This window comes from Gymnodraco acuticeps, unplaced genomic scaffold, assembly GCF_902827175.1.
Source record: "Gymnodraco acuticeps unplaced genomic scaffold, fGymAcu1.1, whole genome shotgun sequence".
NCBI classification, from domain to species: Eukaryota; Metazoa; Chordata; class Actinopteri; order Perciformes; family Bathydraconidae; genus Gymnodraco; species Gymnodraco acuticeps.
Window position 1 is genome coordinate 735,120 of NW_022989747.1, and position 72,089 is coordinate 807,208.

The following is a 72,089-nucleotide window of genomic DNA, read 5'->3' on the forward strand; positions in this document are numbered from 1 at the left end:
AAGAAAAGTGAAGATAGCTTTGTACCATGTATTTCCATACTGCAGCACACAGGCTGTTGCTTTGCATACAGTTAGAGAGCAGCTTCAGCGAGGGACAACGGATTACAGTCCACAGTCTCAGGAGGCATTTTAGGATATGCTAACAATACATATCCTATATTATCACACACTTTTAAGTTAAGTTAAAAAGCACATTTTAATCAATCCGTCTGAAGACATTTACACTGACATGGTACATAATTATGAAGTAGTATTAGGGTATGAGATTATTATTCACCATATAGCTTTATGTATTTCAATCATGTTCATAAACATTTTAATATAGAATATTTTGTATTTGTAATGAACATTTTTATTACTAACGTTATGGTTAAGACACAGAGTAAATACTTACATTTCCTAGTTGTTGTTGTTGCTCTTATGGGTCATTATGTTTTAAGCCCAATCTGTCATCCTAGTGATCATTTGCAAAATGCTGTTTCTATAGATTCTACATTTGTCTGGCTTTCTGGGGCCATTAGTAGCTTGGGAGGCTGTTTAGAGAAATGTAACTCGAATAAGTTATTGTACTTGGCCCAAAACAACTTGAAACAAACGATCTGAGAATAAAATGAGAATTGCCCAAGGAATACAAAGTGTGTCCCTATGAGCATGGTCAAGTGGAGACAACATCCATAAATATAGTTAAAGGGATAGTGGAAATCCGCGAATTTTGGGTTTAACTTATGTATTTGTATTAAAAAGAAGCATATTAAACAATTTTTTTTAATTTCATCCGCCTAGTTTCATTTTATTTTCAATTTTACTGCGCCCTCTCAATGAAACGAAATACTTCGGGAATCGTCGGGAATCTTCGGGTGATGACGAGAGCTCAGGAAGACGGGCACAAACAATGGCGGACATTCAATAGCATTTGCATGTGAATAGCCGACCTTTATTATGGTGAATAGATGTGTTTTGTATGGCTGTAGTGCGACAGAAAAATTCTACGTGACACAACGACATTGGATTAACCTTGAGATGCGTTTTTATTCCGTTGAACACAACTTTTGATCACAAATCAAAAAAGGTAAGACGTAATTATTGTAATATTTCTCTTTTCTGGCTGATAGCTCCAGGAATTCGAGGTCTTACAGTGATGACATTACATGTGTGGAATCTGTGGAGTCTCAGCTTTAAATCGTATATCTTGTTTGTGCAGTTAAGATAGTAATAAGGGCATTTCTACCGTGTGTTGTGTGTAAAAAAGCGTTAGCATTAGTTAGCATTGTTTCGCTCAATGCTAATTCAAAGGCTTGGTATTACTCTTGTGTTTTTTCTAGCTAACAATTGTTCTTATTGTCAGTTAGCGGAGTTTCTTACCTTTTAAAAGGGTATGAAACATTAATAGTTTCATAAATGTTAAGAAGCCCTGAGACATGTGAGAGAAAAAAAATGGTGGGAGGGGTCCACTGGGGGGACCTTCGGCCTTAACTGGTTAACAATGATTAATATTTGTAAAGGCTACAGGTGATCTTAAGATGCGTGAGCTATGCTTAGGGACCTACCAGTCAAGATTATTTGTGCGTAGGGGTGCATCATCTGGCGCCTGGTCCTGGTCATCCTCGCCATTGCCCATGCCGTGAACCATCACCTCGGGCTCGGGCTCGAACAAATAAGGACGTAATGGTCCATCTTCTGGCTCAATATTGTCACCATCGTCGCTTACTGAACCGGATTCAGATTCAGTTCCTAAAACGACATTTTCGTAGGAAAGCCGAGAGGATGTTTCTGACTCGCTATCATCACTGGATACCTCGTACAATCCTTTTTCTTTGTCTGGTATATTTGCCCTTCCACGTTCATTCTGCATAGACGCCATGGTATGTTATCGTATCGTCTTCCTGAGTTTTCGTCACTTCCGGTTAGGCTGAGAAACATTTCGTTTCTAAAAAACTTCGGGGAAGCTGCAATAAAGTGCTTCTAACATGCGTAAGGCAATTATTATATTTTTTTAATCAGGTGTGATTGTTTTGGTACGTAATTATGCTTGTATATAAGTTAAAACGAAACTATTTGAGGTTCCATTTCCACTATCCCTTTAAGATGACCCTACAGCCCATGCAGACTTGAGTCCAATTAAGTACTTTTCCCAGTACATTGAACACACAGTCTTTGAAGATTTGGCAGCATTCACCAACAACCAAACTAGTTTTTTAGTGATCAAATATAGAGTAATGTTCAGATCAATTACTTATTTATTGCTTAAATAAAGGTGAATGCATTATTGTATCAATATCACTCTTTAAGCATAATGTGTTACATAGTTTATCTGTTAATTATGGCAGTCTTTTCACAATACTGTAACAATTCAAATATAATTGAAATTTAAAAAGTCTAAATTGCAAGATGTTTTTTTAACCCTAAATAGGTAGGAAAAAAAATACAAAGAAATTGGAATACACTTTTTTTCCTCAGTTCCCAGGAGGATATAGGGGTTGCATCGTTTGGACCCTCACTGTAGCTTTCCAGTAGCTAGTTGACTGGGTTGTCCACCCAGGTTGTGATCCTTGAAGGTCCTAGATATCATTTCTGGTGGAAAACCTTTTACAACATTCCATATCTGATTTCTCCAAAAATTGGGTTTTGCCCCATGGGTACTATACTCATTTTCTAATACTTCTTTCACTATCCTAATCCTCCTTCCATCCCATATAAACTCACTCACTATCCTATCTATTTATTTTACTACTCTATCCGGGACATCTAAAACTGTCATCAAATAAACTACTTTACTCATTATTAACCAATCCACTACTACTATCTTCCCCCTAAATTTAAGTTTCTTAATTTTCAAAAATCTCAAACTTTTAGCTACACTATTAATAATTTCCTCATACTGTCTGTCCCTACCTTCTATATGTTTTATCCTTAAATGTATCCCTAACACCCTGAAATAATCTTTATTTTCTTTTAACCCTATATCTATTCTCCCTACCCTATCCTCACCTATATACAATATTTCAGACGTATCTGTATTCACCCTAGCTCAGGAGCTACCTTTAAGACAAACTAAACTAACCCTCCCCCTGCTACCTCTAAATCCTTTGAAGTTCCCGTTTTGCAGAGAAGACACAATAAAGGATCAGGCTCATGCTGAAGAGTCAGGCTCAAGATGAAGACACGATGAAGACTTAGGCTCATGATAAAGACTCAGGCTCATGATGAAGACACGAGGAAGACTCAGGCTCATGGTGAATATAGGATGAAGACTCAGGCTTATGATGAAGACATGATGAGACTCAGGCTCATGATGAATACAGGATAAAGACTCAGGCTCATGATGAAGACAAGATGAAGTCTCAGGCTCATGATGAAGACACAATGAAGACTGAGGCTCATGATGAAGACTCAGGCTCATGGTGAAGACTCACGCTCATGGTGAAGACATGATGAAGACGCAGGCTCATGATGAAGACTCAAGCTCATGATGAAGACTGTTTTGTAAGAGCCTGAGAAGTGCAATTCAACATCTGGCTCCAGTCCAGCAGGTGGAGACAGGGAGCCTAGGTTCTGTGATTCCACTGAGAATGTGGCTCAAAGGAAGAGTGTGAGTCTCCTATTTAATGAGCTTAATGCAACGCACCTGTGAATGCACACTCGCAGCAGAGGACAAACAATTCGCTGTGAGAGAGGAGAAGAGACTCAAAGATTCGACCAAGACGCTGCTGGTGATATTTTTGTAAATGTATTAATCTGTTTGAACCATGTTTGATTAGAGGAATTATTGTTTCTTGTCTTATGAGGTAAGATATAGGATGCTGGAATATAATTGACTTTGTTGAGATGCATTTACTTTTGATTAAATGTTAAGTTTAATTGTAACTTGATTATGGAGCAGAAATGAAAGTGCTTGTTAAAGGATAGCATGTTTTCATTGAAATGTTTATTTACCTAAAGTGAATGAAAGTATGTTTTGTGTTAAAGGTTTTCAACCTAAATGATGCATCAGGAGGCTGAATGAAGCAAAAAGGAATCTGCAATCACTCAAATAAAGAGAAAAGATTCAAATTTGAGTTGTCCCATGTGACCCAATATACAAGCTGTTAATACACTTTTCAATCAATCCTTCTGGAGTGAATCAAGCCATTTTCAAGTTTAGGCAGGAGTCAATAAAACCAACCAAATCACAACTTGACAGTTGAAAACCATTGCCAAGCAATAAGGACTAAAGGACCAAGAGCCTGGAAAAGTCGGAATAAACCAAACTGTCTGCAGTAACCACACACCTCAACAAAATGGTGGAGGAAGCCTATGGGAAAAGTGTCAAGCAGCTCAAGCAGGAGAAGACAATGGCTAAAGGTGCATTCACAAAAGTAGCTAACTTTCTTAGCAGAGGAGCAGGAAGCATGACTGAAACTGAGCTTCGGGAGGAATTCAAAAAGCTCACTTTGATGGGAAGAAACGTCAGTGAAGCAAATTATGACTTTCGGAGTGGCCTACTCGCAGACATAGAAGCCAGCTCTGCTGAAGAGGTGGAAGAAGCGCTTAGCGAGCAACAAGAGGCTGACATGGAAAAATCTTTCGATGAAAGTGAAATCAGAATGAATGAAGTGAGAATAATTGTTCAAACAAACCTGTGGTCTCGTTTTGGGCAAAAGGAGCTGGAAACCTCAATCCAGGAAGCAGAAACGGCTTGTGATAATGCTGCTGAAACATCTGTATCTGCACTCAATCGGGATGGTTATGAGATGCAGTTGGGTTTCATGGAGAAGCTGATCAAGGAAGCTAGTAAAAGCCTAGCATCTTGGGAACTGTGGATTCCAGAGACTGAAAAAGCTAATCTAGAAGGCCGAGTCAAGGACTTAAAGTCTATGAATAACAAGCTTGAAGCAAGGAGAGCAGAGTTTGTGTTTGCACAAAGAAATTCAGAAGAAGAAAAGAGGGCATATCTGCTGACTTTAACGGCTGCTTCATCAACCCCACATGCAGCAAACACCACGCCCTTGGTGAGAATTAAACCAATTAGTCTGCCCAAATTTCATGGCTGTAAAAGAGATTTCCACAGATGGAGGAGAGACTGGGAGAGCCTGCAAAGACAGGGAGAACCAACAGGCTCGAGTGAAGTCAAAAGGACTCTGCTTTTGGACAGCATGGATGAGAAAATCTCAAGAAACCTCAGACTTTCAACATACAATACAGCAGAGAACATCTTTAGAGTGCTTGAAAATAGATATGGGAATAAGTCTACAATTGCAATAGAAATAATTGAAGAGCTTGAGAAAAATCCTGTTTTTAAGAGCAGATCAACCAAGAAGAGTCATCGACTTAATCCAAACTGTGGAGAAAGCACTGGCAGACCTGAGAGAGCTTGGAAGGACAGATGCCATCAAGAACCCACTGGTCACTAGGTCCATAGAGAGCAAGCTGCCGGATCCTGTAAAGAAGGATTGGCTCGTCTTCATGGTAAATCCCAGCAATAGAGTCACCCCTGAGAACCATTTTGACAGTCTCCTTGAGTTTCTGAAGACACAAGAAGAGATCTTGGAAAAACTGGAGCAGCTTGGAGTAACTGAAAAGTCAGAGAAACCGGAAAGGAAGTTTGAAAGAAAATATTCCTCAACACGTTCCACCAGGAGAGACGGACGTTGTATTGTCTGTGGAGAAGAAAGGCATGAAGAGAAACTATTCTTTTGCAAGCAGTTCAAGAGCCTAAATCTGGTCGAAAAGTTAGATGCTGTGAAGAGGTTGGGAGCTTGTAAGAGGTGTTTGAGATGTCATGAAGAAGGACATGAGTGTGTAAGCACCTACCTTTGCAGGAAAAGAGAATGCAAGAAGGGGAGCTCTTCGGACCACCACTTGTTCCTCTGTCCTAAAGGAGAGTACAGAGAACGTGAACTGGACAAAGGTGGGAAAGACTTGAAGAAAATACCCAAACTCACAGAAGAGCAAGTGAAATGTATTGCTGAACTCTCTCCCGAAATGGCAGAAAAATGCAAGAACGCCTTTTCCAATATGACTGCAATAACAAACTGCAATGAAAAGGACCGGTCTGTGTGGATGGAAGGAAATAGACATGACGAGATACCAGTTATCATGATGCTGCTGGAAGTTACTGCAAATTCAGGTCAGAAAGTTGGAACCCTGATAGACAAACTAATCTCTTCTCATCCTGCACTTGTCCGCCGTAACCTTCGCTCCCTCTCTCCCTCTACCTTTGCCTCGTCGGTGCTCTCAGCCCTCCCTTCCTCTGACTCGTTCCAACTCCTGCCACCAAACTCTGCTGCAGAAACTCTCCTCTATACTCTCTCATCCTCTCTGGACTCTCTCTGTCCTCTCACATCTCGGCAGGCTCGTCAGTCCCCTCCTGCTCCCTGGCTAAATGATGCACTGCGTGCTAATAGAACCGTCCTTAGGGCAGCAGAGCGGAAATGGTGGAAATCCAAACACCGTGACGACCTCCTATCCTATCAGGCTCTCCTCTCCTCTTTCTCTGCTTCGATCTCTCAGGCAAAAAGCACTTTCTTTCAAGATAAGATCCAATCTTCCTATTCCAATCCTAAAAAACTATTTTCCATCTTCTCCACCCTCTTGGACCCTCCAAAAGCCCCTCCCCCCTCCTCACTTCTGTCAAGCGACTTTGTTACCCACTTTGAAAAAAAGGTTGATGATATTCGCTCTTCTTTTTCTGACTCACCTTTACTCACCGCTGGGTCACCAGACCTTCCTTCCACCCACACACTGACCTCCTTTTCCCCTCTCTCTCCAAGTGAGGTTCTTACCCTCATTACCTCTGCCCGCCCTACCACCTGTCCTCTGGACCCTATCCCTTCAAACCTCCTTCAGACTATCGCTCCTGATATTCTACCGTTTCTCACCCATTTCATCAACACTTCTCTAACTTCTGGTCACTTTCCAAACAGTCTCAAGGAGGCAAGAGTAAACCCTCTCCTAAAGAAACCCACTCTCAACCCGTCTGATGTTATAAACTACAGGCCTGTCTCTCTCCTCCCGTTCCTGTCTAAATCACTTGAACGCGCTGTCTTTAAACAACTCTCCTGTTATCTCAATCAGAACAACCTTCTGGATCCGCACCAGTCTGGTTTCAAGGCAGGTCACTCCACAGAAACTGCTCTCATTGCTGTCTCTGAGGAACTGCACACTGCCAAAACTGCATCCCTCTCCTCTGTCATCATCCTGTTGGACCTGTCTGCTGCATTCGACACGGTGAATCATCAGATCCTCCTTCGCACTCTCCAAAAACATGGAGTTTCAGGCTCTGCTCTTTCCCTCCTCACCTCATACCTGAAAGACCGTACCTACAGGGTGACTTGGAGAGGGTCTGAGTCCGACCCTTGTCAATTAACTACAGGGGTCCCTCAGGGCTCTGTTCTTGGTCCCCTCCTCTTCTCCCTGTACACAAACTCGCTCGGATCAGTCATTAGCCCGCATGGTGTTTCTTACCACTGCTACGCTGATGACACCCAATTAATTCTGTCCTTTCCCCGCTCAGAGACCCAGGTCGTTGCACGCATCTCTGCTTGTCTAGCTGACATCTCTCAGTGGATGTCTGCTCACCACCTCAAGCTCAACCTTGACAAGACTGAGCTGCTCTACCTCCCGGGAAAAGATTGTCCCACTCTTGACCTAACAATCAACATCGGCACCTCAGTTGTTTCCCCGACTCAGACTGCAAGGAATCTGGGTGTGACCCTAGATAACAACCTGTCCTTCACTGCAAACATCGCTGCTACAACCCGTTGCTGCAGATACATGCTTTACAACATCAGGAAGATACGTCCCCAGCTGACACAGAAAGCGACTAAGGTTCTGGTCCAGGCTCTCGTCATCTCACGCCTAGGCTACTGCAACTCCCTCCTGGCTGGTCTACCTGCATGTGCCATCCAACCTCTGCAGCTCATCCAGAATGCAGCGGCTCGTCTGGTCTTCAACCTTCCTAAATTTTCCCACACCACTCCGCTCCTCCGCTCCCTTCACTGGCTTCCGGTAACTGCTAGAATCCACTTCAAGACACTGGTACTTGCTTACCATGCTGCGAATGGATCTGGCCCTTCCTACATCCAGGACATGGTTAAACCGTACACCCCAGCGCGTGCACTCTGCTCTGCATCAGCCAAACGACTCGCTGCGCCCTCGCTGCGAGGGGGACCCAAGTTCCCATCGGCAAAAACACGTGGGTTTGCTGTCCTGGCTCCAAGATGGTGGAATGAGCTCCCCATTGACATCAGGACGGCAGACAGCTTGCACATCTTCCGGCGCAAACTGAAAACTCATCTCTTTCGACTCCACTTCGAGCGTTAGAACTATTAACGAAGCACTTTTATACTAATAAAGGACTGGCTTACCTAAAGCCAGTTGAGTAGCACTTGAAATGTTTGGCTCTATGAAACCTGATGTACTTATATGATTCTGTTTTCTTCAAGGTTGTGTCTTCCTGGTCGAATGTACTTATTGTAAGTCGCTTTGGACAAAAGCGTCAGCTAAATGCAATGTAATGTAATGTCATTTAGCATCAGACACCAACTACATAACCCACAGAGCCGCCAACCGGTTAAACCTGGAAAGGGAAAAAAATCACATTGGTTGTCCATGGAGTTGGAGGAATGACACTGAGGGTGAACAGCAGAAGATATTTCCTCAGAGTTAGAGTCAAGACACCCAGAGGTACAGAAAAAGCGCACCAACTTGTTTGTTATGGCCTCAATTAAATAGCCAACGTGCAAAGAGTCATCGAACCTGAACAGCTGAAGAAATTCTTTCCAGAAGTCAAACTTGAGGATTTAGAAAGACCAGAAAACATTGAGCTACTTTTCAGCCACCGAGAAGGTAGACTGGTCCCACAGAGGGTGAAGATTATTGGAGACCTCGTTTTGTGGGACAGCCCACTGGGTAAAACTGTGGCTGGAGCTCACCCTGATCTCTTTGTTGATGACAACACATAAATCTGAAACACACTTCGCTTGCTCCATGCGTATGGCCGCAGTGAAATACGAGGAAATCATCGGAGCTGAAGAGATTCAGGCTGAAACAAAAAGCACAGCTGTTGACAGAGAGTTTCTGGATTGGTGGAAGTGGGACAATATTGGAGCAGCCTGTGAACCAAAATGTGGAGGATGTCGATGTGGTCATTGTCAGCCTGGAGGAAAGAAAATGACATTAATTGAGGAAAAAGAGCTGGAAATCATAAAACACGGCCTTACCTATGTTACAGCTGATGCCCACAGTAGTGTTCCACACTGGGATACAAAGTACCCTTGGATCGAGGACCCAATCTCTCTTCCCAACAACAGGACTGCAGTAGAAGCAACTTTTCTGAGGACAGAAAAACAACTCAAGAGGGAGCCAGATTGGCAAGCTGCCTACAAGGCACAGGTACATGAAATGGTGGAAAGAGGAGCAGCAAAGAAACTCACTAAAGAGATAAAGGACAGCTGGACAGGACCAGTATGGTATGTGAGCCACTTGGTGGCACCAAATCCTCACTCTGTGACAACACTGGTACGCCTTGTGTGGAACAGCAGCCAACAGTTCAAAGGGTTCACTATGAACGATCTTCTACTGAAGGGGCCTGATGTATTGAATCCAATCCGAGGAGTTATACTCCGATTCAGAAGAGGAGTGCATGCAGCTTTGGGAGACATCAGGAAGATGTATAATTATGTGTGGCTGGAAGACCTGGAAATGCATCTTCACAGATTCTTATGGAGAGACACTCAGGACGAAGAAATAAGTGAATACGCAATAACAAGAGTCAACATTGGTGATCGACCTGCAGGATGCATAGCACAGCTGGCAATGCGAGAAACATCAAGGCTACCAATGTTTACACACCTCGAAGAGGAAAGAAGAGTCCTGGAGGAAGATTGATACGTGGATGACATCCTGACATCCCACAATGACCAAAAAAGGTTAGAGTGCACTAATGGGGTTGAGGAAATCCTGAAAGCTGGAGGATTCTTTCTTAAACCTTGGGTCCACTTAGGGCAAAGTGGGATGCAGGTGCAGGAGAACCCCAACCAAGTGACATCTGCAGGAGAAGACAGAGGATTGATACTTCCAACTCAAATGAAGGAAGAGGACAATAAGGCCCTGGGGGTTGGCTACCTCATGGAGGAGGACAAACTATATGTGCTTACCTCCATTAACTTCTCAAGGAAAAAGAGGAGAATGAGAGTAGGCCAAGACCTCCTTGAAGAAGAGGTAAGAGGAAAGACTCCTGACCCTTTAACCAGAAGAGAGCTATTAAGTCAAGTAGCAGGCCTCTATGATCCCATCTGTCTTGTCACACCGTTGAAACAGAAGGGAGCCATACTCGTCAGAAAAGCGTTCCAAGAGGCAGGAAGCGGAACATCGACCCGAGAAACTTGGGATAATCCACTGTCAGCAGGCCTAAGGGAGGAAGCGATACAAGTATTTGAAGAGTATGTGCAACTGAGTCAAATCACCTTCGACAGAAGCTTGACGCCACCCAGCTGGATCGGTAAACCTTTGGGAATAACATTCTCCGATGGAAGTGACAAAAGCTTTGGAGCTGTGGTGTATCTCAGGTGGGAGACGGATGAAGGTATCCAAATCAGACTGAATCCAAGGCAAAACTCACACCACTGAACCAAAAAGGTGACCCTGTAAAGGCAGAGATCTGTGGTGCCGTTTTTGCAGCTCGTCTAAGAAGGCATATTGAAAAGCACGGTCAAATGGAAATAGGACAATGGTTCCACCTCCTGGACAGTCAAACTGTGTTGGGAGCAATCCAGCGTGACAGTTATGGATATCAGACATTCTTTGCCAACAGAGTAGGTGAAATCCAAAAGTCTGGATCTGTTGAGGATTGGTGGTGGATTCCAGGTGACCTAAACATTTCTGACATCATAACAAGAGGAGCGACCCCTGCTGATGTCAAGGAGGAATCTGAGTGGCAGAAAGGACCTTCCGTTCTGAAAATGCCAGTGGAGGAGTGGCCAAAGAAGTCAGCCAAGGAGGTTGCGGCAAATGCAAAAGAGGACATCAATAAAATCCAAAGGAAAACATTCACAGCAGCACTCACCAGAGCTCAGGCAAAGATGAAGCATCCTGATGGTAAAGAACCTCTAACCCTTATAAAACCCTCTGAGGGTGAGAAAGAGACTCAAACCCTAAGAATACCAGCTGGCTCAGTTATAGGGCAACTGATTGATGTGAGGAAATTCAGCAGCTTGGATAAAGTGATCCGAGTTGTTGCCTGGGTGCTGAGAGCTGCTAATGAGTGGAAGAGGAGGACGATGAACCCAACTTCCCACGGGTCAAAGTGGGAGGTAATTCCTTCAAAAGAAGAGAGAGAGTTGAGAACTAAGAAAACTGTGCTCTCTGTTGGAGAATGTGAAGATGCACTCAGACATATTTTCCTTTCAGCCCAGGAAGGAGTAACATTTAAAGACATTACTCTCAGCAGGTTGGTTGTGTATAAGGAGGAAGAGTCGGGACTCTTAGTATGTGGAGGAAGGATCCAATACTTCAATGAGGACAAAGTTGTAGTACCAATCCAGGGAGCCTAGGGTCTGTGATTCCACTGAGAATGTGGCTCAAAGGAAGAGTGTGAGTCTCCTATTTAATGAGCTTAATGCAACGCACCTGTGAATGCACACTCGCAGCAGAGGACAAACAATTCGCTGTGAGAGAGGAGAAGAGACTCAAAGATTCGACCAAGACGCTGCTGGTGATATTTTTGTAAATGTATTAATCTGTTTGAACCATGTTTGATTAGAGGAATGATTGTTTCTAGTCTTATGAGGTAAGAAGCTAAAATATAGGATGCTGGAATATAATTGACTTTGTTGAGATGCATTTACTTTTGACTAAATGTTAAGTTTAATTGTAACTTGATTATGGAGTAGAAATGAAAGTGCTTGTTAAAGGATAGCATGTTTTCATTGAAATGTTTATTTACCTAAAGTGAATGAAAGTATGTTTTGTGTTAAAGGTTTTCAACCTAAATGATGCATCAGGAGCCTGAATGAAGCAAAAAGGAATCTGCAATAAACTCAAATAAAGAGGAAAGATTCAAATTTGAGTTGTCCTTCTGGAGTGAATCAAGCCATTTTCAAGTTTAGGCAGGAGTCAATCAAACAAACCAAATCACAACTTGACAAAGACTCAGGCTCATGGTGAAGACATGAGGAAGACTCAGGCTCATGGTGAAGACATGAGGAAGACTCAGGCTCATGATGAAGACATGAGGAAGACTCAGGCTCATGGTGAAGACATGAGGAAGACTCAGGCTCATGGTGAAGACATGAGGAAGACTCAGGCTCATGGTGAAGACATGAGGAAGACTCAGGCTCATGGTGAAGACATGAGGAAGACTCAGGCTCATGGTGAAGACATGAGGAAGACTCAGGCTCATGATGAAGACATGAGGAAGACTCAGGCTAATGGTGAAGACATGAGGAAGACTCAGGCTCATGGTGAAGACATGAGGAAGACTCAGGCTCATGGTGAAGACATGAGGAAGACTCAGGCTCATGGTGAAGACATGAGGAAGACTCAGGTTCATGGTGAAGACATGAGGAAGACTCAGGCTCATGGTGAAGACACTATGAAGACTCAGGCTTATGATGAAGATTCACGCTCATGGTGAAGACATGATGAAGACTCAGGCTCATGGTGAAGATTCATGCTCATGGTGAAGACATGATGAAGACTCAGGCTCATGGTGAAGATTCATGCTCATGGTGAAGACATGATGAAGACTCAGAATCATGATGAAGGCTCATGGTGAAGACACTATGAAGACTCAGGCTTATGATGAAGACACGATGAAGACTCAGACTCATGGTGAAGACATGATGGAGACACGATGAAGACTCAGGCTCATAATGAAGACTCAGGCTCATGATGAAGCTCTTTCAGCCCAAACAGTCCCCAGTTTGATGGAAATGTTGTCGTCAGGTATGTCCTGGTGGAGTTATGTTTCCGTAGAGCACATTGAACTACCCTCCAGGTTTTCCTGCTAAGTCTTTGCTAACACCGTTAGCGTGTTCCTTTTATTAGCCAGTGATCTCATGTTGCAGAAGATGAGAGACACCCTTTCCAGATTTGAGTGCTCAAAAATAATAACAACTGAGGAAAAAAATACAATTTCCCTTGTGTTATTAATAAAAACATGTTTTCTTTCTTAAAAATGTATATTTTGTAATAACATTTGTAAGGAGTTGTGGTAAGCTCGTCAAAGTATGTGAAAGGTGCATTCAGTAGAATAAAATCATATAAATGATTAGTAAATATTGTTTTGAATGTGGTGGAAGGTAATACTTATAATAAAAAAAGATTTAATGAAATAATCTCAAATTGTAATTGAATTGGTTCATGTAACATTGTAAACAAAGTTGTTGGAAAAATAAGGCTTGTCTGGATTAGAAAAGTACTTTTATAGTTTTTTAAACATTAATTAGTTTTAAGCAAATATGTGTTATCATTTAATATGTTTTGACACATATTAACATTTCATGGCTGGGCCTTTATAATTAATTTAGTTGCAGTGACAGCTTTTCACACCTTATATGTATAGTTTATACCATATGATCCTCCTGATCTTCTTGGAGTGTCCTCTATTGTTATTTGCATGATGGGGTTTAGTCTCGAGCTGAATTTGTATTTGCCATGCAGAGTCCAGTGAAATTAGATGACGCTGTTCATTTAGTCATAATTAGAACATGTTGTGCAGTTTACTATTTCTTAAGTAACATGTTGCTAAACAAGCCTGAGATATGACAGTTTTTTTTATGTTTTATTATTCTTTTATAGCAGGGGCTGCTGCTTACCCCCAGAGTACCATCATGAATGTTCAATCATGTTATGAACACAGTCAACGGTCGGCAAGTTAGTGAATATGTGTTTGAATGGCCTTTGTGTGCATTGAGAAACTCTGTAATCCCACCAAACAATTGCAACTGGAGCTTAAAAAAAGGGAGAGAAAGGGCTTATTTAACTAGCAGTTAAAGCTGTGGCTCCTCTGTACTTGTTCCTGTTACTCAGACCGTGCCCTTTGTCTGGGACCAGGGCTTGGTCCAGGTCAGGAATTTGCATTGCAAGGGCCACTTGAATGCGAAGCGCCCCAGATTCTCACTGCCTGACATGCAAAACCAGTGGGGGACAAGTTAAAGTGGCGCATGCTCACAGTCAACACAGGTGTATTCCAGTCAAAACAAAAAGCCTGCTACCTCCCTCCCCCACTCAACAGTGCTCCTAACCTTCACCACTCGTCTGATACGATGTTATGGAAATGAGTACTGTGATTTTGCTGGGATTATGTACCTGCAGGATTTCAATTGATAAAGTTTGAATGTAAGGACTGGAGATAAGTGGAGGTTGGTCCATACATCTACAAGCAGTGCTGATGAAAGAATCAGAGGCTGAATCTCGATTAAAGAAACAGATCATCAGAAGTAAAAGAGAAATAGGACTAAGATAAGGGTGAAGAAAGAGAATTCCAAGGATGCCGAGGTCTTTCCTTGTTAAAAAGAAACGCGGGGCATTTGGAGCCTGGCAATGGAAAGAGCCAGAACAGCTTGAGTGGAAACAAGAGAATACAGTAGGTAAGAATTCAAAGTACCGTAAAATATAGTTTGTGCTCTAAGCAGTGACATGTACTGTATATATATATATATATATATATATATATATATTCATTTTTCTGAAGTTATTCCTTTGACCTTGTTGATGTACTTGTATTGCTAAAAAATGTTTGTATCCCTTTTTAAAGTGAGTACAATTGTTATGGAGCCGATATTGTGCAGTCCTGACACCCAACAGCATGCAGCTGTGCATCAGTCAGTAGCCCCCACGGGATATGGGACAGCAGCTGAAATGAGAGAGTCAGTACCTTTAGCAGGATCAGGAGCACCAGGGGCTGACAGCAGGCATGATTTGTCCACACTTATGCTACAAGGCTCCTTCTACCATCCCAGTACGCTGACACTGGTCAGCAGAGCAAAGGTAAGGTCAGAATTGTATTCTCAAGTAAAGTCTCACTCACATTACACAACAAGCTTTACTGGTCTTTTATATAAGAAGGGTGACCCTAATTTTGGCACTTTTAACTGTGTACTGCCATGGATAACTTAGTTAATGACTGCTGTGTGCTGTGTGACTGCTGTAAGCTGACAGCCTGGAACGACACAATCAGGACTGACGAAAGGAAATTGACTGGAGTGGCAAACTTGTAGAGGAAATCCATGGTGGCAGCAGTTTATTTAGTATGATATGTTATGGTACCATTTACAGATTCTAGTAAGATAAACTACCGAACATAAATCACAACAAGCAATCCATAAGAAGATGAACTTCTAATTTATCCCCAAGGGGAAATTCAGGTGTTCAGTCAGCTGTAATACACACATGCACAGCACAGGACCAACAGGACACATTAGGTCTGAATACATATACAAACACATGCATTTTGCTGATATATGGAGAGTTGTCGGAGCTGCCGGTTTGTTCGGCGCCAGGGAGGGTTTTGTGCGCAGAAGGTGAACTTGTGTTAAAAAAGACCTCTGTATTATTTAATTCTGATTGGGAGTGTGAAGTCCAGCTAGTTTACATTATATGACGTCCATGCTACCTAGGAGGTTGGAAAAGGTAGAACTGATTGACAGGATAGTGGTAAGATTGAGCAGAAAATCAAGAGGGGCCATCCTTATCCGTATCTGTTACTCCTTTTCCACCAAAACTGTTCCAGAACCGGTTTTTGGTGTTTCCACTGCAGCGGTCTGGCTTTCGGTTTCTGAAAAGTGGCTCACATTTGGAACCAGCAATCTGCTGGGCTGAAACCGAGAACCGCTTACATAAGAGGGTCACGACAGAGTCAAATACGAAATTACCTGAGCAATAACAGTTCTTACTACTTACAAATCATTATAGAATCAGTAGAGTTGAGACCACGCACATATATTTATGTCAGGCAACCAGGCATTAGCCAGGCATATGTATGACAAAATATAAATGTTTCTGCCATACTTTTAATGGACACCCAATTCAATTCAACCTGGCTTCATAAGAGCAACTCGAGATCAGCTCCGCCGCAGTCTGCCATTGTTGTCATTTAGGATGTTGTTGCTGAGAAATGTAGCAACGTGCGGTGACGTGATGATGTGGCTCATACAGGGTTTTGATTGGTGAAAACTTGGGACCCACAAGAACGGGACTTATTTCAGTGGAAAAGGGGTATATGTTTCTCTTCGTATTTTGAAATGCATGTTGTCCTTGTTGTTTCTGAATAGACTCAGGAGAACTTTTTTGAGAGGAACTATTTAACCTGTCCTGTTCCCTGATCCTTTGGTATGGGAAGTGGAAGAGAGCTCCCCCTACAGGCAACAGCTCTGAAACTGACATGCCAGGAAGCTCATGTTAAGCTCTCTTTCATACATTTTTTACCAAGCTGGATCCAAACTTTTTTTTTGACACCCCTGATTTCCAGCCTGCAGACTGCTACCGCCTTGACATTCCCACGCTCCTGCACCAGCAAGAAATGGCTGAATAGAAATGCTCCAGATGTATTTTGATTTCTGAAGATTCACCAAAACACTAGTTATTGAAACGATGCACACCTGATTACCTTGTCGACTGGTCTGATTTCTTACATTCATGTGCAAATTCAAATATAGAGTGATAGTGGTTACCTATCAAGCTAGTTGGGCCAGCCACTAAAGGTTAGACCAAGCAGGTACGATGTAGGCATGAGGCTGGGTCGTGGTGTGGATTATCTCCTCTTTACTTGGTTGTATTCAGGATAGTATTCAAGGTCACTATAAAGCTCCAATGGATCATTGGAAAGGTGTAAATTGTGTGAAATAAAGAAACTCTTTAGTGGACTTTATAGTTTGAGTTAGATAAGCCATGTTAAATACTTGACAACTGAATCCATCTTAGTCAAGCTTATGCTGATACATTACACATACAGTTTAAAGCTGTATTTAGCCGTCAAGTATCTGCTCTATGCTTTGGTGATTGTGGGATTTGAAGGGCAGCTTAAAGGTCAGTATAAGAGAATAGAGTTGGAGTGCTCAGAAGAATCATGATGGGTAGCAGAGAGGCTCAGAATGAGCTTCCACCTTCAGCCCACTTGGATCCTAAGGTCACCTAGATGTGCTCCCCTCTTGTTATTTAAACATTTGAGTGCAGTAACTGAAAAAAATGGCAGAAAAACATTGGACATACTGTGAATTGATAACTGTTTATATTATAAATAGTTTTTTCTCTGTCCACCAGCCCCGTCCCCGTGCTTCCCCTGGCTCAGGAGATTTTATGTGTTCAGTGTGCCACAAGATATTCCCCCTGCAGCGCATGTTGACCCGTCACCTGAAGTGCCACAGCCTGGTGAAGAGACATCCATGTAGATTCTGTGGAAAAGGATTCAATGATACTTTCGACCTCAAGAGGCATATGCGAACACACACAGGTCGGTCAGTCTCTCACACACACACATACACACACACACACACACACACACACCTTTTTGTGTAACTTTTTCACATTATTTATCAGAAAAACAAATAAACGTTTAAAAACTATAAATTAAGACTAAATATTTAGGCTTTAAGTATAATGAAATTACCTTTATTTCTCTGTTTAATTGTTATGCTGCTTAAAATAATGACGTGGTTATGGTATGAGGAAGTCTGGTTATTACCATATATTAACTATGATTATTATTATTAGTACAATTATAAGTATTCATCAAATCATAAAAAGTGGTTTATAATAGCTGGCAATACATTGTAGTAGTTGCATCAGCTTAAAAAAGAACAGGAAGATCAGAAGGACTATTCATCAACATCCAAAGTAATTCAAAATTATTATATTTTACTATTAGTATTTTTAAGCATGACTTAATCTTCATTAAGTCAAATCTAGCAGCACCACCTTTGGATTAAAGGCAAACAAAATCCCAATAATTGTGTAATCAAATAATAATTACAGAAATGATTGTATAGATGAGGTTGTACAGTATTTAAAGGTCCCATGTCATGCTTTTCTGGTTATTACCCATCCCCTTGTGTGTTATATAGCTTTTTCTGCATGTAAACGGTCTGCAGAGTCACAAACCCTCAAAGTACACGCTGTCGCGAGTAAAACTCTAACACAGAAAATACCTGTTTATGCTGCCCCAGAACGTTGGACATTTCTCTTTTTCCATTGTTTTCTTCTTGGTATAGTGACGTATTTGGGTATAGTGACCTAACGTAACATCCCAATCTCCCTGCTTAACTCCTCTCTCCTCCATGACTTGACTCGGAACACAGCATTTTGAAAGACGTCCCAATCGCTTAAGGGTCTATCTCAAGTCTCTTATTTGTAATTGCTCCTCGGTCGTTGCTCTCACCGGAAGTTAATTTTTGTGTGCCAACTTAAGGCGCTATAGGGTTATAGGCTATAGTCCCATGGCGCTTATTTGTGCCGGAGGACCGAGGATCGAGGAGCAAGGAGCGATAACAGAGGAACCACCGGACCATCCTTCAGTGAAATCCTCAGCCACTTGCCCCGCCCCCTTACTGTGTATTGATAACTGATTGGATAATGCAGCACATCCACTGATCTGAGGCTTAACAGCAGAGCAGTTTAACAGCAGAGTGAAGCTAACACATTAAACTCAGGGGAATCACTCCTCAGTTCTATACAGTGCTTTGTTTCAATTAACGTATCATCTAGTTAAAAATATGTGATATATCTGAACAACAAAGTGGACAAAAACCATTTAATTCATTTATTGGAAAAAAATGTCATGATCGCCAATTCATTTTTATTATGAACACAAAAAAATTACAAAGAAACAGATGTAATGTCTGTCAGCAAGAACAGCTTTTTTTCATTTAAAATGTGTATTTACTTTCATTTCCATTCAGTCAAAGCTGAGACAAGAATGATGTGATTTCCCTCAGTTACTTAATGTTATTTGTATGCCTACAACCATACTGTTACTATATGTAACCCACAATATTTCTGTTACGCTTTCTCTTCTCTCACTTTTTTTCTATTGTGCACTCAAAGAAATATTAAACTATTGTTTTTTTATACATTTTAAGAATGGCTTATTTTTTGGAAAATTAGTTCTTATTTTATTTACAGGCGGTGGAGGAGGGGGGGGCAGAGTTGGCTGCTGTCAGACGATCAGCTGTGCCGCGTCATCACAAACGGACGTCGCTTAACATGACGCTCCGAGGAAAGGACGTCTTAAAAATCAATTCCTTGCTTCCTCTCCCTTCTCGTGTTTTCCTTGCGTCTTAGCCCCTCCCACCAGGTATGCATGGAGACGGTAAATACCGAAAGTGAGGGATGCAGGGATGGAAGTTAAGAGAGGTGAGACGCAGCTCACAACAAGGGAGAGGAAGCAAGGAAATGTGTTTTAAGAACAATGGGACGTACTTTCCTCGGATCGTCGCGCGACGTCCGTTTGTGATGACGCCGGCACAGCTGATCGTCTGACACCATGCCTGCTCTGTCCCCGTTTTATTCTCACACTCATACACTTTTAAACTGAGTGGTGTGTCAGAAAACAACACCCTCTCTTTTCCTCCGTGCCAAAATCTCTAAAAACGGAGCTGATCCAGATTTGCTTCCGATATGACACAATATCGGAAATGTGGACCCACGGCACTATCAGAAAGTTACTATAAGAAACAATTCCCGATGTGTTTTGGACGTAATATGGTCTTTGTTTACATTAGCTAGCATCGCTAACGCTCAGAGCTAAGCTGTACTGGAGAGAGTATGTGTAAAAAGGCAGGAAATAAAAAAAAGGAACTCACCTTGTAGTAAACCCTCAAGAGAAAAAGCATTTGAGCTCCATACTGTTTCAGAAATAATCCATGATGTGGTTTGGAACATGATATGATATGGCATTTAATCACAGCAGCATTTAGCTTAATCTCTGGTAGAACTCTGAGCAGGCATTAGCTCCCCCTCCTCTTTTTTTAACTAAGGACCCCGAACCTGCAGTTCTCTAACAGGCCTAAAATAGAGGGATATGAGGGATGCCTAAAATACATGATACGTTTGGTATTTTGAGCAAAACACATCATATACATGTTTTTTTATATATCTGAGACCCATAATATGCCTACAAATAGCATAATAGGCAGGGGTGTACATCACTTTTTTTGTGAATTACACAGATTAGTACCAGGAGACAGCGTTTGGTACTCACCCCACACAAAGCGTGGTGTTAATAAGTGCAGTCTTCCTCACTGTCCTTCTCAGTGTCTCCTTCACTGTCCTCTAGTTCCTCTTCTTGCATGGTGGATTATGAAGATGCTGCAGATGCACCTCCCTGTCCCTGTTTAACCCTCCCATTTGCTTTCTCCAAAACTTGTTGCCAAAACTGTGAAGTCCTTGCATTTGCTGAGGCCAAGTTGAAGGATCAAATAATAAGAAATTATCACATGACTTAAAGTCATATCTGATTTCAGATGTGGGAAGTAACTAAGTACAGTTATTCAAGTACTGTACTTAGGTACTATTTTGAGATTCTTGTACTTCACTTGAGTATTTATATGTTATGCTACTTTGTACTTCTACTCCACTACAGTTCAGAGGTAAATGGTGTACTTTTACTCTACTACATTTATGTAATACCTTTAGTTACTTTATAGATCTGGATGAATGATGTGAAATATAACCAAGTGTTGAATCAGACTTTAGTTCCACCTGGAGTAAATCCACCAGCTACCCTGCAGTATACAAAGTCATTCAAACTAGCTGCACCTTTACCAGCTTTGAGAACACTTTCATGATCAATCATTATAAAACATATCATATATATTATTCTGAAATGGACCAATCTGCACAATGACTACTTTTACTTTTGGTACTTTAACTATATTTTGATGAGAATACTTTTCTACTTTTACTTGAGTAACATTATGAATTCCTACACAAGAGCTGAGTACTTCTCCCACCTCTGTCTGATTTCAAACTCTTCCATTAACACCCTGAGTAGGTTTGCACCTGTGTATGTGGCAGCTGGACCACAGCACATGAACTTTGCGATCAGCTGATTTTGCGCAGTTCTCCAGTGTGTGCGCGGGGCACAGTATGTGCACAGGGGAGTCTCCCTCCGCAGCCAGTTGACGTAGTTTTAGTACAATTATGTTGTTCATACATACCAACGTTAACAACAACCCCGTCTGTGCACACGGTGAACAACTCTGTTATCCGGTGATCTAAGCCTCTGCCTCCTCTAAAAGCTTCACAGGTCCGTCGGTTATGGCCTGCGCGGCTTGGCTCAGTTCAATCAGTCCAATAAAGTCCGGAGATTTTTAGCAGGGAGCAAAACGCCATAGTTTTGTTTTTTTGGACATGTCTAGTAGTTTACTGCATTGAGTGTTGACACGAAACACGTATAGACGAAATATGTGTTTTGTTTTGAGGACCTATCAGGTACGCAAAGGCGCGCAGTGACAAAAGTGACGTTACGCATTTCATATTTTTGCCACGCATGCGTACCTGCGTACCAGTTATGTGCACCCCTGATAATATGAGACCTTTAAGATAGCGCACAAAAAACAACTTCCGGTAAGAGCGGGGATCGAGGAAATGACAAATAAAAGACTTGAGATCGACCCCGAGTAGTGTTGCACGGTGTACCGCTACTTGAAAGGTACCGCGATACCCTGCCGTTAAAAACGTTACGATTCCTCAGTTTCATTAGTATCGGTACTTTAAGAATGACGGGGGAAAGTACTCCGGTGAGAAAGCGCTGTTTTAATAAGAGCCGTGTGTGTTCAGCGCTCTGCTTCCACTCCCTGCCTGCAGTCCCTCCCCTCTCAAGCATGCTCTAAGTCCCTCCCCTCTCTCGTGCACGCGCTAGCTGCCAGAGCATGTGAGAAAACGAGAAGCATGGCTGCAAGTGGGAGTGCAACTGCCGCTGCGCCTCGGCTTGTTGACAAAAAAGATGCCAGAAGCGAAATTTGGAAGTATTTGAGCTATATCTCTGACAGTGAGGGCAAGCCTACGGACACCACGAGGCCTGTCTGTAAGACATGTTTTAATTTTATTTAATACGAATTCTTGTCATTTATTTTATTTATTGTTCTCATTGTTTAAAAGTTTGTGTTATGGTTATGGTTCTGGTGTGAAATAAAGCACAATAATTACATTTAAGACTGTTTCTCTTTTTTTAAGAAAAGTATCGAAAAATAATCGGAATCGCAACCAACATGTTGGTATCGTGACAACACTAACCCTGAGTCAGCGACAGACAGGGAGTGAAGACGTAGACCAAGTTAGCAGCACACAGGGAGAGCATAATAACTTCACCCGGCACTCTTTAAGAAAAGAGAAGTGGACAGTGAAAACAGAGCTTTAACCCAGAATGGACATACTCATCCATGTTCATCCTGCCCACTGGGAGCACAGAACCAGTGTGTCTCATATGCTCAGAGACCGTAGCACTCATTAAAATGGCCAATATACCCACTCAAGTCTGAACTGAGGTCACAGGAAATATGCAGATTTTAGTTCCTGGCAGGACAAGCTAGACGCCAGTTCTCTCACTGAACAAAATAAAGTGGGGGGTGGGATATATGAGGGACAGAAAAAAAAACTGTCAAACTGTTCAATTGTTAAGATGTGTTGAGACTTTTAAGTAAAGATGTGAAGCAGTTTGTTACGTCCCCACTAAGGTCTAGGGGACAAAGAGATGCAAAATGATCCTTCACTTCATTCGCTGCACACCATTTATCGAAGAGAATGCCCTATTCTCACGCAAACTCAAGAAAAGTCTGCGCTTTACCTACTACCTTGCACTGAAGTAGGGTTGGCCACATGTCTTTAGGCCAGACGAGTGCAGTAGCAATTCTTTCAAAATAACCTCCGACTCTCTAAAAGTTGGCACCAAAGCAATATTTTTGCTGACATCCAAACTTTTTGTATGAGGGACAGACAGTGAGCAATGTCAAATGTTTTTGACAATGTGTGCTCTGAAGAGATTCTCAGGTCTTCGACTTCAAGCTGCTTCAACTTGATCTCTTTCTCGGCTTCTAAACCTGCAAATCTGCAGTTTGTGTTCATAGTCTGCTCTACACGCCATTTCCTTCTCCTGGACCTCCAGCTGAAGACGGGCAAGACAAACCTTCAGTCTGGCATCACTACTTGAACCTAAACTACCTGGACAAAAAGGCTCAAACCTAGGAAGCGTTGCATGATAAACCTCGTCAACTCGAGGTGTAGCTAATATAGCCTGATCCTTCTGTTCTAAACAGTGCTTGAATTGGAATGAAAAAGGTGCCAGTACTCTAAAATCAGCAACTTTTTCAAGTCAATTTTATATGTACAGCCCACAAACAAGAATTTGGCTACTATAATGCTGGTGGGTTTGTCTCTTTACTACTGTATATTTTAGAAAGGTTCACTGTACTTAACATTTTTTATGATAGGCAGCGGATATGGCTAAAGCTCAGTAAGGTCAATATTAACTGAAAATATAGCAATCAAAGTCTAGATCTTCTGCTGAAGACACATGAAGCAGAGACCTTTCAGGTGAGAGCCCCTCTGGTGGTGTTCAACATTAATGACAAGGAAACAAAGCTCTGGTTAGAAGCATTTTTTATAAAAAGCTTTAACAAAATTAAGTATTTCTGTACATTTTGAATGCAATCTAACTTTCCAACTCAGAAAACGAAAAACGAAAAAGTGCCAAAAGTCTTCTCACATGGCTGAGCTGCTTTGCAATATACTTCACCACTGAAGAATACAAATATGTATAAAGTAAACTATGATGCAATCTAACTTTCCAACTCAGAAAAATGATAAAGAGCATGAACAAAGAACATGTAAAAACAAATGCAAAATTTGCACAATCTAAAATGAGAAACTGTAACTGCAAGTAACAAAGTCTGAGCCATGGTAAAGAGTTACATTGAACACCAAGCTGATCAGATAACTCCCTGGTTGGTCTGAAGTCCTTCTATCTCCAGGATCTGTACAATCGGCACATTATGCCAAAAGTCTTCTCACTGGGTGAGCTGCTTTGCAATATACTTCACATTGTTAGAAAAGGCTCCAGAAGGCCTTGGGGACATCAGTATCAGGGGCTGGAGCTGGACAGGCTCTTTCATCAGCACTTCTCCTTCCCTTTGCCAGCCAGGACCTCACATACTGTTCCGGATTGAACTGTCCTAGTGATGGTCCATTACATTTAATGAAAACCAGGCTGGACAGTCGGCTGACAGAGAGAGCATTCCTTTTTGCAGTAAGGATATCGTTCATGCAGCTGAATGCCCGCTCACACTCACTAGTGGAGACAGCGATGGTTCGGACTGCTTTCAGTAGAGGCTCCATGGCAGCAGGTGTACGGGATGCCCTGGTTTCCTTGTATTCGCGAAAGCCCTGAACAGTCTCTCTTCTGTCCACTTTCAGCACTTCGCACAAACGTAGCACCTCTACGTCCCCATACTGTACGTCTAACTCCTCTTCAGGCCAACTTCCAGGATGGATAACTTTCATGTCCTGGATTAGCTGATTGTCCCGGGCCTCCCGGCCATGTAATGGGATTTCTCTTGTGCTGACATGAGAGGAGGTTGTGGAAGTCATTCTGTGTCTCAGATTCTCTACCATACTGCGGAAAAACTGACCTGCATGAATCTGTACAAGCCTGCCATTCTCACGCAGGGCAACACCCTTGAAGGACTTCTCAGCTAGAGCTGTATGAACTGTAGTCATGTGTGGGCCAGGCATGGTGACCATGGATTCAAAAACTCGTATTTCTCGAGTTAAGAGCCTATCTGCTGTAGGCAGTGTCATCTCTCTTTTTTGGAGTTGCCGAGAGAGGTCGCTGAGCTCTGTGAGCGCATCGTACATCAGTCCCAGATTGCTGACAAACGTTGCAGATGTGAGCACATCATCCAGGCCCTTGTACTTTGCTCTGTCTCTGGAATCCCTGCTCGTGTCGTTTGCAGCATTTGTGAAGTGATCATGAAGCACTCGGTAGTTTTCCCAGACTGCTCTGACGCTCCTTTCACTTGAAGCCACCCAGCGGATGGACAAAACACGCCCTATCACCAGGAGACGCTGTCCGACTGCTTGCGCACACTGCGCTAAACTGCCTCTGATTTTTGGGGGAGGCATGGAACAAGGAATAGAGTTTGTCAAAAAAGATCTGGAAATGATTGAGCCCTGAGACCTCCTTGACCACATCCCCAACTGCCAGCTCTAGACGATGATTGGAGCAGTGCCACACAAACAGGCTTGGGAATTTACTACACAACTGGGTAGCAACGCCTGTTCTCTTCCCTAGCATGACTGAAGCCCCATCACATGCAAAAGAAACGAAACACTGACCTAAAAAGTCCTCGTTAAAATCTCTTCCAAGACACTCCATTAACGCCTTTGTGATGTCATCAGCCGTTGTTCCATCCAACTCGATCAGCTCCCAAAAAAACGTTTCGGGCTCAGCATCAGCTAATGCTGAGCGTAGACACACAACAAGCACCGTTTTACCACTAATAGTGGTAGATTCATCGACCAAAACACAGAGTTTTCTTTGGTTTCTGTAATGTCTTTTGCCATTTTTTTCTTCAGCTCATGAGCTATGTGGTCGATGATTTCGCCACAGGTTTTATTGGAGTGCAAAACCCTGCCCACGTTCAGCCCATTCAGTTTCTGTACATTCAAATCAATTGGCATGTCTGTGAATGGCCGGCTATGTTTGCCAATTTTATATGCCGTTCGAAAAACTCTGATAGTGGTGTCTAATTCAGATTTATGCATAGACTGCACTTGATGTTGAATAGTTTCACGGGAAGCAGATGTAAGGATGTCAGCAGCTTTTACATGGGCTTGTGATTCTTTATGTTCTTTGATTTTTTTTCTCAGGCTAGCTTGTTGTTTGCCCTTGTCAACACCGAAATGAGACACTGCACACTCACCCCATTCAGTTGACAGTTTCAGTCCTTGTCCAGTGTGTATTCCCAAAGATTTGACATCTCTGCATATCCGACATCCTAGCTTCTTATCTTTAAGAAGGAGCCATGCATTGGTCTTGCAAAAATATTGCACCTGGTCCGTTGTCCAGCAGTCAGGTGCATCGCTTTGCCCGGTGTTGGTGGTGGCAGTTGCGCCAGCAGCAGCTAACGTTAGAGGCTCTGGAGGAGGCGGTGGAGCTAGTGCTAATGCTAATGCACTAGAACTTGGAGCAGGAGGATCAACCAAAGAAAGCTCCCCATCAGACACAATTTCCAACACAGGCACAGCATTCTCTGTATTTGAAGTTTCTTCCGGCGACAACCGCTGTCTTTTTGCACTTTTATTAATCCACGCTAACATTTTAGAAATGCTAATTTGTGACGTGACTTGCTTTCCTTCTCTCGGGGGCGTGCCTGCTCTGTTCTATCACTCTACATAGCCACCCACTGGGTGGGAGTTGCACTGCATAAACACAACACACGTGCATCTAGGTATGTAAATTGTAAAGCATTAAAACATGGTTTTACTAACAGTTTTCAGTATGTTGTTACTTCGGCATTATTATTATTATTATTATTTTGAAACGTGTATTACTATTAAATCACGGTCAAATAGGTTAATTTTGACATAGTCGTTTCCACCACAGTATTTACATGGAGAAGATAAGCCCCGCCCCCCTCTCCAGCACGTTCTGTTTGAATGACAGGAGTAAACAGCTGACAGCCGCTGTGAAACTCCAGCGGTTAGAGCGATGAGAATGTCCGTTCGGCACCTCATGACGCATCTACTGAGTACCGGGCGGCTGTATATATATATATATGGATGTATAATAAGAACGGCGGGAGAGTGTTGAGTACTGGCACGGTGCATGAGTACCGGAGTACCGCCAGCATGCCGGTACTGAGCAAGAAGTGCCGGTACTCCATGGGTCAGAACCAGAAGTGCCGGTACTGCGTACCGGTGAGTACCGGCCCAATTCCAGCACTGGTTCTAAAAGGGAAGCACCAACAACAGGTTCATCATCATCATCAAAATACACATCAGTCCTAGGCTGAGTTGACAAGACTGACAAGTATCTTTAAAGTGAGCTGCAATTCATAGCAAGTCATCTTTGCGACAGGAATCCAATTTATGAACATTTGGCTTTTCAATGAAATTGTGTAATTCAATACCCATTTTCTCAGCCAATGTCACAACTACAATGGCTTCTCAATATTGGTTGTCTTTAGCTCAGGAAAAGAGATCCCGGACGAGACCCCATTTGGGTTACGTCCCCACTAAGGTCTAGGGGACAGTAACCCACAACAACCAATAACCGAAGGAATCTGTTTATTTATTCCTTTTCAACAAAGAATACTGCCAACAAATGTTCTTTAAGTGGGAAGGAGGAGGAGACAAAGGAGATTGCGCCAAACTAAAGAAACAAATATAACAAAACGAGGCCTATCTCTAAATATATCCTTTGAAACCAAAATTCAAAGAAAAACCCTCACTATCTGAACTATTAAGAATGGGACAATGCGATGCACCCATGGGCGTCGCAGCTATTATATGAGGGTGGGACAAGTCCCTCCCACTTTTTGAAATGATTAGTTTAGACCCCCCACTTTTACCATGTGGAAAGTCCGTGAATCGGTCTATCCACTCGCCGCACTTTGTAGAGCGCTGTGTCAGTGCTTCACTATCAAATCCATTCCACTTGCTTATTGAGAAAATTCCCAAATCAATGAAACTCCGTACCATGTTTTCACTGGTACTTTATACCAAGGCAGATTCTCCCATAGCGCCCGCATGTTCAAGGAGTGTTGCCATAGTTGGACAGCTCAGATCTGTTGTATGAAGCGATGCCGGTAGCAGAGGTAAGGCACACACACCAAGTGTTCAGGGGCCTCATTTATAACGCAGTGCGTAGGATTCACGTGGGAAGGTTGCTTACGTAGTAGAAATCCAAAAAATAGGTACAGACATTTTCCGACATTTTCCGATTCACAAAACATTGCTTACCGGCAAGGAAAGTACGTACGGCACTTCCTACGACGGTTTCCCTTTATAAATCACAATCGACTCGAAATGCGGTGCAGCTTTTGCGGGCTTCACGTAACGCCCATATTTGCCTATAAATAGTCAATAACCCATTCATTCATTCATTTTGACTGACTGCATGAAGTAGATAATAGGAAATGACGACAGAACAGCTAAAAAATACATCTCACACCGTGTCAGATTGTGACAGAGGTCGAGATAAATCATATTGTTTGGTGGATGCAGTTTGAACCAGAGTAGCAGCATGGAGGTCGGATCGTCACCAAAATAAATAAATAAGTGGTCCGAAAAAGGTTCATGACAAAATAAATACACATAGCCTAACCTTCCTCAGGCAGTGTGTTTGTACCGGGGACAGGAGACACCCCCTTGATGAGAAACTGTAAGAAATGATCGGGGAATCCCTCCGGAGTGGAGTCATGATGACTGGATCTGAATTATTTGTTTGTATTTGGTAGTTTGTGTTCCAGCTTTTGTTCAGCAACTATATATCCATAATCCACCAGTTAAAGGAAATACAACTAATGTGTTGTGTTATATTAGCTGTACAATTTACCACATATGGTGTTCTTAGTTTCCATACCTCCTGTGTTTTACGAGCGACTTTTAACTTTTTCTGACTCTGGAGGAATGTAGGGTGAGTTGTCAGGGGACTCTACCCGCCTTAGGAGGCACTATTTCCGGACACATTTTATCCATTTTCACCCCTTTTCTACGGTTCTTCCAAGACTTATCAAGTCTTGGCAAACAGCATAAAACACGATCAAACGTGATAGTATATAAAACCATGCTGGTATCTACAACCTATAGAAATGCAAAACGGCGTCAGTTTAGACGTAATTCTGTCCTTCTGCTTACCGCATAATTTATGAGAAAACATTTCATAATATTAACACAACATATTCGAGGTGGTTTTAAATAACATATCCGTATTTATTCATTTCTCCAAGTTACGTTGTTGTGTGCGCTGAGGAGTCGCAAACGGGCGTTTGTTTAATCATTTTAAGATTGGCTTTAATCAATTTGTGAAAATGAATTCATATATGATAAATGAGAGGTAACATTTTATTTATGGTATTATTTCCACATATTTCTCTCCATTCTTCCTTCTGCCAACGGTGTCGCAGTTTCTCGTCTCTCCCGTGTTTGTGCTTAGGTGAGAGTTTGCGTGGAGGACCGTACATTTTCCCGTCAAGTTAGTATTTTATAAATCGAAAACATTGCGTAGAAACTAGTGTACGCCATTTTTTGAGCGTATAACCCTTTATAAATGAGGCCCCAGGACATTGTTAATACAGCGAAAATCAAAGCTGACGATCTCTTGGTTTGATATGTTTTCTCCCCTAGACACCATGGACATAAGAAACATTTTTTCAAAGAAGAGGAAAGTAAGTCTTCAGCTGGTAGCAGTTAATCAGTTAACAGTGATGGCGGCGGCGTCTCACTTCTGGAGAGGAGTTTCGTCTTTATGTCATTATACAAATACTGAATAGTTTAGATGAGAAAAGGCATCGAAATGCCAGGTTACTAGTATTTATCATGTAAACAGGGAACAAGAATAACCCGATCTCTATGTGCTCATGTGAACACCATATTCCCAATATGATCATAACCGGGATAATACTCATAAACGGCTTACTGATGTCCATGTAGACGCAGTCAGTGTGTTTTACTGGAGCCTCAGTTCGATAAGAGATTATTTTCTGTGTTCTTTAAGGAACTCTCTCTCAAAATGGTAATGTGCATTATGTTTTAATTATACTTCTTATCATTCAGAAGCTTTTTGTGTGTGTTTATGTTTTACTGAGTGCTTATAGGCCATTTCCATCCCAGTATTCAGTTAACTATTTATTTTCTGTGCACATTACATAGACTAGCTAATATTCTACCTACTGCTTGGGACTTTGAGTCTTCAAAATGTCCAATGTCACAGACTGGGACTTACTTTAGAGTCAGTTGTATTTACATTCAGTATGACTTGTTATGATTCAATGTGAAAGAGTATAATGCTCAATCAATAATGATCACTTCACCACCTCTCTTGACATCTAGGCGCTTGAGAGTGAGTCAGAGGCAGAACACATGGACAGTGGAGAGAGGTTCATTGCTGAGGTGAGTGATGAAAGGGAAATGACAGTTTAGAGTAAATTGTGATGTGGACTCTCATCCCAGAATGTTAAGGAAATCAGTGGGGATATTGAACAGGAAACATTTCAGTCAAGGAGCATCATATGACCAATATAGACAGAAGAGCAACATTTATTTGAACATTTAAGTCAATGATACCATTCCTAGGTGAACTTAACAGTCAGATCAGTCTCAATAATAATAAATGCTCACAGAAGGATTCACAAATGTATTTTGCGATTTATATATAAATGACTCCACAACAATATCTCTCAATGCACTCACAAATATTTATTGTTGTATATAAATGTACAAAAAATGGGCATTTAAACTGCTTTTTATTAATTCAAAGACGGCTCTGAATTAATAATCAAATATGTTTCCTTTCTTTACTACTGGATGAAATTACAAAATGTACCCATCATTTTCCTCATGCTAGTATAGCCACATAAAAGTATCAAACCACCTGTTAAAATGAACCAGAATACAGGAAATCTATTTTTTTTCCGTGGGGGGGACCCCCAAACCCCCCCCGTTAAAAATAACCCCCCCCCCCCCCCACATTCAGGATGCTTCCTACGCCCATGCAATGCAATGGGTATACTGCGTGCAGGTCTAAAATATATTACACAGGAAATGCAGGACTTTAAAACTGAGCTGAAATCACAGTTTATCTCATTTGAAGAAGAAATTAAAAAAGAAATGAGGGAAGAACTGGAAGACTTTAAAAAAAGCTATTTACCAAGCTAACGGAAACAACGAAGGAGCTAACATCAAAAGCCACGAGGATTGAGCTAGCCGAACAGAGAGTTAATGAGATAGAAGGTTGGGACATGGATGTAAAAGAGGCTCTTACCCAAGCGCTGAAACAGCAGAGAGTATTGCAAAACAGTCTGACGGACAAAGAGGGAAGAACCCGACGGAATAACATCTGTATCTTTGGCCTGACAGAAGGAGCGGAGGGCACCTCCGCCACAGTTTATTGAGCGGCTCCTGACAACCAAGCTCTCCATTCCGGGTGAAAGTGACCTGCAATTTCAGCAGGCGCACCGATCCCTTATGCCGAGACCGGCCTCCGATAAACCGCGAAGATGGAGATGGTGCTAAAGGAAGCCTGGAAAAAAAGAATCCAATTTCAGGGTCGGGCGCTGTTTTTCGACCATGATTATACTCCAGAAAACAAAGGAGTACATAACCATAAAAAAAACCTTGAAAGAGAGAGGAATCCGCTTCCAGACACCCTTATCTAAATAAAAAGTCCACTGGGAATCCGGCACGAGGACGTACGAGAGCGCACAAGAGGCTGCAGACGAGTTGAACAGGAGGGGGATTCAGATAGACTGCCCGGATGAGCGCGCCGGGGATAGAGGAGCGGCTGCAGAAAACACTGCAGTGGCAGCGGGATGGAAACTCTGAGGACACGGCCGTGCGAGCTAAACAAAGGTTACAGGGGTTTCAGAGGAAATAATGGATATGTATGTGAGTACATCCAAATGGACAAAAGTGCTGATTTACATTACAGGTGATTAACACTGAACACACCCTAAGTGAATCCCTAAATGATAAGGTCTTCTTAACTGTTACTGATCGGAAGCTACATTTATATTTTCTGTTATGAATTTGATTTGTAAGAGTTACTGGATTAATAGACCAGACCTTAAGGGACCCTCATGTTCTATGGGACATCCCCCTCGTGGCAACGTGGCAGGCGAACGCCTTATTTTGGAAGTTCAGATTTTCATTGTTTTTGTTGAGCTGCACATTGTTCTTAGGGCAGCTACTAGTAGTCATGGTTACAATGTGTCCTACATGCAGTACTCGAGTTGAGGGTGGATGATTAAATAAAAACGGTCAAAATCATCCCCCTTCTAAAACTGTCATCCCCCCTTTCCATCCCTTATGTCATTTTATCAATGAACGTGGCACTGGTATTAGGCCTACTGCTATTTCAACATTAATTTTGCGCATATTGAGTAAAATACTGTGGGCGAGGGAGCACGCACACATGCATGACACATGACATTTTTACTAAGTCACTGACGCTATGCGAGTGCCCTAGAGGGCGCCAGAGCACCGTGATGCGCCTGTTTGATGCCAGAAGCTGCATAGCAGCACTAGCGCAGGTAACGGTCATCACAATGGCCAAGCGACCAGGAGGACAACGCGATCTGAGGGACTTCATATTTAAAAAGACTAACAATAACATTTCAGGTAAGTCAAGAGTCAGTAATCTTAGTCATTACTCATTACTTTAGTCACCAAAGGTGGAATCTATGGACATAAGTAGCAATAACAACTTAGTTTGGAGTTTAACTACGTTTTTCGCTCATGTTAGCTAGCTGGTAAGACTCAAAACTGTTGATGAAATGATACCACCAGCACCAGAAGAGCTGAAACCCCTCCTTCAAGCAGTGAACACTCTGGTCATCTCCACAGCTGAGTGTGAACGTGGGTTTAGTCAGATGAACATTTTACTCCTTCGTTCCCCGGGCGGTGTGTTTGGGATCATTGTCATGCTGAAAGACCCAGCCACGTTTCATCTTCAATGCCCTTGCTGATGGAAGGAGGTTGTCACTCAAAATCTCACGATACATGGCCCCATTCATTCTTTCCTTTACACGGATCAGTCGTCCTGGTCCCTTTGCAGAAAAACAGCCCCAAAGCATGATGTTTCCACCCCCATGTTTCACAGTAGGTATGGTGTTCTTTGGATGCAACTCAGCATTCTTTCTCCTCCAAACACGTCTAGTTGAGTTTTTACCAAAAAAGTTCTATTTTGGTTTCATCTGACCATATGACATTCTCCCAATCCTCTTCTGGATCATCTAAATGCTCTCTAGCAAACTTCAGACGGGCCTGGACATGTACTGGCTTAAGCAGGGGGACACGTCTGGCACTGCAGGATTTGAGTCCCTAGCGGCGTAGTGTGTTACTGATGGTAGCCTTTGTTACTTTGGTCCCAGCTCTCTGCAGGTCATTGACTAGGTCCCCCCGTGTGGTTCTGGGATTTTTGCTAACCGTCTCTTCTTGTGATCATTTTGACCCCACGGGGTGAGATCTTGCGTGGAGCCCCAGATCGAGGGAGATTATCAGTGGTCTTGTATGTCTTCCATTTTCTAATAATTGCTCCCACAGTTGATTTCTTCACACCAAGCTGCTTACCTATTGCAGATTCAGTCTTCCCAGCCTGGTGCAGGTCTACAATTTTGTTTCTGGTGTCCTTTGACAGCTCTTTGGTCTTGGCCATAGTGGAGTTTGGAGTGTGACTGTTTGAGGTTGTGGACAGGTGTCTTTTATACTGATAACGAGTTCAAACAGGTGCCATTAATACAGTTAACAAGTGGAGGACAGAGGAGGCTCTTAAAGAAGAAGTTACAGGTCTGTGAGAGCCAGAAATCTTGTTTGTCTGTCGGTGACCAAATACTTATTTTACCGAGGAATTTACCAATTAATTCATTAAAAATCCTACAATGTGATTTCCTGGATTCTTTCCCCCCATTCTGTCTCTCAAGTGTACCTAGGATGAAAATTACAGGCCTCTCTCATCTTTGAGACTTGCACAATTGGTGGCTGACTAAATACTTTTTTGTCCCACTGTATATGTCAAAACTTGGCTTCAAAGCCATCGCTTAGCTAACAATCCGAAAACAAGAGACGTACACATTTAGACCAAAAAGCATGATTATGAAAATCTTTGGAAACTTCTATGAGATGGGGGAGAGTGGAGTAGGCAGCCATTGACAACATTGGTCCTATTTTGTATTATCTGTATAATCTTTTAATATATTTTGTAAACAATTTCAATTTGCACTTAATGCCCTGTTAAAAAAAGTAACAATACTCAAGGTATGAAGAGCAACTTCCAAATAAAATGGGACTCAAATCTATAAATTATCTTGGTGTGACGCTAACAAAACAACTGACTCATCTCTATCAAATAAATGATAACAAGATCCACTCACAGATTGAAAAAGACATTAAGAGATGGACAACCTTGACACTAGACCTAAGCTCAAGAATTGAAGTAATTAAAATGAACATATTCCCTAGACTGCTATATTTCTTCAAATCACTTCCAATTAAGATTCTCATAGAAAAGTTTCACATTTGGGATAAGATGATCTCTAGATGTATATGGAATGGTAAGAAACCGCAAATTAAATTGTGTACATTACAATTGGCCAAGGAAAAGGGGGGTATGGCACGACCAAATCAACTAGGTTCAGTAATTAAGTGGTGCGATAAGGACTGTAGTGCAAAGTGGAAAGAAATTGAGATGAAGGTTTCCGGCATCCCAATCCAGTCTCTAATTGGTGATATTGAAACATTTAAGGCACTACAGGACTCAATGGATCCAATAAGTCTCCATCCTCTGAATATTTGGTTTGACTTCATTAAACAGTACAAACTAGAAAGGGAAGTAAACATATTGAGCTGGTTTGCTTATGACAATAGGTTTAAACCAAACCTAGGTGGTCAAAACTTTAAAAAGTGGGAGACAAAAGGGATCACAGCGATGTGGAAGTATGTTGAGTTTTGTGGATTTGAAAGAGAAATACGGATTGGAAAATAATGACTTTTTTAGATATCTACAATTGAGAGACTATTTTATAAAGGAAATACAAACAGAAACCAGTGGTGCATTTTTCTCCAGGGGGGCTCCCAATGTACCAAAATGTAAGCAAACTTATACACAAACTCAAAACATATGTCATATAAATTAGCCTGATTTCTCTGATGAAGTCCATAAAAATCCACTTTCTTCCTTGCTAGATCCGACTTCCTCTTGGTTCTTTCTCTCTAGGCTTGTTTGAGACGCGTTGCGGCTCGCCTCGAAAGTAGACGAGAATAGCCGATCGCAGCCGGGGGAGGTCTCAAAAAGCTCGCCTGAAGTCGGACAGCTCGGAGTCGGCTTCTTCTTCTTCTTCTTCTTCTTCTTCTTCTTCTCGGTTTTTTGGCGGATTGCAAACAACTTTAAGGTGCATACCGCCACCTCCGGAGTCGGCTTGACTCGGTTTGCATTTATAAAGAATGCACACATGTGTTTAATCGTTAATGTCAGATATGTACTAAGTAAATACATTTGTTCCTGCTCAAGATTAGATTCAACTTTATTGTTATTGCACATATTACAGGTACTGAGACAACGAAATGCAGTTTAGCTTCTAACCAGGTGCAACAAGCAGTGAAGTGAAAAGTAATGTACACAATCTACAGAATACAATATAGAATGAATTGAATGATGAATAAACAGTGAGGGGTATGAATACACTAGATATACACAGCAGCCTGAGAGCAGTATGAACAGTGTGTATGAATATGCTAAGATATATAAAGTATGAAAACGGTAAGCAGTGCAAGTATAGTATAAAATATATAGATATTAATTCCATGATGATAAATATTGTGGAACAATGATAAAAAATGGGAATGGATGTGGCGACGTAAAACTGACACAAAACAACAACAAACTTTTGCCAGCCAATTGGAGAGTTTCATCACCAGCACGTGGTAAAAACCACCAATGAGCGCTCAGCTCGAGATACCAGCGAGTCCTTTCCCATCAAGCATTTCGCTTCCGCAGCCCGTGGAGAGCAACTGCGCCGCCTCGCCGCGCCTCGCTCTCAAGGCTGCGGGCGTCTTTGTCCCGCGAGATTTCAACGTCTCATGTAGGCGAGCCTCCAGAGTAAGTCGGACAAAATGACTAACCATCATGCAACGCACTAGCAAGACGTTGATCGCATCTGCGCAGGTCTCGCTTGTCTCAAACAAGCCTTCTTTCTGTTGAATGACTTGCTGTACTCCTTTTAACAGCACACAGGTGCCAATCATTTCCTTGATTGGTTTCCTCCAGCTTCTCTCAGGGGTAGCTTGATTAGCCACTCCCCTTTTTCTCAGGGAATCTGTAGGAGTGTGTTTACTTTTCCCCCTGTCCTGCTACAATGCAGGTCTAGCTCAAAGGCACACAGCACTTGATACATTCTATTATTTTAGAAAGGACGTGCCTGTTTTTGTCAACCTCCTTATTATACTTACTGATCCCTATCCTGTAGCCTTCATTGGACAGCAGTGTTTACTAAATATGGCTAGTCGCATAGCATCTTCCATGTGGACACTAGTTTGTTCATGCTTTGTAGTTTCTTCCTGATATGTGCTTTAAGTCACTCACATCTGTGCCTTCTTGCTAAACCAGGTCCTTGAAAAAGAGCACGTATACTGCCTTCCTCTGTCCTTAACTCCTGCCTAGGTCAGGCTGATCAGGTCCGAGCTCTTTTACTCTCGGATTTCCCTCCAGTGTCCTCTTCTCAAAGGGTGTTTCTTTAAGTGATTAAACATCATTTTCCTTCTCCATATTCTCTATCTAGTTTTGTTTACGCTCCGTCTCCGTCTAACTATTTCTCATTCAAACGTCAATCACTCACTCTGGTGCTTCTGCTGCCCCCTAGTTGTTGGCCGTGTCAAACAGTTGCTTTGGGTGCAGTTTGGTGCGCCCCGAGCTGCTCCTATCTGTTGCATTGAAGAGGTACGGACTGCACATGCACCACTTATAACGAGAGTCAATGGGCAAAGATGTATGCGCCCCAAGCAGGAAACACGTGACTTATCAGTAACTTTAGACATCGTAAAACATTTTATCACACACATTTTATAACTAATGATTTTAAATGTTCCCCAATATGCTTCTTCAAATTTCATTATCAATACAAATAAAAAAAAATATATATATTCTATATTAATATAGATTCTATATTAATATAGATGCTATACGCATCACCTGGCAAAACCACATAATTAGCTCAACACAACAGATAACATAATACAGCTCAGTTCATACAAAACTCTTGAAAACATGTATAAACATTTACTAAAGTATTGCAGTTTTGTATTTTTGGCTTTAAGGTAATGTATGCCTAGTGGATGTTCAGTCCATGAATGCAAAGGCTGCATAAGTTAGGCTGCAGTCTAACTCAGATCAAAATAGTGGTGGGAATTCTGATCTTTTAGACTATGTGCCCACAAAATCCTTTACATTCATTTGTTTAGGAGTGTCAGTGAGTAGCATTACAGTTGAATTTGATGTTTCACTATTTTAACCTCTCTTTCAACTACTAAAATAAAATTAACTATTATTATTTTTGATGATCCTCTCTTGCCAAAACATTTTGTACTGTAGCTCCTAATAAATACGAATATATGAGAATAGGTCAACTAAAATAACCACAGGTTCATGTTTTGTGTGTTTGGGTGCCCCACTGGCTAGGTAATGGCCCAGGTCTGCACCTCACACTGTATCCTCCCCCCCTGGTTGACACTGTTAGCGTTTTCATTGCTGACTCCGATGTTTGCATGCAAGATTTGTCACATAACAGACACTGATGCCAATCTGAAGGTATACATTCCTATACACAAATATGCACTAATGCAGAAAAAACCCTCTCTGTCTCCCCTGCTGTAGGTATCCGTCCCTACAAGTGTGAACTATGTGAGAAAGCCTTCACACAGCGTTGCTCTCTGGAGTCCCATATGAGGAAGATTCACGCCGTTCAACAACAGTATGCCTACCGCCAGAGACGCTCAAAGATCTTTGTGTGTGAGGATTGTGGGTACACCTCAAGCCGCCCTGAGGAGTACTTCCATCATGTGAGACAATGCCATCCCGGCAGTCCCGCCCTCCGCAGGTACTACCGCCGTCAGGCCCATGAGAACAGCAGTTTTGCTTCAGCAGAACGTAAACTCAACCCCTATCTGTTGTACTCAACCCCTGCATACTATATATAGGGTTGATTCTATATCTGCATGTCATTGTATTGTACATGTTCAATAAGTCCTTGATTATTGAAATACCATTTTTTTAGTTTTAACTTTTTTTTCTGGTCATATTCAACTTGAGTTTCACTCAAGCTGCCTTTACATGATCAGCACTAAAACCGCTTTGCCCCTGGCTTTGCTGTTGCTTTGCTGTCTATTGTAAGAAGGGGCAGGAATCAACACAGTCTCCAACTGTGTTGATTCAACTCCCTGATCGTCCAATAGCAACGCTTGGTCAGGGTATAACTGAATTTCCCCATGGGAAATAATAAAGCTCCATCCGTTATCTTATCTTAGGCGTGCAGTTGTGACGCGCCGAGTCTCCTTCAGCTTCATAAACGGACGCGAAGAGCTTTCAACTGATTGCAATGTATTCCCATCGGCGGCGGCATCGGTATCGGCGGCGGCATCGGTATAGGCGGCGCGTGAGGCTCAGGTTTGGGAAGGCTAAATCACTTTTTTTAACTTTTTTTACACAAATATTTGGAAGGCTTAGCCTTCCCTAGCCTACAGTACCCGCCGCCGGTATTTGACGCTCAGGGAAGCACCGCATCGGTCCATGTCGGCAGCAGTTAAAGGCAATGTGAGCGTCCATTCCCATTGGATAACGGAGGATTTTACACCCGGAAGTAAGTCTTCTCCTTACTGTCGATTGATTTTACAGTGATATCACTACTCAGTTTAGGATTGCCGAAGACACTACACTACCCAGAATCCTCAGCTATCGTTCCGCTTTGCTCGACAAACCCCGTGATTAGTCCTCAAGCTCTGTGATTGGTTGACCTCCAACTGCATTCCATATGAAAAAAAACGTTTCGTAAAAGATAAAATCATACTTTATTCAGCAGTGCTTGCTTTATTCTTTGAAAGTCATCACATGAATGCATTGTAATAAATGGTTCGGCTGCATTAAATATTACACATCTGTCGTAGTTCTTTATTTATCTACAGAGATCTGGCCTCAGAATAGACCGGAAACTATTCTTTTACCGTTCTGTTTTAATTTCACAATAAAGTTAGTAGTAATAATTTGTTTTGATATTATTGTTTTTTATTAACTAGACCGCTGGGTCATGTAATTGGTAATTGGTAATTGGTTAAGACCATCTTGTCTGTGTTGCTGTGGGTTTTTTCCATCGCTTTTGTGTTACAAATATCAAAACAATAACAAAATATATGCGTCGTAAACTAAACCAGAAACAGCAGTATATTTTATTTTGTTAACACTGTAAACTTGACAGTTTTTTTTAACCGAAACCACCTACTGGTTAAAGCATGTTATTACACGTTTAGAGTCATTACGATGCAGATAGATTGTGTTGCTTTTTAATGACTGTTTTAAAATGCTTTTTTCTTAATGTCTTTCATTTTTGTAGAGCACTTTGAATTGCCTTGTGTTGAAAGGTGCTGTATAAATAAACTTGCCTTGCCTAAGGTCTGTTCTATAGGGGGAACGTAGAAGGTCAATGATAGAAATATAGAATAGAAAATATCATGAAGATACTGTAGTGATCTCTACAATAAAACAATTTAGTGTAGGACGTCCAAATATATTAATATGAGGGTGTGCAAAACAGACAAACTAATTAGGCTTTATTAAACCTGTTAAGCTCGAGAGACCCCGGTAGGCCCTCCCACAACATCTTGCAGGAAACAGTGTCTGAGGGCATGTTCATTTAATAAACTTTGAATGTTTTATATCCATGTAACGGGAAGAAACTCATCCCACTGATAATTTTTTTTTTTTTTTTTTTTAAAAAACCCACAATGCTAACGCTGAGCCTCTGAATTAGCAATGAGCAAACAATGCTAACAGATTACTGCACCGAAATGTACTCACAAAACCTTATTATTTATCCATTCTGCACATCCAACCCATCGATCTGATCGTGAGATGACACAGAATCGATGGGTACAGACATTATCACTCAATGATTTGAACTCTCAACTTTATAAACAATAACAGACATCAAAACATGTGGCGCTAGGTAGCTAAAAACGCTAACATGGTTTACCTGTGTCGTAGTCTGGTCAAAAGTGGTCTTCAATGGCATTAAAACGATAAAAACGCTGCTGAAGTTAATCCATAGGTTAATCCAATGTGTCTGTGTCCCTTTGAAATGATTTATGATAATCCATAAACAATAAACCTGCTTTTCCGTTTCCAGATGTCAGAGCTAGTTTTACATCACTCTGATGTAAAACTGTTTGCGCAAAACCCACACCTTTTTGTTTTACCATGTGTGTGAGTGGGGAGATTCCCCTTCGATTATATTGGCTCTAACGGTCAAAAAGAGATGTCAATCACCAAAATCGACCAATGGGTTCCAGGAAAACGGTAAAACCCCCATTTCCACCCAAATCACCTCAGAGGTGGAGTTTTTTTTGCTAAACCTCTCTTAACAAGGTCAAATGTCACTTGTTTTGCATCAATCTTGATACAGGGTACTTATTATATGTTGTACTTTGTATTCCTAAAGCTTTTAGTCTACCTTACCATCATCCAAGGGTAGTTTTCACTATAAGTAAAAACAAATTTTTGGACGGACACTATAATTTACAGTTTTTTACCATCTGAATTTTCTTTAAAATAAAAACATCTATATTGATTCTGACTTTTCTACATCCAACTCACAGATTTATCATTACTTTGAGAAAAAAGATTATTAATTTAACCCTTTTAGAAGGGAAGATATGGTCATTTGTTCTGGGAATGTCATTTTCGAGCCTGAGACCTGAAAAACAGGCTCAGGGCTAAACAGGTTCAAACATTAAATAATACTTTAGGTTAAGGTCTTCTTTTAAATACATCTAAGCATAAAGCTTTGGGGGTATCTACAGCAGAGTTCCCATTAGAATATTTTTTCGCCGGTCAACATGTCCGTTAAAGTTTAAATCTTCCGGACTAAATTTGAAAAGTGCCGGTCAAAGGTCTTCTTTGTTATTTATTGAGCTTTAAAACAAATTGATATGATTCGATATTAAACAAACTAATTATAGTAGATTAACTATTCAAAAGTGTACAGTCATTTACAATAACACAGGAATAATAAACGGAGCGCTCTCTCCCTCTCCTGACAGTATCATGCAGCTCGCGGATCAGTATTTACTTGCACTATTTTTTCTGTGTATCTGTTTTATCGCGTGGCACGTTCGAGTCCTGTTTTGGATAGTGTGCTGTCGATGGGTTTCATTCCATTTCAGAGTGCTTTTTGACGCTCGGCGTAAACTTCCCGCACTGCCACTCCAACATCCAATCACAGAGCTTGAGGACTAATCACAGGGTTTGTCAAGAAAAGCACATGGTGTAGTCCCAAATGTCAATTCTGCCATCCTAAACTCGGAAAAAATATTTGTTTCTCCAAATTGAAGGGGAAAAATACAAAATAATTGTACACAATTTAAACCAATCAATGTTGTGTAATTAACAAGGATAATCTGGTGTTTTTGAGTTGATGAGTAGTGCAGATATCACTATAAAATCAATCGACAGTAAGGAGAATGCTTACTTCCGAATGGACGCTCACATTGCCTTTAACTGCCGCCGACATGGACTGATGCGGTGCTTCCCTGAGCGTCAAATACCGCCGCCGATAGGAATACATTGCAATCAGTTGAAAGCTCTTCGCGTCAGTTTATGAAGCTGAAGGAGACTTGGCGCGTCACAACTGCACGCCAAAGGACCCTGACAAAGCGTCGCTATTGGACGTATAGGGAGTGAGACTGTGCTGCAGGAATTGCTGCTCTTGGCACCCATTGGGATTGGCACAAATCCTTTCACTTAGATTTCAAATTATTTTAAACTGATTGCTGCTTAACTCCATGCGAAACTAACGCAGCGTCCACACGGCAGCATGCGTTGAAGCTTGCTGGGCGGGTGTGTCTGAAGCTCGACCAACAACCAATCACATGAATCTCCTGCCCCGGACACACAAGCACGCAGTTTGATCGGCTAGAGCTTGTACTGGCATATAATTTGATTGGCTGACGCTTCCGTCGAAGCTTCAAAAGTTGAACATTGTTCAACTTTTGAAGCGAGCAACGCGAAGCAGTTCGGCAAAGTGTGACGTCACCCCATTCAAATAGAATGGGCAGAAGCGTTGAAGCTTCAACGCATGCCGCCGTGTGGACGGGCCGCGAGGCGATAACAGCTGTATTTGACATGTCCAGAAGCAGCACATTCAAGCAGAGGAGGTAACCAAAGAAACCAAACATGCTAGCTGCCATCACTGCAAGGCTCTGCACCCCCCATCCCGCTGTGTCTATTGAAAACATTTCCTAGCATGTGAAGGCAGCTTTAGGCTTATTCTTTAGTTGTGTATATTCATCGTGTCTGTTTTCAACTTTTTAGTCCAAAACTAATTTGTTGTGTTATTTGTAATCTTTGTTTTGCAATATGCGTAACATGACAATTAAAATAAAGGATCAAAAATGATTATCTTGCCCTATACTTTTGGTTTGGTTTGATTATCTGATGGTTTATCTATTTATCTTTTAACAGAATAAGGTAACTATCTATCATGGTCCAATAATCAAACTACTTTGGAGCTGAACAGAATCACAGGGCATTTACACAAATGATGTCTCACTCTTATTAATGTTGCAAGAGAGAGCATTTGCGCTCATTCATGTGGCAGGGCTGCCAAGTCACACAAACTCACACCACACGTCCATTTTCCCATGCAGAGAACACAACAATTGTTTAAAAACGATAAGAATAGAAAAACTTAAATACAAAAATAAAAGAACTATGGGTGTCAAGGGCGGGATACTATATTGTTTGAATATACTCTGTATTACTGACAGTGTTGGGCAAGTTACTTCCAAAATGTAATATATTACATATTACTTATTGAAAATAAGTCTTTTGAAAGTAATAAGTTACATTACAATATTACTGTCTCTGAAATGTAATGAGTTACACTACTTTTTAGTTACTTTTTTACCAGAGCTGAAACTCCACGCGTTCCGCTTGATTTGGACTTTGGTGGCCTGGTTTCGTCGGGCTAATATTAGCGTAGGGCTTGTGTTCCTGTTTATGTGAGACGTCAAACGACGTCATCTTCGATCTCGGGAGGACTAACAATCCGGACCAGATTCTCATCTCGCTGATCTGGCATTTCTTCAACCTCGGCAGGACGGAAAACGCGGACTGGTTTCCCACTGCGCTGATTTTCGGATTTCTTCAGCAAGCCTTTGCCGGAGCCTGAGAAACTCCACCAGCGATCATACGATGGCTTAGATGCCCTCACGAATGGCCCGATGTTGCTACGATCACAGCCGAATTTGAACATTTCCTTTATCGTGTGTCCATCGGGTGTCAATTTCGGGACAGTGTGACAGGGGCTTTAGCGGTCCTACGACGCTGGTTATCAACTCGGTAAATCAAGCCAGGGTTTCTCTCTCCAGCTGAGAGCGCATTCATGTGAAAGGGGCGGGGTTAGCTACATTTGACCAATCACAAACAGGGACAAGTGTACTGACAGCGCAGCGTCATACTTCATTAATGAAAAGTAAACTAATATTAGACAAATATGAGCTTTAACCATCCATGACTTAAACATATAATCCAGGATACGAGCCACAGAGTTGCACCTGCAAGGTGAATAGAACAACTGGTTAAAAAATAAATAAACTGCCGAGTGTTTGAAAGCGTACAACAGGTTTATGATATCACTGCCCCATCTAAGACACGAGTGGATCTGACTTTAATTAAATTTGAGTTGAATGTTTAGTCAACTTAATGTGTTGCTTAAAATAATACTTCTGCATACATGTGACACTGTGAGTGTTGCACGGCCAGATGCGGCTCGAGAAGCTGACTCAGATAAGGAGATATATGATATTATATGATCGATGATCTGATTGATGATGTGATATGAACGATAAGTGCGACACGTCGGCGTCTCCCCTGCATACGGCAGTTGTTCTGTATTTCCTTTCTCCTGTAATATGACTTGATAGATTTAAACTCTGCACACTGAGCTCTGATTGGTCAGCAGGTGGTGCTTTCACTGAGTTGATCTCTTTTCTATAGACGCCGGAGGCAGGCAGCGTCAGGTAAAAAAGTTATTTAGCCTTCCCAAACCTGAGCCTCACGCTATCAGTTATCAGTTATCAGTGGAAGTCCTAAAAAGTTTTACTGGAAGAAGGGCGGAAAATCACGGTTCAAAGACGACAAATTCAGGTGAGCTGCGGGTGGAAAACATAACGGATGTCTCAAGGGAGACTTTTTCTGATTCACTGAACTTAAAGACCTGAGATAACATTAAGAGTCCCGAATGGGAATGTTTAGGATTACATAGTTATATACAGGTTTCTTAAAATCACTACAAATGAATAGACAACGACTGGGAGAGGTCGAGTGTTTTGAGTTGGACACGTCTAGACATTATGGAACCTCACAACTGAGGTACAGGTATTGGGAGGGGCCCCCATCAACGATGAGGACTCCCCCTCCACCCTCCAACGGGGATTTGGGGAATGGACTATTTCCCCATGTTTGGAGGTCTTCTCTTTTTTGGGTTCAGTTGTGTGATAATGTTTCATTTATTTTTTGTGTTTTTATTAGTGTCAGAAGGATAAAGGTAACCTCAAAGAAGGGTCAAGATGATATTTAAAGATCTGAACATGGTGTCGCTTAATGTGAACGGGTTAAACAATCCAGTAAAAAGGGCGAAGGTTATAGCTAAACTAAAAAAGGACAAAACACAGGTTAACTACCTACAAGAAACACATCTTACAGAGCAAGAGCATGACAAACTTAAAAAGATGGGATTTAAAAATACATTTTACAGTTCATATAAAGGTGGTAGTAGGCGAGGAGTATCCATTCTACTATCAAATACAACAAAGTTTGAGCTTCTTAAGGAAATACGAGATAAAGAAGGGAGATATATACTTGTGAAGGGGAAAATAGAAGACGAATTGACCACATTAGTTAATGTCTACGCCCCTCCTGAAAGTAAAACAGATTTTTACAGGAATCTATTTGAGCTTATAGCCCAGGAATCGGAAAGTATATGAATATGTGGGGGGGATTTTAACATTACAATGAATCACAACCTGGATTCAACTAGCTCTAGGAAAAGTAGTAAAACAAAATTGTCCAAATATATTCGTACTGCATTGGCAGAATTGGGAATAGTAGACATTTGGAGATAACTACATCCACTCGAAAAGGATTACACTTTCTACTCAGCTCCCCATTTAGTCTCTACAAGAATAGATTACTTTTTCATTAATGCAGGGGACCGATTCAGAGCAAAGGAATGCAGAATAGGAGTTGCAGATTTATCAGACCACAGCACTTTATACCTGACGCTGAACTAAAATAAGCAGACAAGACAGACAAATTGGCGACTTAATGTTGGTATCTTGAACGATACAGAATTTGTTGAGGCGGTCAAAAAGCGAATTAACATATACAAAGAAGAGAATGATAATGGAGAGGTCGGACCCAAACATCGTCTGGGATGCTTTAAAAGCAGTCATGCGTGGGGAGCTAATTTCAAGAACGGTATACCTGAAGAAAATGAGGCTCAAATTAAACCAAAATAAGATTAGAGAATTGAGAACTTTAGAGCAGCAACATAAAAACTCTAATGACCCAGAACTACTTAATCAAATTAAAGAAATTAGGAAAACAATTGAGATATTAGAGAATGAGGTAGAAATGAAATTGAGATTTGTGAAACAAACGTATTACGAGGCCAGCCCCAGAGCATCAAAACTGTTAGCCAGACGAATAAGGGAAAAACAGCAGCAGAATGCAATCTACAAAATCAGGGACCCCAAGACTAACACATTGGAATCTGAACCAGACAAGATAGAAAATATATTCGAAAACTACTACAAAAAACTATACTGACAGCCAGCTGTAGCATGGGAGGATGGGAGGAAACAATAAAAAAAAAAATCGACTCTCTAGACCAGAGGTGCCCAGTACGTCGATCTACCAGCATTGCCCCCGCGGTCGACCGGTAGATCGCGAGTCATTCATACAAAAAAAAATCCAGCCCCGTTAAAATAGACAAAACAGGTTTTGATCCCTCCTCCCTTGGCCTCCCTGCCACTTAATTCAGGAGTTTACTTGATTGACAGAAAAAGCGACCTATCGCCTTCCAGTCTGTTAACCCAGAATGCAAAGCGATACAAAATCAGTCAAGTGCTGGGAAAACTCAAATTAAGTTAAAGAGACAAACAACAAATTGAGTAAGCAAAAAGCTAAAAACATACCACTTCCACCCAGAATGGGAGGAAGAATATTTTGTTGTGATGTCACATTGAAAGGTTATTTGCCTTATTTGTAAAGCAAGCATCGCTCTGCCAAAGAAAGGTAACGTGGAGAGGCATTATCGGAGTGTTCACAAGGCATATGACAGCGACTTCCCTCTGAGTAGCAAGTTGAGAAAGAGAAAGGTCATGTATTATTGCTACAAAAACATTATCTCAGTCTTAGTGTCGCCAACTCGTTTCTAACATGCAAAAAGACAAAAAAATGCGTCTATGGTCGGTGTATTTTTGATCTTTCCAATCCAGACGAGATCTCTCTCCCCCGTCTGTGTGCGAGGGGGCGGGGCAGTTTACACACACGCAGCTGCTACATGCAGCAGCACACGGCGGGGATGGCGGAGAGAAGCGCTCCAAGGTGTGGTTAAATGTTACCCGTCTTGAGGTGGACAATGCTCGTTGCCAAGAGTGTTTAGCATGTACTGTAAGGGCGGTAACACGAGCAATGTGTCTAAACATTTAGCAAAAGTGCACCACATTCAGACGGAGGAATGCACCGGGTTCGACTGTCTTTCTAGTAGCTCTGTAGCCCCATCCACGAGTAACGTTTCCACGTCAGGTCTTATGTATGCTAGCAGCAACACACGGAGTTAACTACATTATACAAACATGGGTTAATGATTAGAGGTAACTGAGTTATTTATTTTGTTAAAGTTTCAGCTATTCTGTTCACAGTTTTGTCATCAGATTATTTAATACGATTTGTTAAAACATTGTTGTTTCTTTTGATGTGAAATATTATTTATTTAATTTAAATAAAAAGCAATGTTAGTTTTGTTCACAATTTTGTTAAGTTAATTTAATAATGTACACTGAACAAAAATATAAACGCAACACTTTTGTTTTTGCTCCCATTTTTCACGAGATGAACTCCATCCATCCATCCATCTTCTCCCGCTTATCCGTGGTCGGGTCGCGGGGGTAGCAGTTCCAGCAGAGAGCCCCAAACTTTCTTTTCCCTGGCGACATCAACCAGCTCTGACTGGGGGATCCCAAGGCGCTCCCAGGCCAGCGAAGAGATATAATCCCTCCACCTGGTCCTAGGTCAACCCCTTGGTCTCTTCCCAGCTGGACGTGCCTGGAACACCTCCCTAGAGAGGCGCCCAGGTGGCATCCTAACTAGGTGCCCGAACCACCTCAACTGGCTCCTTTCGACGCGAAGGAGGAGTGGCTCAACTCCGAGTCCCTCCCGGATGACCGAACTTCTCACCTTATCCCTAAGGGAGACACCAGCCACCCTGCGGAGAAAACCCATCTCGGCCGCTTGTATCCGCGATCTCGTTCTTTCAGTCATGACCCATCCTTCATGACCATAGGTGAGGGTAGGAACGAAAATGGCGCGGTAGACAGAGAGCTTTGCCTTCTGGCTCAGCTCCCTTTTCGTCACAACGGTGCGGTAAAGCGACTGCAGTACCGCTCCCGCTGCTCCGATTCTCCGGCCCATCTCACCCTCCATTGTTCCCTCACACGAGAACAAGACCCCGAGATACTTGAACTCCTTCACTTGGGGTAAGGACTCATTCCCTACTTGGAGTGGACAGTCCATCGGTTTCCTGCTGAGAACCATGGCCTCAGATTTGGAAGTGCTGATCCTCATCCCAGCCGCTTCACACTCGGTTGCGAACCGATCCAGTGAGTGCTGAAGGTCGCAGGCCGATGAAGCCATAAGAACCACATCATCTGCAAAAAGCAGTGGTGCAATCCTTAGTCCACCGAACTGCAGACCCCCTCCCCCATGACTACGCCTCAAAATCCGATCCATGTATATTACAAACAGGATTGGTGACAAAGCGCAGCCCTGGCGGAGGCCAACCCTTACCGGAAATGGGTCCGACTTACTGCCGAGGACCCGGACACAGCTCTCGCTTTGGGAGTACAAAGATTGGATGGCCCTGAGTAGAGACCACTCACCCCATACTCCCGCAGCACCTCCCACAGTAACTCCCTGGGAACTCTGTCATACGCCTTCTCCAAGTCTACAAAACACATGTAGACCGGATAAGCGTATTCCCAGGCCCCCTCCAGGATCCTTGCGAGAGTAAAAAGCTGATCCGTCGTTCCACGACCAGGACGGAATCCGCATTGTTCCTCCTCAATCTGAGGTTCGACAATCGGCCTGACCCTCCTTTCTAGTACCTTAGAGTATACTTTCCCGGGGAGGCTGAGTAGTGTGATGCCTCTGTAATTGGCACACACCCTCTGATCCCCCTTTGTAAGAGAATATTTTCATCTGATCTGTTTATAGAGTTTCTTATTGTTTTATAGAATCTGTGATACTGCAAACATCTGCTGGTAGTCAGTCAAAGACCCCTGTGTAGGTTGAGGCTTGTCTGGATCTCTTTGAGACAAGTAGACCATTGTCTCACATCTGCTACTAATTAGGTATACGCAGGCTTTCTGGGAGCCCGCCTCTCCTCGTGTTGGTTAGATGTTTTGTGTCTTTTGGGGCAGAGATTACCTTGGTGGAGCACAAGGACAGTGTGAAACTAGGATGATCTCCCGGCCGTACGTAATTGTCTGTCTCTCAATAAATATCAGTGTATGACAGGTGAATCCAGTTTCCCTCATTTCATGATGCGCTCAACATTGCTGCAAAGAAGTTTTTACTTCACAATTGGCGTCGCGAACGGTTACCAACAAATCGTCGAGCTGGTGAGTGTAATTTCAAATCTATATTTTGACATTGCCTCGCCAGACTCTGTGATTGACGGTATAAAATTACCTGTGGAACAGATAGATGCAATATTTTTGGTTTCCTCTGTGTGTGTGCACGGCAAATATTCGGAGAGACCTTAAAGAGGGCATCAGTAATGTGGAACTTCGGTTTAAAAGCAATGTAAAGATTTGTACTGAAACGAATCGCCGAATTCTGGAGATTTCAACGGTTTAACTAGTTAAATCAACTCGCCTCGACATCACCCTGTTGCTGCTGCAGGAAGAGGGTGTGGGTAATTCCCCTCCCCCCCCCCCTGTGGGGAGCAGCACACACGGGGATAAACAAAGCACAGTGTCATATCTTCTTAAATCGCACCATTATGAGTTTTGGAACTAAACAGAACTCTTATTAACGGGAAACGTGATACGAAATATTACGTCACGCTGTGTTTCATAAACTGAGGGGTTGTTGAATTTGCCTGTTTTTAAAATAAAGGGTACTGAATTCATTAAAAGTCTCTGCTCTCCGGATCGGGGAGGGCAGAGCACCACTAAATTAGCATAGTGGTTGTTGATTGAGAATAATGTGGTTATTACTCTTCAGCAGATTCCGTTCTTAGAATTAATTAAATTAATTAATATCTCTGCTCTCGGTCGGTTGAGCAGTTTTACCACTACATTTGCATAGTGGTTTTGATTGAGAATAAGGTTGTTTATTGCTCATCAACTGAATTAATGTTTAACAACACAGATTTGTATTTTCTGTTAATCACACCATAAGCTCAAGAACTAAATTGAGCTATTAAATGGGAAGGGTGGTGGCAGAATATTACATTCACACTGTGTTTAATAAACTTACGGATTATTGAATTGGATTTTGTTTAAAAAATAAATAAATAAATAAATACATTTTTTTTAAAAACAATAAGTAAAAATAAGTACTGATATTTCCCTACCCCCGCTGAAGTTTCCCTAATTCGGATTAAAATTAAACTGGATGAGTTTAGCTGTCACCTGATATTTGTTGCGGGTTCATGTTTGTTTGTATAATTGTTTCGTGTTTGTTTGTATACCTGCCGTCTTGTGCATGTTTTTGTAACAACTAATAATTAATCAGTCCACAGCCAAGGTAAAATGAATCTAAATTTCCGCAAAAGGAAAATAAATACCAAAAAAAGCCTCTGTTTTACACCCGGGAACCTCAGAGGCATAACTGCGGGTCATCTGTCTGCTCAAATAGGTCAATGTTATATTATTTGTTTCATTTATTCTTAATCTATGTATTGTATGATAATAATGAAAATAAAATAACCTAATGTATTGAACACATTCCGAAACAAAGCAGATAAGACAAGACTTAGACACAATGGTGATTGAACCTTTTTGCACGATTGATGCAAAATGAAAACTTTGTCATTATCTGTTTCCAACTGGCCACTGGAATCAGATAATGGATATGAGTTGAAGTTCAATTACAGTTTTAAATATAGTTCAACATCCTTTTCTATACTCTGCTTGGTGCTGCAGAAGAAGAAAATAAAATAAAACGCAAGACACGAGGTCAGAGACAGGCGTGACCTCTGGAAGGAGAAGATAATCTGAAGCAGATCACGGCGCGACCCATTGGGGGTTTTATGACCACAGCACAAAGGAAGATCTAATTTCAGCAGTCAGTTTTTTTTTGGCAGAACTTTTGAGCATTTTTAAAATGTCTTTTCTTGCCTCTGTGCAAGGCTTAGTCTTTCTATCTGTATAGCCACTGGTGTAAAGTAACTAAGTTCATAAACTTAACAAGTCCTATACTTGGGCACAATTTTGAGATACTGGTACTTTATTTGAGTATCTAAAATGTTTTGCTGCTTTATTTTTCTACTCCACTACAGTTCAGTGGTACATGGTGTACTTTTACTCCACTACATGTATTTAATATCTTTAGTTACTTCACAGATGTGGATGAATGATGTGAAATATAACCAAGTGTTGAATCAGATTTTAGTTCCACCTGGAGTAAATCCACCAGCTACCCTGCAGTATACAAAGTCATTCAAACTAGCTGCACCTTTACCAGCTTTGAGAACACTTTCATGATCAATCATTATAAAACATATCATATATATTATTCTGAAATAAACCAATCTGCACAACGACTACTTTTACTGTCGCTATTTTCACTATATTTTGACGACAATACTTTTATACTTTTACTTGAGTAACATTTTGAATGCAGTACTTTTACTGTAACTTAGTATTCCTACACTCTGGTACTTCTACTTGTACTCAAGAACAAGATCTGAGTACCTAAGCTAACGTTAGCCAGAAACCTTCCATTTTGACACAAAGAACAATGGGGTAATATCAAAGTAATTCGAAGTAATTCACACAGCCTCTTCCCTATGGGAGGAGCAGCAGTTTCAGCTTCATTTAAATATGTCGCGTAGTTATAGATGGATTTATTTTTTCCTCTAAAAGAGAGAATGTGTATTTTATGTTAGTATTTCAAAAATCTCCTGGGGGAGAATCCCCCCAGACCCCCTACGGGGGTTGGGTTTTCAGCATGTGAACTCTTTCACTTGTGAGGAAATGGCAGGATTGGCTCCAGGTCGCCTTTTTATTTACTACAAGACAAATGTTTTTATTTTATTTTAATTTCATACAGTTCGATTTGGATTGAGACAGGGAAATATTCTAAACCTCACGCGTGGCGTTTCACTGACAAGGGGGCGATATAGCGTGTATGTAATTACATTTCAAATACTGATTTGAGCCCCACCACTGTATGGGTTAGCCCTACCATAGATTATCTAACACAAATACTCGGGAGCCGATAAGTCAATAAGTTGCTTATCACGACAGGCACACAATAAAACAGTGGAAACAAACATGTGTTTGACTTTCATTATTTAATGAAACTGTGTGCCCTTTTATAGTCTGTGTCCAATATTGTGTATTTGTATATATATATTATATATATATATCCTAAATATATGCTAAGGTCCCGCTATGGACACGATAGCAGTCACTTCGTGCGCATGTGTGTAATTAAACCCATGATATCAAAATCTCACTCCAGCCAGGTACCCAAAGTTAGCAACCCTGTCCATACCCCAATAATATTTTATTGATGACAAGTTTGCATCCCTGCCTGTTATCGTTTTCATCACGGAGCTAAAAAAAAATGGTGTATTGATTACTGATCTGTGCAAGTCAAATTTGTTAACTCACTTTGGTTCTAATGTTAATGTTAATTTGATTTCAACCCATAAGTAATTATTTAAATTAACTCAACATTCCACATGATGGATTAGTGTTCCACATTTGTTCCCACTAATTTGTTTATGATTAGGCCAATGGTAAAGAGAGACATTTATGACCCTGTGTCCTTTTTGTTAGCACGTGGTTCCATTTTGTCTAATGGCGTTGGACAGCTTCACTAAGAGTCACCCAGTTCTACCCTGCTACAGTCCGGCTGAGTGCAGTCACAGAGATGCTATGGCTGCTCTACATGACATTAATGGTTTGGTCCGAGAATGGACACCATTTCCTGCTCCCAGAGAGAATGACGCTCCTCACACTGAACAATACAGCCATTGACACTGTCTCACGTGGGTCTGCTCCCCCCCACCGAGCCATGAACTGGAAGCTGGAACACTTGGAACTGTCACACCAGCACCAACCCTTGGGTCAGTTAGATGAGACTAACGGCTTCACTTAGGGCATATGGGTCAGAAATATGACTCTCGTTACCACGGAGTGGGTTGTTTGTTTTTTAAGGCTATTTATACTGCTATGCAGAGTGAAGAGCCCCTACTATTTTAACAAATAGACCTGATGTCAGGGGCCTCTTACTGTCTACTTCTGCATGTATTCACATTATATGGACCATGTTTACACCTGTTGAAACTAGGGCTGCACGGAACTCAGGCTACAATACAACCATTTTGTTCTGCTCTAACGATTCAATTTATAGATTCTACATCAAAATAGTTCGTTTTTATTGTTTCCAATGATAACGTCACCTTAAGTGGAGGAATGCAAACCTGTTTTAAAATGTAAGGTTTTGAATTTCTTTGACATTTCTCAGTAATGACACCCTCAGACGCCCACTATCATTTATGCCAGTGGTTCCCAAACTTTGTTGTGCCCAAGGCACACCAAAGGACAAGTAAAAAATCTCAAGGCACACCTATTGTGAAAAGATAGCCCTTATAACACGTGTTATCACTCATATTATGTAAAGTATCTGTAAATGTGCATAATTATTTACTAATGCCAAATAAAATGTGACAAAGACAACTATATTACGAAATATTTCCGAAATGAATTTGAAACTTTATCAAATTAGGCTTCATCAAACCAGCAACACACTCATTTACACCAGACAGGTCACAAAATAGAAAATGAGGCAAAGGAAACTCAGCAGAAATTCAGCACAGACAACTGTCAATGCAAGGAAGCTGCATTGTCCATGGTCCGGAACTACAAATTATAAATGTATTACTTTAAAAAAATGTAATATATTACACTACTTCGTTACTATCTACATAAAGTAACTCGGTACTTTACTCGTTACTTTCCTCGCCGAGCACGTACAAACTGCGCATGCGTGAGTGGCAATAACTTTCCTTACCAGCAGGCGGCGGTAGTCAAGCCCCCAGGTAGTGCGCCGGACTCAGATGAACATATTCGTGCTGGCCAAACGGCGGTACTACACTTCCGGTTTGGTTGCCAGGCCCGAAAACACTTTTCCCATTGACTTACATGGGGAAAGAGTGGTCTGTAACTCGTTGGATAATTTTTTTAACTAAATAAACTACCCAGTATGAACACTTGTATAGCCCTTATTAAAAAACATTCGTTCCTCAAGTTGTAAAACATTTGCTAATAACGTTATTCTGAGAGTTATTTCCCTCTGCATTATGAACGCGCATCTAATCCACGGGACCGCGCAGCCCGGCACGTTCATGTTACGTGTCCCGACCAATCAGAGCACACTGTGCTCACAGGGAGGGTGCTGGAGCCAGGCTCTGGCTGGAGCTTTTGGAGCTACAACGAGCGTTAAAGGCAGAGAGTGAAATTCAGTGAATACACGTAGTTTACAGAGATGCTGTATGAGGAACCAATGTGAGTTGCGTTTATCTTTACCCATGGATGCACAATGGGAACGGATCCATATCGTCTTACTGCCATCCCACGGAGCTGTAATAATGGATATATTGCACATGTTTGCTGTAATTCATTGTCATACTACATGGGCTGTATGATTGAATCTTGTACCGTAAATGTTGTATTAAATGGAGTTAATATTACCGATATCACTAGATCATTACTAGCTAGCCGCTAGCTGCTAACTGCCGCCTCGTTCATATCAAATCCATGGCTGTAGTGTGTATTTGTCATTTAATACAGGCAACAACCGGAAGACAGAGAAGAAGAATAGACTGCGTGATATAAAAATAATGGGCATACCTCCACCCCTCGATAGTTATCGCTGACTCAGCCATGTTTATGCAGCACTGCACGTGGAGATGTGGACGCGCAAGTCGCGCAGATTACGTACATAAACCTACAAAGTACTGATATAGTAAATTAAAAAATAAATGATTATTTTTGTGTAGTTGTATATTGAAAAAAATAATGTATGGTTGTCACAAAATCCCACGGCACACCCGGACTTGCCTCACGGCACACCGTTTGGTAACGGTGGTAACTCAGATGCTTACATGGACTTGTATGTTTTTTTCCTTCATATCTAACAGAAATAAGAGAGAAAGAGATGGGAAAGTGAGTAAAGAGGGATGGGAAGGAGGAGAGATATTTGCGAGTTGCATACTGACTCTGAGTTTTCTCGATTAATAGCTTATATAGACAATACCATGCTTAAATAGACTCCTAAGTTATTATTTCATATGTGACAATATGTAAGAAAAGGGAGGGAAGAGTCAAATTATATTGAGAAATTGAGCAATTGATTTCATATTGGAACATTCATTTCTCAAACCTATGTTTTATGGAAGAGGAAATGTACTTCTGATAAACTAATCCTTGATCAAACGGTAAATGGTGAATTAATATAACATCTAGAATCATTGAGAAAGGGTTATTCCACAGGGACTAGCTCACATTTAACTTAAAATAACATTTATCTGCTTTGGACTGATGAGTATATGATTCTTGCATGTTAAATGACTAACACAAACCTTACATTTATAATGTGCATGTCTCAGGAAGGCTCCCAAATCATTCTGAGGGGGCCTATCCTATTTTTGTAATTGAATGATAATGTGCTAATCCATTACCTTGAGTTGTCTGCACTCAGGAAAACATCCCTATCAAGTGTTAACCCAATAACTAGGACAGCTCTGAAGGCCAAGGGTCAGAGAGAGAGGATCACACTCTGCGGCTGCAGAGAGCAACTTATCCACGGGCAAGGAGGTCGTTCGAGATGAGAGGATTCTAATCTTCAACTTTCTGATGAGATGGGATGCTTCTTCATTTTCGCTCGCAGGACGAGCGATGGCTTCAGAGGTCGTCATACAAGGTTTCCATGTTTCATTGGAGGAGCAGATGTTTTCATAACCTCTCCCATCACGGGGGGGGGCATCTGGATGTGCCACTTGGCATAGGCAGGTGCACTGCTCTCAAGCAGATAGCAGAAGGAATACAGGCAGATGAGCCTCTGTTTCACTGGGAGATCATAAAGTGCTCACTGAATGAGCCACAAAAGCAGAGCAATTGGGGGGGATTGAGATATGGCGCTCTGATGAAGAAGAGTTTTGAGCCAATCAGCACCTCAGTGCTAATCTACAGATAATTGAGTTATGGCGCTCTGATGAAGAAGAGTTTTGAGCCAATCAGCACCTCAGTGCTAATCTACAGTATCAGGATGCCTTTACACACCAGACATTCTGTGTCATAAAGAGAGGAGGAAAACATGTCTTCTAGCTCTCGTACAAAGATAACATTTGAATTGAATGACCAGATGATTACAGATGTACAATTAATGATTGTTTTTGTATTCCCAATGAACAGATATGTGTTAAATAGTGGTGATAAATATATTTTATCCGATTACACTTTCACACTAAACTAATTAATTAATTGATATTTTCAGATTTATAAGGTATTGAACAATAAGATATTTCTAATATTATAACAGACAATGTTACTATCCTTAATCATTACCAGGTAAGAACAGATGTTTTGATATTGATTACAGTTGATGCTCTGAATAAAGAACAGATGTTTTGATTTTTTCCTTTTCAGGTCGTTATACAATAAAATGTTTGATTCTTCAGATTGTTAAACATTTTGAGAATTGTTTAGTTTTCCCTTCAGATTTTGAAATGACATAATGATTGATAGTTGAAGTAATGTAATTAATTAAATATCATGCCTTACTCTTGAATAAAGCGTAATGAAGTAAACGTAAAGTAATGTTAAAGATTGAGGACACTGTAACTTTACAGATTACAGATTGATGGATTCATCACTGTGAATTTATACCTTAACTAGGAACCTTAGCTGGATCTCTCATGATTCTGATTTATACCTCAATTGGATTTATTATAAATCCTAAATTCTAATTGTGTTTTAATAAGTAATTGCCTTAAAGTAAATCTTTGAGATGTAAGATGATTTAGAATTTGTGTTTGATGAATGAGATTAACTGAGTGATAAATGATAAAATATCTTATTTTTGAAACATATATTTTGCTATAATATTGTTGTATTTCATGTGTTTATTATTGTACCTTTTGACAAAAATGCCAAGCACTGAAGAGAGATGATTTTTATTATGATTGACTGTGTTCAATCAGGGTGATTGAAATGTTTTCAATCTTGTTCTATTTTTAATGTAATGAATGTATCTGAGCCCACCCAACTCTGAGGACGCTTATTGATTTTAAGTATTGACTGAAATATTCTTAGACTAATGTTAATTGGTTATCAATAGATTGATAAAAGGGTGAATCTGTAAGAGAATATTTTCATCTGATCTGTTTATAGAGTTTCTTATTGTTTTATAGAATCTGTGATACTGCAAACATCTGCTGGTAGTCAGTCAAAGACCCCTGTGTAGGTTGAGGCTTGTCTGGATCTCTTTGAGACAAGTAGACCATTGTCTCACATCTGCTACTAATTAGGTATACGCGGGCTTTCTGGGAGCCCGCCTCTCCTCGTGTTGGTTAGATGTTTTGTGTCTTTTGGGGCAGAGATTACCTTGGTGGAGCACAAGGACAGTGTGAAACTAGAATGATCTCCCGGCCGTACGTAATTGTCTGTCTCTCAATAAATATCAGTGTATTGACAGGTGAATCCAGTTTCCCTCATTTCATGATGCGCTCAACATTGCTGCAAAGAAGTTTTTACTTCACACCCTTTTTCAATGTTGATGAGACGTGTCAACCATGACAGTCCCTCAACACCCAGAGCCTTCAGCATTTCTGGGCGGATCTCATCCACCACTGTGGAGTTGTTTGACGACCTCAATGACCTCCCCCCGGGAGATTGGTGTTGATCCCCCGTCATACTCCAGCTCTGCCTCTAACATAGAGGGCGGAGTTGTCGGGTTCAGGAGTTCCTCAAAGTGTTCCTTCCAACGCCCTAACACTCCATCAGTTGAGGTCAACAACGTACCATCCTTACTGTACACAGCTTGGATGGTTCCCTGCTTCCCCCTCCTGAGGTGTCGGACAGTTTTCCAGAACAACTTTGGTGCCGCCCGAAAGTCCTTCTCCATGTCTTCTCCGAACTTCTCCCACACCCGCTGCTTTGCCTCGGCCACGGATGAGGCTGCTGCCCTTCGCGCCTGGGATAACAAATCCCTGAAGGCCTCCTTCTTCAGTCGGACGGCTTCCCTGACCACCGGTGTCCACCAGGAGGTTCGAGAGTTACAGCCCCTTGAGGCATCGAGGACCTTGAGAACACAGCTCTCCGCCGCGGCTTCGGCAATAGAGGCTTTGAACACCGACCACTCTGGTTCAATGTCCCCAACCTCCACAGGAATGCCCGAAAAGCTCTGCCGGAGGTGTGAGTTGAAGGCCTCCTGAACTTGGGCCTCCTCCAGACGTTCCCAGTTCACCCGAACTACACGTTTGGGCTTACCAGGTCTATCCAGAAGCTTCCCCCGCCACTCGACCCAACTCACCACCAGATGGTGATCAGTTGACAACTCCGCCCCTCTCTTTACCCGAGTGTCCAAAACATACGGCCTCAGGTCCGATGATACGATAACGAAATCGATCATGGACCTTCTGCCTAGGGTGCTCTGGTACCACGTACACTTATGAACATCCTTATGTTCAAACATGGTGTTTGTTATGGCCAATCCATGACTAGCACAGAAGTCCAGTAACAAATCACCACTTCGGTTCAGATCAGGGGGGCCGTTCCTCCCAATCACGCCCCTCCAAGTGTCTCCATCATTGCCCACATTTGCGTTGAAGTCTCCCAGCAAGATTAAAGAGTCCCCTTCAGGAGCCCCATACAGGACTCTTTCCAGGGTCTCCAAGAAGGCCGTATACTCTGAACTGCTGTTGGGTGCATAAGCACACACAACAGTCAGAGTTTCCCCCCCCCATAACCCGCAGGCGTAGGGAGGCGACCCTCTCGTCCACTAAGGTAAACTCCAACAACGAAGCACCCAACCGGGGACTTGTGAGTATCCCCACACCCGCCCGGCGCCTCACACCTTGAGCAACTCCGGAGAAGAATAGAGTCCAACCCCTATCCAGAAGTAAGGTTCCAGAGCCGACGCTGTGCGTAGAGGTGAGCCCAACCAGATCCAACTGGTAACGCTCCACCTCCCGCACAAGCTCCGGCTCCTTCCCCCCCAGAGAGGTGACGTTCCCGTCCCCAAAGCCAGCTTCTGTCGCCCGGGTCTGGTCCGTCGAGACCCTCCGCTTTCATTGCCACCCTTCTGGCAGCGCACCCGACCCCATCGCTGTTTCCCGTAGGTGGTGGGCCCGCAGTACGGAGAAGCAGAGGTGTTGCCCACGTTGTCTTTTCGGGCTGGGCCCGGCCGGGCTCCGTGGCAAGCCCGGCCACCAGACACTCGCCGACGAGTCCTCCTTCTGGGCCTGGCTCCAGAAGGGGACCCCGGGCTTCCTCCGGGCCGGGTATCCTCACTTCCTGTGTCGTCTTTCATGAGGTCTTTTGATCCAATCTTAGTCTGGCCCCTTGCCTGAGACCAATTTGCCATGGAAGACCCTACCAGGAACACAAGGTTCTAGACAACACAGCCCCCAGGTTCATCAGGGCACACAAACCTCTCTACCACGGTAAGGTGCTGGCTCAAAGATCTAAAACATTTTCTATATACACAAAATAACCATTTCTCTCAAATATTGTTCACAAACCTGAACAAATCTGTGATAGTGAGCACTTCTCCTTTGTCGAGATAATCCATCCCACCTCACAGGTGTGGCATATCAAGATGCTGATTAGACAGCATGATTATTGCACAGGTGTGCCTTAGGCTGGCCACAATAAAAGGCCACTCTGAAACGTGCATTTTTGCTTTATTGGGGGGGTCTGAAAACCAGTCAGTATCTGGTGTGAGGGGTAGGGTTAGGGTAATGTTGTGAATCGAGTGGCCCATGGTGGTGGTGGGGTTATGGTATGGGCAGGCGTATGTTATGGACGACGAACACAGGCCACTCGATTCACAACATTACCCTAACCCTTACCCTACCCCCTAACTCAATACTGAATTGTGATTATAAGATCTTCACAAGAATAATCTCTAAGAGAATCGAGAATTTCATGACATAACTGATAGATGAAGATCAATCAGGATTTATCAAGGGACGTCAAACACATGATAATATAAGAAGAACATTACATGTAATTCAAGAAGTAAAGGGAAAGGGGGAGAGTGCATTACTCCTAAGTTTGGACGCAGAAAAAGCATTTGACATCGTAAGCTGGAAGTTTCTCTATCTCTGTCTAGCATTTGGCTTTAGTAAAGAATCAATCAACTGCATTAAATCACTTTATCAAGATCCTATGGCAAGAATACAAATAAATTGTAAAAGGATGTCAGCGCTGTAGGCCTACCAAGGTCTAGTCATGAACAGGAAAACTTCTACACTGTATGTTCGAGATAAATGGATGAAAGAGAGCAATATACTGTTGTCCAATGAAGACTGGTATAATATATGTACTGTACAGCAATCTACCACAAGCTCAAGGATGTGGAAAGAGTTTTGTTGGAAAAATATAATCAGATTTTTCATTACTCCCAGGACTACAAGTAAATACGCACATACTCAAGAGGCATGCTGGAGACTGTGTGGGGAGAGTAATGTTGGACATGCACATGTCTCTTTGAGATTGTTTGAAAATGAAGGGATACTGGGATGATGCTCAAGCGGATTTTGGGATATGAGGTCCCGAACACTTTTGAAGTACTTTATTTAGGAAACCTCAAAAAGAGCATTGTCCAATACGGAGACCAATATCTTGTGTGTAGAAAAAACATCAACGAAAAAAGCAATCACCAGGAAATGGCTACAGGAGGAACCCCCTGCAGCCAATGACTGGTTGGAAGTTGTTGGAGAAATACTCCATATGGAAAGACTTACCCATGGGCCCAGAATTTGAAAAGAAACTGTTCAAGTGGACTGCCAACAAGACCCTTCACTAAGTCACAGCGAACCCTGACCTTAGTTACGTTATGTATAGATAATTCTTTGATCTCTGACACTACTTTTGTTTGTTTTGTTTGTATTGTTTTTCCTGAAAATAATAAAAACTAAGTTTTAAAAAAAAAAAGGCTAAATCTGAGTACTACATCTCTAATACTACTAGTAACTTAAATGATCCAAAGAAATTCTGGAAGGTAATACAAAATTAATTTGGAACAGAAACCAAAAATGATTTACCAGCCTGCATTGTTACAGACACAAATCGGCCATTCTCAACTGCTTTAATGAAAATTGTATTTCTTCCGGTTCTTTGTATGAGTCCTTACATTCGGACCCTGGATAGAAGGTTGATTCCTCACCACCTCCGTCCCATGACTCATCCATTCAATTTCTCGTTTATTGAGGTGATAGAGGTCCATAAAGTCTTGCAGAATCTGGATCCACGCAAATCGGCAGGTCCTGACAAACTTGATCCTAATTTTCTTAAGTTAGCTGCAGTCTTTATAGCAGAGCTGCTGACTTATCTTTCTAATCTAACTCTTTCCAAACCAACTCTTTCCAACAATGAAATTCCTAACATATGAAAATCTGCATATGTCCTTCCATTGCTGAAAGGAGGGGATCCCTCAGCTGTTAATAATTATCGGCCAATTTCTAAATTATGTGTTGTAGCTTGTCCTTGAAAAACTTCTCAGTAAACAACTTAAATTATTCATGGACACAAATTACATTTTATCACAGCACCAATCCGGTTTTAGAAAACAACACAGCACAACAACTGCTGCTATTAAAGTGGTGAACAACATAATTGAGGCTTTGGGCTGTAAAAACTATTGTGCAGCTCTTTTTATTGATTTGTCAAAGGCGTTTGACAAAGTTGATCATATCATCCTGGCGGAAAGACTTTACAGTATCGGCTTATCTGGGCATACTGTAGGTTGGTTTTTAAATTGCAGTATTTATCTGCGAGAACCCAATGCGTCCATTTGCTGGGTCCACGTCCTCCTTCCTCCCTATATCAAAGGGTGTGCCCCAAGATTCCATATCAGGACCAATTATATTCACCATATATGTAAATAATCTCTGTAATAATTTGTATTTACTTCGTCCAATATGCCTTTGATGTTATTCAATCCAATGTATCCTAACTCAAATTAGTATTAAATGCAGACAAATTCAAACTCATGATATTCTCAAATGGCAAAAAGTTAACCTCTATTCTCCCCAAGATGTGTACTGTAGGAGCCGCATTTAACTTATACAGTTCACCAGAGGCCAAGCTCAACGGCTAGTCAAAAGCTGTGAATACATGTCTCCAGACAGAGGCTATCAGAAAGCAAAACGTTTACTGAAGGAGAACTTTGGGAACTAATACAAACTCTCTTGTGCTTACCTGGAAAAAGCTCTATCCTGGCCCCTAGTTAAATCTGAAGATTCAAGGTCGCTGCAGGATTACGCTATGTTTCTAAGGAGTTGCTGCAACACTATGGAGGAAATGGAGTACTTGGAGGAACTAGACACAGTGTCCAACATGAGAAGCATTGTGCTTAAGCTTCCATACAAGCTCAGGGAGATGGCGCAGCAAAGCTTACGCACTGCAAGAGGAGCGCAGTCGTAGGGTAAGGATTTTAGACCTTGTCTATTTCATTGAAAGGCAAGCTCGCATAGCAGCAGACCCAGTTTTTGGTGACCTTCAGACCAGTCAGCTGCCAAAGGAAAGGTGGCTGTAAAGACTAGATGTCCTGTTAAGTCGCAGATCTCAAAGGCGTATGACAGCAGTTTTGCCACAGGTGTCACTATTTCCCCAAAAGAAACAGAGCCTGAACCCTCCTGTCCCTTCTGTAGGTGCAAGCACACATTGGAACTGTGCAAACGGTTCTTTGAAGAAACACATAGGAACAAGCTGAACTTTGTAAAGATCAAGGGCATATGCTTTGGCTGTCTCTCTATAGGCCACATTAGTAGAGACTGTAAACAACGCCTCACCTGTAGAGTTTGTAAGCAAGCCCACCCAAGTGCCCTGCACATCTATGTTAAAGATGGTCCGACTAAACAGACTGAAAGGCCCTCTGGTGTAGCAGGCAGAACATCAGCAGAGTTATGTGGCCACATAGGGGCCGGAGAACAAAAGAATGTGCTGTCCATTGTCCCAGTGCAAGTTAAGGCAGCAAAAGGCAGTCAAGTCTTTCAAGTCTATGCCCTCCTGGACCCTGGTTCCACCGCTACCTTCTGCTCCGAAGCGCTGATGTCTAAACTCAATCTGAAAGGCAGAAAAACACATATTCTGTTAAGCACAATGAATCAGAAAAAACTGGTGCCATCTCATGTCATCCCTGGAATTGAAGTTTCAGCACTGAACAGCGACAACTTCTTACCTCTTCCTGACGTTTTCACCCAGAGAGAAATGCCAGTCACCTCCAGTAGCATTCCCAACCAGAATGACTTAACGCAGTGGGCGTACCTGAATAAAGTCAAACTTCCCAGTATCAGTGCTAAAGTGGAATTATTAGTTGGCACGAATGCTCCAAAGCTGTTAGAGCCATGGGAGGTTATTAATAGCCAAGGTGAGGGCCCCTACGCAGTAAAAACTCTATTGGGGTGGGTTGTAAATGGGCCACTCAGAAATGGCGGTGAGGGCAGTACGGCGAGAGTGACTGTGAATAGGATATCTGCCACAAGTTTGGAAGAGCTTCTAATGTCACAGTACAACCAGGACTTCAACGAAGTGTCATCTGAGGAAAAGCCAGAGATGTCCGTTGAGGACAAAATGTTTTTGAAAGTAGCCAGTGAGGCTACCCTGCAAAACGGACACTACAGTCTAAAGTTGCCTTTCAGGAAAGCCAATGTCAGCATGCCTAACAACTGCCAAATTGCAGAACAGCGCCTGCAGGGCTTAAAAAGGAAGATGAAGAGGGACCAGCACTACAAGCAGGAATACATTGCATTCCTCAACGACATCTTGGAGAACAACTATGCAGAGGAGGTCCCACAGGAAGATCTGACACAGTCATCCGGACACAAATGGTACATACCACACCATGGGGTGTACCACCCCAAAAAGAAAAAGCTTAGAGTGGTTTTTGACTGTGCAGCCTCTTACCAAGGCATGTCCCTGAACACAGAGCTACTGCAGGGACCTGATCTGAATAATTATCTTGTGGGAGTCATTGTGAGATTTCGCAAAGAGCCAATTGGATTTATGGCCGACATAAAATCAATGTTCCATCAGGTCAGAATGGATAAATCTCATGTGGACTACTTGCGGTTTCTGTGGTGGCCACAAGGGGATACCAGTAAGCCCCCAAAAGAATAGCGCATGCTGGTGCACATTTTTGGTGCTGTGTCTTCCCCAAGCTGTGCAATTTTTGCGCTACAAAAAACGGCTGAAGACAATGAACATGTGTTCCCACCTCAAGTAGCTGAAACTGTCCGAAGCAACTTTTATGTTGACGACTGTGTAAAGTATGTCGCAAAAGAAACTGAAGCCATACAGCTAGTAAAGGACCTCACTGCATTATGCAGAAGAGGCGGGTTTCAGCTGACCCAGTGGGTTAGCAACAGCAGAGCAGTTCTGGCCTCCATCCCCACAGAGCAAAGGGCAAAGGATGTTAGGACTTTGGATCTCGACAAAGACAGTCTCCCCATTGAAAGAACATTGGGTTTGCAGTGGGGTGTGGACTCTGACAATTTCCATCTCAACCAGAAGCCACATACACGAAGAGGAATACTTTCAGTTGTAAGTTCAATCTTTGATCCACTCGGCTTTCTGGCTCCTCTGATTCTCCCAGCCAAGCAGTTGCTACAAGAGCTCTGCCAGAGAGCTTTTGGGTGGGACGAACCTTTGCCCCAGACTATATCAGATAAATGGATTGAATGGATAGCAAGTCTGGAGAGGATAAAACACTTCCAAGTGCCTCGCTGTCTGAAGCCAAATAACTATGGAACACAAAAGTTTGCACAGCTGCATCACTTCTCAGACGCCAGTGAGAATGGCTATGGCTCAGTAAGCTACATCAGGCAGGTTAACATTCAGGATGTTGTTCATGTTGCCTTTGTCCTAGGAAAATCCAGAGTCCTTCCTTTAAAGCACATCACAGTACCGCGGCTGGAGTTGGCAGCTGCAACACTGTTGGTGAAGGTGGACAAAATGCTGAGGAAATAACTACACATGGAATTAAACCCCTCAGTCTTCTGGACGGATAGCCAAACAGTACTCAAGTACATTGGTAATGACTACACTAGGTTTAAGACCTATGTTGCCAACAGAGTGTCACTGATTCGTGACAATAGTGAACGGTCTCAATGGAGGTATGTAAGCAGCAAGGAAAATCCTGCTGATGACGCCTCGAGAGGAATGAGTGCAGTCAAATGTATGCAGCAAAAAAGATGGATACATGCCCCAGAGTTCCTATGGAAGCCAAAGGAAAGTTGGCCTGTGGAAAAATCATTGACCTCCGAGCTATTGTTGCAAAATGACCCAGAGGTCAGGAAAAACGCTGCTGTATTCACAACAGTGGCAAGCATTGAAACTCCCACAGACCGTCTTATTTCATACTTCTCTGATTGGAAGAGGCTACTTAAAGCAGTGGCATGGTACCTCAAGGTGAAGAATGCTCTGATGTTGACCGTCAAAAAGCGTAAAGAGCTTTCCTCAGGTCCCATCACCACCCGCTCGAGCAGCCAAAAGATGAGCACTGAGCTAAGCGCTTTCAGGTCCACACTTGGTGGACAGCTCCTCACAGTTGAAGACCTCTCACAGGCAGAGAGGTCAGTCATCACCTATGTTCAAAAGCAATCTTTCCCAGTGGAAATGGCAGCGCTGGAAACCGCTCCATTTAGAGTGCAGAAGAGTAGTAAGATCTGTAGGCTCGATCCTATACTGGATGAAAGCATCATGAGAGTAGGCGGCCGCCTAATACATTTAATTGATATAGCGCTTCTCATCTGCCAAGACAAATCTCTAAGTGCTACACAGATCTGCAATGCCTGATGAGACCAAGCACCCTTATATTCTGCCCAAAGATGCTCACACTTCAGTTCTCCTACTACGACACATCCACGAACGCTCTGGACAAAGCGGGAGAAACTACATGCTTTTAGAGCTCCGTAAAAAGTACTGGGTTTTAAAGGGAAACTCAGCAGCAAGGAAAATAGTCTCAAAGTGTGTTGTGTGTCGGCGTGTGAGAGGCAAGACAGGTGAGCAGAAAATGGCCGATTTGCCACAAGAAAGAATCCTACCTGACCTCCCTCCTTTCACCAACATCAGATTGGACTATTTTGGACCGCTTAAAGTGAAGCGAGGAAGGAGTATGGTTAAACGGTATGGAGCCCTGGTTACCTGAATGAGTAGCAGAGCTGTACATCTGGAGGTGGCTTACTCGTTAGACACAGACTCATGTATTCATGCTCTGAGAAGATTTGTTTGCAGGAGAGGTCAGGTTAAGCATATCAGATCGGACAACGGTACAAACCTGGTGGGGACCCAAACTGAGCTCAAAAAGGCCATGAGTTCACTAAACGAAGGGAAAATCCAAGGCGCTTTGCACCCTGAAGGAATCCAGTGAAGTTTCAATCCACCGGCAGCCTCACATTATGGTGGAGTCTGGGAAAGACTCATAAGATCTGTCCGTCAGGTGCTGACCTCCACTCTCCATCAGCAAACCCTCGACGATGAAGGCATACAAACCTTCTTCTGCGAGGTAGAGTCCATTCTCAATAACCGTTCTCTCTCCACCGTGTCCTCCGATCCACACGACCTGGAACCACTGACTCCCAATCACATCCTCCTGCTAAAAACGCAACCTATCCTACCTCCGGGAAAGTTTCAGAGATCTGACCTCTATGCCAGGCGCCGCTGGAAGCAGGTCCAGTACATGACGGATCTGTTCTGGCATAGATGGACACAGGAATACCTTCTGCTGCTCCAAGAGAGACAGAAATGGAACACAGTGAGGAAAAACTTTAGCGTTGGCGATGTCGTCCTGGTAGTTGACCCAACTGCTCCACGGGGGTCGTGGCCATTAGGCAGAGTACTGGAGACCCAGCCTGATGCAAGAGGTCTGACCCGTACAGTGAAGCTCCAGACGAAAACCTCCATTATCGATAGGCCCATAGCTAAGCTGTGCCGCCTCCTGGAGACGGAAGAATAATAGGTCTTCTTAAACATAAATAAGGGATGTAATGTATATACTTTATTTTTCTAAATTCATTATTCATTGGTCGTTTTACGGCTCTCTTTTTGCTAATTTGAGTAATTGATTCTGAGAGAACAATTAGGGGCCGGTGGGTAGGAGCCGCATTTAAGTTTATTTTGTTTTGATTTATTTGGAACCTTTATTAATGCATTTTTCTGTTTCAGTGAGAGGTGTGCTTTGCTCAGGTGAAGGGGGCGGGGCTAAGGCTTTAAATTGGAGGTGCGGTGTGTGACGGGAGAGCAGCCAGGCAGCAGCAATACCGTCATTGACACGCAGACGCAACCTTATGCTTAGCAAAAAACAGATTATTAGGATCTGCTGTTTAAGTTTATGTTACATATTGTTTTCGTATTTTGTTTTACTGGAAATAAACGTTGAAAAGCAACTGAAACGTCCAGTGGATTGTGTACTGCGAGTCTGACACTGTTTCCGAGGCCCAAGCTCTACATGTGGCCAAGAACAATAACTTTTGAGGTGAAGGTTACAAGACAAACTTTTGGGGATTTTGGCCACTACATGTACTGTTCAAGGGACTGACATTGAAAGGGTCACTGTGATGGAGCGGATCACATGAGTGACCGACTCCGCCACTGACAGCCGACACACACACAGTCACACACACACCAAACATTTCCTGCTCTCTTCCTAAAAAGGAACCATGCAATTTATTATTTATTGTGTGTTTGTTAATTTGTTAAATGATTATGTTAAGAGGTGATTAACCTGTTTTATGTTTGGGTCGGATTTTTATGTTGAAATGTGGTTTGAAGTTTAATTGTTGTCACCTGTTGACGGTAAGCCTGTGGGAGGGGCTATGAGCTCAAAAGGGACGGGGTTTGGCCCTGGAAGGATCACTCAGAAGAATGTTGCAGTAAAGGCAACAGCTGGGACAAGTTTGGGAGTTTGTTGCAGAGAAGGCAACAACAGAACATGTTTACTCTGAATGAGTGATGGACGGCCTGTTTTGGATTTTTACTTTGTTTGTTTAAGGTGTGCTGTTTCGTTATTTGTTTGTTGCTGGTAAGAATAAAGGTTTTTGGAGCGTAACCCAACCGACTAGGCCAGTGTTTGCGAATGGACGAATTGAACCCCGTCACAGTCACTATACAAATATCTAGGTTTTTATTATTGATCAGAACTTATCTTTTAAGTCACACACTGAAAATGCGGTTTAACAACATAAAATAAAATTAGGTTTATTTTTCAGAAATAAATCCTGTTTCTCCTTTCAGACAAGGACACATTTGATCTCTGCAACGGTTTTACCAGTCTTGGATTATGGTGATCTGCTTTGCATTAATGCCTCTGACCAGTGCCTAAAGAGTTTGGATACTGTGTTGGTACACAGTATCCAAACTTGATGTAGTGTTACTGGATGTGGATATCGTGTACACCACTGCACTTTGTATGCTGCTGCTAATTGGCCATCTTTGTCTGCACGCAGACTTTCCCATTGGTTGGGTTTTATATATAAATCTCTACTTGGGCTGGTTTCTTCTTATATTTGCACATATATGTGTAAAAAAACAAAGTCTATATGGCCTGCGCTCCCAAGATTGTATGCTGGTTCCTAAAGTGAGAACAGAACTGTAAAAAAGCTTTTTAAAGCTGCCCCTCCAGCTTGGGATAATGTACAGAAGGAGCTGAAACTGTCAGATGTTATCACTATGGGGGAGTTCAAATCCATCTTAAAGGATAGAGAACAAGAATCCACTGGTCGATTTGATTGCTATATCGCATAATTGAAGTCGTTTTTAAATTGTGCCAGTTTTTAATGTTTTATAATAGTTTCTTTTATTTGAATATTGACAAATATGCCATTTAATTTGTGTTTTACAATCGCTGTATTCGTCTACATGTAGTGTTTTATCTGTTGTAACTTTGTTCATGCTGCTCTTCTTGGCCAGGTCGCTCTTGGAAAATATATTTTAATCTCAATGAGACTTTTACCTGGTTAAATAAAGGATATACAGTGTTAAAATACACTGTTACGTAAAAGTCCTGCATTCAAATAAAGTTAAAGTACAAAAGAAGATGCATCAAATACTTAAGTTAAATACTGATCATGCAGGATGTGTCACGATCTGTCTGTGTTGTGTTTTGTCTCGTCTAGATCTGTCTTTGGTTTCCTGTTTTATTTTGAAAAGTGTTCACCCCAGTCTTGCCTGTCTCTGTGTTCCCTCCTATCTGATTGTGTTCACCTTGTGCCCCTTTGTTTTCTCCTCCCTCGTTTGTGTGATTAGTCAACAAGTTGTTGACTGTGTTCATGGGGGAGAGAGTTCAGCTCTGTATATTGTAGCCTTGAAATAAAGGAATGTTCAGTTAAATCTGCATTTGGGTCCTGCTTGCTTCACTCAACCCTGACAGAAGGATCTAACAATGACAGACAGAAAAACCAGAATTTAAATGCACACAAGACTAATCACACAAACAAGACACAGGTGAGGAGGGAGGAGAAAACACAGGGGCACAAGGTGAACACAATTGGGTAATCAGAGAGGAGGGAACACAGAGACAGGCAAGACGGGGGGTGAACACTTTTCAAAATAAAACAGGAAACCAAAGACAGATCTAGACAAGACAAAACACAACACAGACAGATCGTGACAGGAAGGCCAATTTCAGAATCATTTATATGAAATAATTGTATCATAATGATTGATGGATGATGTTAATCACCTTAATGTTGGACTTGGTAAAGTTTGGGTTTATTTGAATTATTTCAATAACTGAATGAACTTTTATTTTTGAGATACTGTATATTTATGTTTTAATATAACAGCATAAATAGTAATTTTACTGTAGACCTTAAATGATACCTGTTGTAGCAGATTAGTGGTGAATAAAACTAAATTTCATTCTCTAGGACGGGCCAACAGAAAATTAAGGAACACTATTGAGCTACAACGACATATATTTATTTTATACAATTTTAATTCAATAAATTACGTTTTATTAAATGTTTGGTAGCATTCTGCATCAAATATAGCATAACATTCAAATATGAAATAATTAAATATTTGAGAAAACAATATTTATCTTCTCATAAAAAAGACAATAGCATCAAATCATACGTTTGAAAGATGGGAGTGGTAAGCTCAGTGGCACTGGACCTAAACAGTCTCTAAAGAATATACCACAGCTCCGTCTCTTCATCTGAGGACACTTCCCTGCTTTGCCCCCGCATCTGCTGCATCCCTGCGCCATGAGAGCCCATTGTCCCCGGTACTTGTTCCCCCCGAACTCTTTAGTCCCTCAAACTGTCCTAGTAGATCGCGTTCTCACCGGAATAAGTCCCGAGGGAGGATTCTTCTTCTTCTGCTTTCTACTGGCAGACCACAAACAACTGTTGTTGTTATGGTCCTTTATTTTTTTGTAGTCCTGCTTCAGTTTCTTTATTTTTCCCCGACATGCGCCTGCGTCGTACAAGATTCCCAGGTCGCTTAACTTTATCGAACAACGCTCGTAAACTTTGGAGTTGGGGACTGGCTTCAGTAGAAGCTGCTGGGTTGCGTCTTCCGAGTAAATCGCCAGAAGTGCCGACACCTCCTCATCTCTCCACCGCTCCCATGTTTTATTTTGTGTTGCAATAAGTTGGTCTCTCTCCGTTGGTGTGCTGGGCTAATGCGAGCAAATAAAATGGCGGCTTCACAAAACTTTTCAGAGTTTTACGGGGCGTGGTTTGCAATTCGACCTGATCATTTTTGGTGTGAAACCAAATCTCCCCCCCCTATCGGCCTAGTTCAGGCATCCTCAAACTACGGACTCCGGTCCGGATCCGGACCGAACCACCACTGTCTCCGGACTCTGAGCAAATTATACTTTTCATATGTATGATCTCTCTGTATTATATGTGAGACATCGCCACAACGCATTCGCAACGAGTCAAAATTCTCCGCTATGTCCACTGCAAACAGCGCTCTGCATGTCTGACTGTTCCACTGTGTTCCACCTGTGTGTATCAACGCTTTGGTCCAATCACATTCAGCATCCAGTCAGCGTTTTTTTCCCCCAAACAATCTACGAATCAGAGGCACAGTAGGGCGGGTCTTCGCGGAATGCGGGTGGGAAACATGTGTGTGTCTCTTTCAACCTGTCTAAACCAGAGCGAGAATTAAAACAAAAACAAAAAAAATTCAGAGCGAGAGTTAACAGCTCATCTAGTTCCATCTGTACTGTAGCTAGTAGCCTAGTTTCACCTACCGGGGTGGCAACTGACACCCTAAAAATAGGCCTTGCCACCCCAGCTGCCACCCCAGTTGGCAGCTTTGTTTTGAAAGAAAAGTTGTGGCTCATCGGACATTTATGAGAGAAAGTCTCTAATGTCCGAGTGCAAGTGAATGCAGCACAAGATGCACGTCATGTAACCCCTCCCCCGGTCCTGGCGCGAGCGTGGACATACGATTTGGCGGCGATTTCATTTTTAACTGGACGGCGCAAAACGAGAAGCATTCGGACCCAAGCACTGAAGGAATGAGGTATTTGCGGTCTACAATGACAGAGAAGAGACTGTCAGTTTGGCTGTACTCAGCATTGAATCAAAACGCACTGAAAGCTGTTGATCTTAATACGTTTGTGAGGCGTTTTGCTGAACAAGATGGTAATCGCCGCATTCAGCTGTAATAGACATGTCAACTTGATGCTCTGCTCACGGATGAGCATACAAAACTATTAAGATGATGACCTTACGTGTGTAAATATATTGTTTTCTTTGAGGGGGTCTGCCCTCAAAAAACTGTTTTAAGTCCTGAGAAAGTCAAATAAGACGGTGTTTAAAACTACACTGCCCAGCCAAAAAAAAGTAACCACTTTGATTGAACTAGGCCAGTAGGTAAGGACTTTCCACTGGATAATAACTGCAGTATAAAAGAATGCATGACTGAAGTGATGGAGACCATGTTGAAGGCAAACACAAAGAGGAAATAACAGGTCAAATCAAGCAAATCCCCCTCTCAGATTCCACAGCAACCAGAAGAACATAAACACTGGCTGGTGATTTGATTCATCAGCTTTGTGATGGAATAAAAAATGCACAGTGCATTTCCTTAGCTGTGGGTGAGTCCACTGACACCACTGACAATGCTCAGTTGCTGGTGTTTGTGAGTTTTTATGATGAGGCAAAGGGGGAGTTTGTTGAAGATGTGTTGGGCCTGACGAACCTCAGTGGACACACAAGGGGGCAAGACATTTATAAAGCAATAATGGGAATGCTGAATGAAAAAGGGTGCAGCTGCCTTTATTCATAACTGTGCAGCTCTGACACTGCGACTCTGAGGGGTCAAGCACAGACACAATAACAATGACAACTGCTGCATACAGATTATTTTTGTTTTTGCAACCTCGTGTTAAGAATCTTGTTGCAATTGTTTAAAAGTTTGAATGACCGTAA

The 72,089-nt window shown here is 42.1% G+C and overlaps 1 protein-coding gene across 1 annotated transcript; it reads left to right on the forward strand.

Annotated features, from left to right (window-relative positions):
- The first annotated feature begins 14,210 nt into the window (after window positions 1-14,210).
- LOC117547105 (transcription factor Ovo-like 2) lies at window positions 14,211-38,059 on the forward strand. Its single transcript, XM_034217639.1, has 4 exons — window positions 14,211-14,570; window positions 14,738-14,970; window positions 17,242-17,431; window positions 37,559-38,059. Exons 1-4 carry the CDS (start codon window positions 14,471-14,473, stop codon window positions 37,879-37,881), a joined length of 846 nt encoding a protein of 281 aa, XP_034073530.1. The 5' UTR covers window positions 14,211-14,470; the 3' UTR covers window positions 37,882-38,059.
- The last annotated feature ends 34,030 nt before the right edge of the window (window positions 38,060-72,089 follow it).

Coding starts and splice junctions, on each gene's coding strand:
- LOC117547105 (XM_034217639.1), top strand. CDS start 14,471: ATGCCGAGGTCTTTCCTTGTTAAAAAGAAACGCGGGGCATTTGGAGCC. Junction 14,971..17,241: donor CACTGGTCAGCAGAGCAAAG/GTAAGGTCAGAA, acceptor TCTGTCCACCAG/CCCCGTCCCCGTGCTTCCCC. Junction 17,432..37,558: donor GCATATGCGAACACACACAG/GTCGGTCAGTCT, acceptor CCCCTGCTGTAG/GTATCCGTCCCTACAAGTGT.